Here is a 72089-nt window from a genome sequence, read left to right on the forward strand (position 1 = left end):
GTTGTCAGGGCCTTCACCAGAGCCGGAGTCCCGGACACAGCGCTAGTATAGGCTCTGCTCTGGGACTCTGTGGAATCCCCTGACATCACTGTTCATATATGGACAGTGTGTGGAATCCCCTGACAGTGTTGTCAGGGTCTTCCTCAGAGCCAGAGTCCGGACAGAGTGCTAGTATAGGCTCTGCTCCGGGACTCTGGGGAATCCCCTGTCATCACTGTTCAAATATGGACAGTGTGTGGAATCCCCTGACATCACTGTCCATATATAGACAGAGTTGTCAGGGGCTTCCCCAGAGCAGAGTCCTGGACAGAGAGCTAATATAGGCTCTGCTCCGGGACTCTGTGGAATCCCCTGATATCACTGTCCATATATGGACAGTGTGTGGAATGCCCTGACATCACTGTCCATATATGGACAGTGTTGTCAGGGTGTTCCCCAGAGCCTGAGTCCGGGCAGAGCGCTAGTATAGGCTCTGATCCGGGACTCTGTGGAATCCCCTGACATCACTGTCCATATATGGGCATTGTGTGGAATCCCCTGACATCACTGTCCATATATGGACAGTGTTGTCAGCCTCTTCCCCAGAGCCGGGGTCCCGGGCAGAGCGCTAGTATAGGCTCTACTACGGGACTCTGTGGAATCCCCTGACATCACTGTCCATATATGGACAGTGTATGGAATCCCTTGACATCACTGTCCATATATGGACAGTGTTGTCAGGGGCTTCCCTAGAGCGCAGTCCCGAGCAGAGCGCTAGTATAGCCTCTGCTCCGGGACTCTGTGGAATCCCCTGACATCACTGTCCATATATGGACAGTGTGTGGAATCTCTTGACATCACTGTCCATATATGGACAGTGTTTTCAGAGTCTTCGCCAGAGCCGGGGTCCCGGGCAAAGCGCTAGTATAGGCTCTACTACGGGACTCTGTGGAATCCCCTGATATCACTGTTAATATATAGACAGTGTATGGAATCCCCTGACATCACTGTCCATATATGGACAGTGTTGTCAGGGGCTTCCCCAGAGCTGGAGTCCGGGCAGAGCGCTAGTATAAGCTCTGCTCCGGGACTCTGTGGAATCCCCTAATTCCAGCGCCGGAGTCCTTGTCAGAGCAACTGGCTCCTAAAATCTGATTTCTTCTGATAGTTTCCGGTCCGCTGCTAGGCTGAGAAAATGATGTGCAGGCGCTGTAATAGCGCAGGAGTGGCCATGCGTGGTAAACACTTCTAGTGTAGAAATCACGCATGCTCAGAGACTAGCATTGTTTACCACGCATGCTCAGAAACTAGCTGTGTTTCTCTCTCATAGCAGCAGACCGAAAACTATCCGAAGAAAGGGAGTATCCGATCCACCACTTCCCTCAGTGTACAGTGACGTCAGGAATGACGTACAGATGTAGCCATCTTTAACTCTATTCTGATAACTTGCTGGAGCGTGATATCACACAACAAAAGCCTTTGAAATATCATTGAAAAAGTAAAGATAAGAGATCTAGCCATTGTTTATTTAATGCGTTATAAGTCAAGGTAAAGACGGCTACATCTGTACCCGTACATTGAGCCAGGTGGAAAACCGAACTCAGATCATGGATGGGCTAGCGCCAGAAGTAAGGATTTTGCTGCTGCTTCACGTGACCAGGGCTGGAATCGGGTGTTAGAAGATGAAATGAAAACGTAAGTATATTACAAATGACATTATTTTTATATGTGCAGTGAAGTATAAATTAGTTAATTGCTTTTGGAAAACCCCTTTAATGCTACAGAACACAAACACATTTTAGACAATTTTATGCATCCAACATTGTGGCAACAGTTTAGGGAAGGCCCTTTTCATTCCATCATGACTGTGCCTCTGTGCAAAAAGTGAGTTCCATAAAGACATGGTTTGGTGAGTTTGGTGTAGAGGATTTCAAGTGGTGTCCAGTTTAAATTTAAATAATTTCTACACTAGGGATTGCTTATCTCTGTCCAGAATGCAATGGTTTACTAGCGGTAATTCTACATGATTTATTGTGCAGTAGATAATTATAGACACGTCATCTATAATTATCGAATCAAATGTACCTAAATGCTGTTAAGGGCTGTTTTCTAGAATTAAAAAAAACAAACATTTTTCATACGTTTTTGCTTTCATGTGCTGTTGTTAATTGTGCTGAGCTTTGATGACACTAGTGGTTTTTCTTTCTTATGGAACTACTGGCATGTTGAATTAACACGCCATGAAGGTTAATGGGGAAAACGTCCATATAGAATGGGTATGTCCCTTTCATCTATTCTCTCTAATTAGATATGGTGGGAGGTGACTAGGAGAGATATGTGTACATAAAACAAACTTAGGCCCTTTTCACATCTCGCTTGCGATGCATGTGCTCTTAGGCGGGATTCACACGACAGGGTTTCCCAGCCGGGTGCTGGCCGTTCATAAATCGGCTGGCACCCGGCTGCATTAGGAATAATAGACCCCTAATGGGGCTATTCACACGACCGATTTTTTGACGGCCGGGAAAACCGGCCGTCAAAAAATGGGACATGCCCTATTTTCGGCCGGGTGCCCGGCCCCCATAGAAGTCTATGGGGCCGGGTAATACACGGCCATCACCGGAATGTGTCCCGAGTGATGGCCGGCTCTACCGTCGCTCGCGCACTCTCTCTTCTCCTCCTCACAGTGCAGAGTGCATGTGAGGAGGAGGAGGGTCTTTTTTTGCTCCCTGTAGGAGTCGGAATCCCCAATCCCCATCCGGGAATTGGGGATTCCGCTACAGGAGAAGTGCGTGACTACACTGTCCATATATGGACACAGCAAAGTCACGCACTTCTGCAGCGGAATCCCTGACTCTATGGCCGGGGATTCCGCTACAGGAGAAGTGAGTGACTACACTGTCCATATATGGACACAGCAAAGTCACGCACTTCTGCAGCGGAATCCCCAACTCTATGGCCGGGGATGCCGCTACAGGAGAAGTGCGTGACTACACGGTCCATATATGGACACAGTGAAGTCACGCACTTCTGCAGCGGAATCCCCGACTCTATGGCCAGGGATGCCGCTACAGGAGAAGTGAGTGACTACACTGTCCATATATGGACACAGCAAAGTCACGCACTACTGCAGCGGAATCCCCGACTCTATGGCTGGGGATTCCGCTACAGGAGAAGTGAGTGACTACACTGTCCATATATGGACACAGCGATGTCACTCACTTCTGCAGCGGAATCCCCGACTCTATGGCCGGGGATTCCGCTACAGGAGAAGTGAGTGACTACACTGTCCATATATGGACACAGCGAAGTCACGCACTTCTGCAGCGGAATCCCCGACTCTATTGTAAAGGATCTGCCAGGCACAGCTTCGGGGTCAACGCCCATAGATAATCAGTCTGCACCTGCTTCTATGTCTGTGAGACTGACTCCATCTTTCACCACTCAGGGTGGCAGGCTTAGGAGTGGGAGAACCTATCACAGCCTGGCCAGACGGAGCTAGCTCCCGCCCTCTGTCTATTTATACCTGCCTTTCCTGTTCCTCCTTGCTTGTGATTCTTCTCGTTTGGTTTCCTGGCCCTGCTGCAGCTTCTTGTACTATTTGTCCTTGCTTCTTATTGACCCCGGCTTGCTGACTACTCTCCTGCTCTGCGTTTGGTATCTCGTACACTCCTGGTTTTACTCGGCTTGTTCACTACTCTCCTGCTCTGCGTTTGGCACCTCGTACTCTCCTGGTTTGACTCGGCTTGTTCACTTCTCTTGTTGCTCATGGTGTTGCCGTGGGCAACTGCCCCTTTCTCCCCCTAGCTCTGTGTACCCTTGTCTGTTTGTCTGTCGTGCACTTTTTGAGCGTAGGGACCGTCGTCCAGTTGTACCCCGTTGCCTAGGGCGGGTCGTTGCAAGTAGGCAGGGACTGAGTGGCGTGTAGATTAGGGCTCACTTGTCTGTCTCCCCACCCCCATCATTACATCTATGGCCGGGGATTCCGCTACAGTAGAAGTGAGTGACTACACTGTCCATATATGGACACAGCGAAGTCACTCACTTCTGAAGCGGAATTCCCGACTTGTGGCATGGAATTCCTCTTCAGGAGAAGTCAGTGACTACACTGTCCATATATGGACATTGAAGTCAGTGACTTCTCCTGGAAGGGGGGGGGTGGGTGCAACCTACCGGGGGCTGTGTGGCATCACCTACAGGGGGCTGTGTGGCATCACCTACAGGGGGCTGTGTGGCATCACCTACAGGGGTCTGGGTGGCATTACCTATAGGGGGCAAGGTGGCATCACCTACATCGGGCAGGGTGGGTGGCATCACCTACAGGGGGCAGGGTGGGTGGCATCACCTACTGGGGCTGGGTGGGTGGCATCGCCTACAGGGGGCAGGGTGGCATCGCCTGCAGGGGGCTGTGTGGCATCAACTACAGGGGGCTGTGTGGCATCACCTACAGGGTGCTGTGTGGCATCACCTACAGGGGGCTGTGTGGCATCACCTACAGGGGGCTGTGTGGCATCACCTACATGGGGCTGTGTGGCATCACCAACAGGGGGCTGGGTGGCATTACCTACAGGGGGCTGGGTGGCATTACCTACAGGGGGCTGGGTGGCATTACCTACAGTGAGCTGGGTGGCATTACCTACAGGGGACAGGGTGGTATTCCTACAGGGGGCTGGGTGGCATCGCCTACAGGGGGCAGGGTGGCATCGCCTGCAGGGGGCTGTGTGGCATCACCTACAGGGGGCTGTGTGGCATCACCTACAGGGGGCTGTGTGGCATCACCTACAGGGGGCTGTGTGGCATCACCAACAGGGGCATGGGTGGCATTACCTACAGGGGGCTGGGTGGCATTACCTACCAGGGGGGCTGTGGCATTACCTACAAAGGGCTGTGTGTGGCAACAAATTTAAATGAAATTCATCCGATTTTAAAACGGACAGGGAAAAAAATGGATGCAAATCGGGTCCAAATCGGCCGGTAAAAACGGCAACTCGGCCCGGAACGGAATCGGAACGGATGCAAATAGGATGCAAACCGGCCCGGAAAATCGGCCAAAAACGGCCGATTTTCCCGGCCGACACTCGGACCCTGTCGTGTGAATGAGGCCTTAGTGTGTACACCTGGAAAGCTTCATTTGTACACGCTAAGCATATCTATAAGGGCTCCATTAGAAAGACCGGGCCAAAAGTATGTCCTTTTTGTCTCCGTTGGGCCAATATACATTGGTATACCGCCAAAAAGGTACGGAAAAGCATAGTAGATTATGCTATTCTATACAACTATTTACAGTAAAAATAAAAGCGGTATAAGTTATTTTACAATAGGAGCCTATGGGTTGTGTATCCCACTGTATGCCTATATAGTGAGATATGTGGCAGCCTCCCATTAGAAAAAAGATAAGGAAGGACATGTCTGTATGTTTACTCTCAGGGGATTCCATGCCATAGATCGAATCATGAACCAAGAGAATTCATATTGCCCACATCCAGCAACCACATTTATCCTATTAAAATTAAATTGTAATGTTACCATGCATGTACTTAGACATGAAAGGAAAAATCTTTGGGGAAAGTGTAACTTGAACAGCCAGAATTAGCCAGGCCAACCTAGATTCCCACTGATCCCAATTTGATATGCCCCATGGATAGTTAGTGAGAAAACATCAGAGAGAGTCTCGAAATAGGTCAAATAAAACAAACTCATTGTTGTTATTTGATTCACAGGCACAATATTTGCCACAAATTTTGCCAGATGGCTGGATTTGTAAAGTTGCAGGTGAAGCAAGATTTGACATGGTCACTTATCTCTATATAATATAGGTACCTCAGTTTATGATTTGTCATTCCTGACTTCTTTACCTCACCAAACACCCTCTGCTGTTACTTTATGTCGGTCTCTTTATTGACATGTAATCAGCATAATAATAAATTTCAAACTATTGTACTGTGCATTTCCCTCTCTTTACCTCCCTACAACTTAGGCACAGATATTTGCCCAGGAAACCTGCTCAAATACTCCTCTAATCAGATGCCTCTTTAGCTGATGTATTATTATTTTCCTCTGAGATAAACATCTCCAATATATGACAAAAGGGCAATGATTAAACATAGCTGGTTCCCCACCACTGGCTGTGTTTTTACAGCCAGCGGTCAGGGTCCTTAAAACCCGATAGACTTTTTCCTGCTCGGGTTTTAACTTGCCGCGATCGGGCAGCTGAATGTCGGGTCTCTGGCTGTCAGTGACTGCTGGGGACCCTGAGGAGAGAATAGAAGCAGCTTTCGCTGCTTCTGTCTTCTCTGATCACTTGTACACATCGCTCAATGAACGCTGTGTACAGGCTGTGCCGCTGTCTCTATTGGTCCCGGTGTTCATGTGACTGGTCACATGATCGCCGGGTGCCGTTAGTGGCAGACTGCTGCTGGGTCTTATTAGACCCAGCACAGCCCTATTAGTGACAATCGTCACTATGAGAGGGCTGGTTACCCCTGTAACTGGGGCTGCTGTGCAGCTCCAGTTACAGTGGAAAAACATGGTATAAAAGAAAGAAAAAATATATATAAAGTTCCCCAAAGGTCTTTTTTGACCTTTGAGGTACAGACCATAGTAATAAAAAAAATAGTAAAGTAAAATGCAAAAAAAATGAATAATAAATACACATAAAATACCCACCCCTAAAAAAAACGTTCCCCACTGCCAATCATTGTTGTAACGCTAGCACTGACCCAATTACCCTAATATAGACATGTAATATATTAACATTTACAAAAGGCAATGACGATCACAAATAAAAGGACTTTTTTAGGGTAAAACTACGTTATTACCAAAAAAACAAACTAGCTGAAACGTAAAAAAGCTTATTTTTTTACTATTATTTTCAAACTTTAAGAATAAAAATTCTAAAATAGCAAAAAGGATGTGTATAAAAGTGATAAAAAGAGAAACCTGCATTGTCTACGGAAAAAACATCGCAAAAATCACGTTGTTAGCCCAACAAATAAAAAAGTTATAGCCATTTAACTAACACGTGCTAAAAAGGGCTAAACGGTGTCTGGTCCTGAAGGCTCAAAATAGCCCGGTCCTGAACTGGTTAAAAACTTTGTTCTATAAGTGTTCCCCTTCTATAAACTGTTGAAACTATGCCTTAGGCCATTGGCACACAATGCATATTACATGCGGATTTGCCACATGTATTTTCATGCGGCAAATCCGTAGCGTAATACCGTACCTGCAGAGTAATTGAGATTTCAAGAAATGTCATCTACACGTTGCCATTTTTTTCTGCATGTAAATTGACCTGCGGTGCGTATTTTAAAACCTGCAGCATGTCAATTTATCTTGCGTTTCTGGTTGTGAATTGTATCTGACCAGTTTTTTAAAAATGCACCAAAATCTGCAGAATAAAAACACACCTATTTCCGCACCAAAATGTAAAAACCTCACTATTAGGCCTCATGCACACGAACGTATTTTTTCCCTCCCGTAAATACTGGCATAAATATGGGTCCTTGGTCACACGTATTCGACCCGTATTGCACCAGTATTTACGGACCCGTGCCCGTAAATACGGGTCCGGTGTCACCAGTATTCCACCAGTATTTACGGGCATGTTCTCGCTGCAAAATTGCACTGCACTAATTGGCAGCCCCTTCTCTCTATCAGTGCAGGATAGAGAGAAGGGGCAGCCCTTTCCGAGGTAAAAGTAAAAGAAATCCATACTTACCTGGCCGTTGTCTTGGTGACGCGTCCCTCTTTCGACATCCAGCCCGACCTCCCTGAATGACGTGACAGTCCATGTGACCGCTGCAGCCTGTGATTGGCCTGTGATTGGCTGCAGCGGTCACATGGGCTGAAACATCATCCCGAGAGGCCGGACTGGAGGAAGAAGCAGGGAGTTTTGGGTAAGTATGAACTTCTATTTTTTTTACACGTTGATTTATATTGTGATCGGTAGTCACTGTCCCTGGTGCTGAAAGAGTTACTGCCGATGAATTAACTCTTTCAGCACCCTGGACAGTGACTATCCACTGACGTCGCCTAGCAATGCTCCCGTAATTACGGGTGCACACACGTAGTCACCCATAATTACAGGGAGCCCCATAGACTGCCGTAATTACGGCTTAAAATAGGACATGTTCTATATTTTTCACCTGCCCGGGCACCTTCCCGTAAGCATATGGGGAGGTACACGTGGCCAATAGAAGTCTATAGGCCCGTAATTACGGGCGTTTTTACGTTCGTGTGCATGGAGCCTAAGGTGTGAATTTTACCTGCGGTACTAACTGTGTTTACCTGCAATTGTTATGCAGATTTTCTGCACCCAATTCCGTAACGTGTGCATTTAGCCTTAGAGTCCACCTTTGCAAAAATCGTAGTGGTGGCTACAGGCACACATAATTTTATAATTTAACTGTATTGTTGTATTGTCTTTGTCTAATGTTTTCTCTTAAAAGTCTTACATTGTCCATTATAGCAATTTACAGAATTCAGCTGCTACAAATGTATCTGGACTTTGGGCTGAGCATCTAGAGAAATAACATAAAACAGAAACACAGGTTCAAGTAATAACCTCTAAGATAATTAATAGACATGCTGTACTTTTCTGAAGGAGCCAACTCTGGAGTTTGAGGCACCCCAGTCACTGTATCTCCTGTATTCTCCAGGTTTAAGGTAATATTGACGTCCTCTGAAGTTAGGTTCTTCATAGAAAACCCACTGACCATCCAGGATGTTGCAGGAATTGATGTCACGGTAATGGAATTGCTCAAATACATTGGGACAATCTTCAGTAAACTCCATCATTAGGCCTTTAAAGTCTTCTCTTTGATAGACTAATTATGAAGGGACAACGGTGCTGTAATAAATATGAATACATTGTTTTTACAAATGTAAAACTGTTTTTCGCTAGATATTATATACATCAACAAGACATATTTTTGTTTTAGGAAAATGTACCCTTATGATATACAATATACAATAGTCAGCAGAACGTTGGTGCATTTTATGCACTATGCGCCTCAGCACTCGACGACCCTGCTTTGTAACTTTACGTGGTTTGCGACTTCGTGACTGAGTTGCTAGCATCGGGCCTTCGGGGTCCAAGCTTCAGATCCCCGGCGACTGACACATTCGTGTCACAGCTGTCGCAATTGCGACCGGGCCACGGCCGCCCGGACCTCATCTGTAAAATTACTATAGTAACTGGGACTTATGTAATCAAATACAGGGGCCCCTGTTACTATAGTAATGACACATACTTACCCATCTTCCTTCACAAGCGCAGCAGAAGTCCTGACCTCTTCTCGCGTCATGACGTCAGGACGCTGTACGCTGTGGATGACGTCACGACGCCAGATGATTTTGGAACATTTGCTGCAGCTTGAGCCGAAGAGGAGGTAAGTGTAACGTTACGGTTTGCAGGGGTGCTGTATCTAAGCCTGCCTTGTGGTAGGCATAGTTACAGGATCCAACAGACAGTATCACACATGGACCCTCTATCTATGCCTTCCATGTTAGGCTTAGATACAGGGCTGCAGCAGACAGCAATCTTATACAGTATAAGATTACAGTCTGCTGGGGTCCTGTATCTAAGCATGCCTTGTGGTAGGCTTAGATACAGGGTCTAACAGACAGTATCACACATGGACCCTGTTTTTAAGCCTTCCACGTTAGGCTTAGATCCAGGGCCCCAGCAAACAGTAATCTTATACAGTATAAGATTACTCTCTGCTGGGGTTCTGTATCTAAGCCTACCTTGTGGTAAGCTTAGATACAGGGTCTAATAGACCGTGTCACACATGGGCCCTGTATCTAAGCCTACCACATGGTATTCTTAGATACATGGCCCATGTCTGATCCTGTCTGAGAGGCCCTGTATCTAAGCTTACCACGTGTGCTACTAATGTTTTTTTTTTGTGTTTTTTTTACAGGTTCGGTCATTGGACTACGTCAAATTCGAGGACTACTTCGCTGACGGCTTTTTTTATTTTCAATAAAATGGTTAATGAGGATTGTGTGTGGGGGCGGTTTATTTAAATAAAATATTTTATCTATGTCTTTGTATTTTCTTTAAAACTTTATTACTACAACTTTAGTAATAGCTGCTGGCTGATTGACAGCGTCCATTACTAAGGCGAGGCTTAGTGTTAGCTGGTATAGCTAACACTAACCCCCATTATTACCCTGGTACCGACCGCCACTAGGGGTACTGGGAAGAGCCAGGTACGATCCAGTACCCGACCATCTGTAGTGTTGGTCGAGGGCTGGGGCGACCGCAGGCTGGCCCTTCCCACCCTGGCAATGCTAGGCTGCTGCTGCTATCTTGTATCTGGCTGGTTATGAAAATTGGGGGGCACCCCACGTCATTGTTTTTATTTATTTATGTGTTTCTTAAATAAATAATTGGAAAAAACTACATGCCCCCCCATTTTTCATAACCAGCCAGATACAACATAGCAGCAGCAGGCTAGCATTACCAGGGTGGGAAGGGCCACTGTTTCTGGCCTTTCCCAGCCTAATAACACCAGCCTGCAGCCGACCCAGCACTCAACCATCACTACAGATGGTCAGGTACTGGATCATACCTGGCTCTTCCCAGTACCCCTGGTGTCGGTGGGTATCGGTGTAATAATGGGGGTTAGTGTTAGCCTCAGCCAGCAGCTATTAATAAGGCAGTAGTAATAAAGTTTAAAAGAAAACAAGGACATAAAATAATATTTTATTAAAATTAAAAAAAACACACAACCCTCATTAACCATTTTATTGAGCATAAAAAAGCCGTCATCACAGTAGTCCAAGAATCTGACGTAGTCCAATGACCGAACCTTTAAAAAAACAAAAACACACCAAAAAAATTTGTAACACATAAAAAAAGCAAAACAATTATTATTCTTATCTTTTCTGGGTCCAGCACTAGAGCCGCAATGTCAGTGAGCTGGGACGTATATCTAAGCCTATCATGTGTGATACTGTCTGCTGAGCCACTGTATCTAAACCTATCCATAGCTATAGGGTCAGAGTTCTACAGATATGCTGTCTCATATATATATATATATATATATACATACATACATACATACATACATACAAGCATACACGCACACACATGGCAATGGGACTGAATAAAACATCTGAATTAAATAATTAAGAGGTGTGTCCCAATACTTTTGCCCAAATAGTGTATCTCTGGGATGTCAGGGGACTGAGTTTAAAAAAAACTTGACAGCTCATATAATATATTAGGATTCAAAGACATGAAACACAATTTTTTTTAAAGAGCATTATTTAATGGGTAATTTCTGCAAAAAGCATTTCCATCAATGATTACAGATGCTAGATACGTCTGAATGATCCTACTCTGGAGCTGTTGGGTTTCCAGTCACTGTGTCTCCTGTACTCTCCAGGTCTCAGGTAATGCTGACGTCCCCTGTAATTGGGCTCCTCATAGAACATCCAGTCGCCCTCAAGGACATTGTGGGAGTGGATATCCTGGTAAGGCAACTTCTCATTGACACTCTGACAGTCTTCAGTGAACTCCGTCATTTGACCACTTAAATCTTCTTTTTCATAAACCTTAATCTTGGAAGGACCACGGTGCTATGAGAGAACACATGTAAGTTATCTAAACCAATTTTGTATCAGCTTGTACCAGTAACTTGAACCTAAACTGTATCAAATCATATATTATTTTATTTATATAATAAGTTAGCTTAAACATGAGGATAATTGACAATTTGAACTGACTGAACTGGTTTTCTCATTTGACACACAAACAATATAAAAAACAGTGCTTCATTTCCCTCTCATCCACATTGAATATCCACAACTATTTAACATTCTACAGATTAGTAAAATCCAACAATATGTGTTGGGTGTATCAGAAAATTATGAATATTTGCATATGAGAATTACAAAATGCCCTAATAAACTTGCATACCTGAGTAGTTAGGTGACAGGATTTAACATTGTCATTGAAGCCTAACCATTGCTGGAAATCAGAATATTCTCCTTTACTGAGATAATATTGATATCCCTTGTAGTTGGGTTGTTCATAGAGGATCCACTTTCCACTCTCTACTCGGATGGAGTTACAACGACTAAAATATGAGGACAGGTCAGTAGAGTCAGATCTGCCCTCATAGGAGCAGCCCTGGAAGTTATTGTCCTCGTAGAAGATGATCTGAAATTAATAAAACATTTATGGTTAACTTTGACAAAATGTTTTTAATTGGAAAATGAATATTTTAGAAAAGCAAATAGAGGAAAGGTTCATGAACAACTATGACATGTGCAGGTGCTAAATGTTTGTCTCATAAGGATTTATGCTACTTTATTCTTTCAAATTCATCTATAAATATAAGAACGAATGTACAGTCCAAGTACAACATTTTCTTCTATTATGTTATCTTGTACTTTTCAATATAGATGATATTTTGATAAATGATGATCAACATATTATATACTAGATCTCTCAATACATAGATTGTTCAATGCAGTTCAGATTTTACTATGTAAATATGGGCATTGCAACTTCATCATTTTCTAATGAAATACAAGTTGTGACATTTACTTTGTAAACGATGAGAGTAAATGATGATGTGTGACATACAATTCTAATAATGAAACAAAACAAATAGTAATGAAATATAGTACAAAAGTCTACTAAGCTAAGTACAAATTTTCCCCTTATTTCCTAACTTTGCAGAGCACCTCTTACCTTTCCCATGGTGGATAAACAGGTGTAACAAGAGCTAGATCCTGGGGAGAGAAATCATCCTGTGCTTTTATATACACTGAGCATTGCTGCATTCTGACGTTTCTGTTTACTAAGTTAAACGTACAGTATACCTTTTTCTTTCGTGTTCTTCTTTGTTTGTTGACTTTGTTAATGTATTCTTTCTTCCAGCAGTTGCTAGAGCTTTAGAAGTTTTTCCCCCAATGCCTTTATTTTACTAACAATTATTTGTTTACATGTTCAAAAATGAAAAGTGCTACCAATGCACCTAAGCTTGTAATACCTCACAAAAAACACTAAAACATAAACTGTATAACAGATTAAATATAAAACTGAATAATTTGAGTATGTGCCGGACACACATATTCCGTGAATTTTTCCAGATGACAGATCCATTCAAATTACTATGCATAAGAACACAAGTGATCCTGCCACCTGTACAGACGTGGCAGAAAATACCAGCCGCGTATTTTGTCGTGAATTCGCATTAAATCCGCAGCTAGTTTTCGTCAAAATCCACATGTAATACATATGGATTTTGCTGTGGATTTTCCATATATTTCACTCTTTGCATTTCAAAATTGGACAATTACCGATGAACATCCATGGTATTTCTACAACAGAATGGGCTTGCTGCATATTTTTTCTTCTACATGTGGATGGAGTTTTTAAAACACCATCCACAAGTAGTGTACTGTAGAATTACATCAATTTTCGGCGCAGAATCCGCACAGAAATCTGTGCCAAATCCACCATGTCTGAACGTGGCCCTAGTCCTCTGGATTTTCATTATTTTCCCTTTTAAGAAAACTACTTTTTAGTAAATTATGTATATAATGCAAAACCTCAAATTTGTATAATCTCTTCTCATGTGAATTTATTATTTAGTTTCTTACAAAATGTTTGAGTAAACAGAATTATTTTTGGGAATTAGTATGACATTTAACAAAAAAGGGTCTGTTCACATCAGTTTTGCCCTTCCGTTGGAATAATATCTTGACTTGACGCCAAAGGTCTCAAATAATTAGTCACATAAGATTCTACAATACTTTATTAACCATAGGCTACACATGACACCAGTATTTCTCTATAAGATTGGGTATAAGGCAGATGACGTGTGTTCTAAATGTGAAGAAGTTTGAGCCGACTGGATTCACATGTTTTGGAGATGCCCCAAGCGCCACATAAATTGGCTGTTCTAACATCCTTGGATGAGTATTTTAGACTTGATAGAGAGGGTCAAATGGACTCGAGTAAAAGTGAAGTAGTGACTAAACTATTGTTTCTTGATAGGAAGGAAATATTGAATTGTTGGATTTCTGGTGAGCCACCAGATGTGGAAGCTTGGAGGCAGTAAATGCAATTTTATTGTTGGAAAGAAGTTGGGCCAAATTGAATGCAACTTTATTAACATTTTATGAATTTTGGAACCCATGGTTTGCACATAAAAAAAATCTAAGAGCGCATAGCATGTTTAGACTTTCTCTTGTAGACATCAAGTTTTTTTCTGGTTTTTTTTCTCCATCTTCCTGATGCTGGACCCTGTATGTAAAAAAACCGTTGGCTGTCCATTATATTTATTTATATTACTCTTATATAGTGCCAACATATTCCGCATCACCGTACGGAGCCTGTCCTCACTCAAATTCCCCATTGGGGATCACAATCTAAATTGTCTATCTGTATGTTTTGTGGGGTGTGGAAATGAACCAGAGCACCCAGAGGAAACTCACGAAAACACAGAGAGAACATACAAACTCCATACAGATATTGTCCTTGAACCCAAGCGGTCCCCAGGACCCCAGCTAACTACTGAGCCACCACGCTGGCCATTATTTTTGAATAACTAAAAAAACCTGAAAAAGTAAGGTTGTCAACACCGCTTGCTTCCTAATTATCTCTTACTGCTAGTTTGATTTTTGGTCTAGCAAATGGTTATATCCCTAATTTGTATTAAAAGGGGCATGTCTTCCAATTTGAGGGTGTTCCTTGGCAGAAGACTAGGACAATAACTTCCAGCAATGCCAGACTCCTAGTCAGTCATATACCATGATATGGCTGTTATTGCCTCCTGTTTTTTTTTTCCTTCTTCTCACAGCTCATAATAATTTACCAATATGTGTAAATTGACTGAGGCTGATCTAGGGTATATGACTACTATGGAGTTTGTGATGGGAGGAAGGCTGGCATTGAACTGAAGGCGCAACTAGGAGGAACTCACTGCATACAGATTTATACAGCTGCCATTGAGTTTAACACTAGCTGTATAAGGGCACGTTCAGACAAAGCGGAATTGCTGTGGATTTCCGCTGCAGACAGTCCGCAGTGGAATTCTCCAGCGGCTGTTTTTCTTCATTTCTTTCTATACATTTTTAGGAAAGTTAGTTCAGACGTTGCAGAAAATTACTTTGCGGAAATTAGGCTGCTGTGCAGAATTTTCCCTCCGCAGCATGCTCTTTCCATTGCAGAGAAGAAGCGGAATTTCACTGCGGATTTCAGCCTCTGCAATGCAAAAACTGAAATCTGTGGCAAGTCCGTTATGATATCTGTAACGTCTGAATTAACTGTCAAATATGCAAATGTTGGTGCAGATTCATGGCGTAATTGCCCCAAATCTGCACCAACATTTGCAGCGGAAAAATTCCGCCACGTCTTAATCCAAATGTCTGTGGCTGCATGCAGCCAAAATTATATCATTTTTTCTTTAATATACAAGTACAAAGCTCACCTATACAAATATATCATGACATTAATTAAATTACATCATTTGTGTCCAAAAAATTAATTGGTGGGCATAACATTTTGTAAATGTAGTACATTTGGTGAAGCTCACAGCAGGGAATACGACTCTTTCTGAGTTTTTAGAAGTTTCCAAAAAAAACAACTTAGGCGTCATGCACACGACCACAGTTTTGCGGCCGTATACTATCCCCAATTGCGGAACCACAATTGCGGATAGTATAGAATCCATACTTTCCTGTAGGCCAATGCACACGACCTTCGTCTCCGGAACGCCAAAAAATGGGACATGTCATTATCCGGGCTCATTGAAATCAATGCACACCTTCTGTGTGCACGTTCCGTGATTGCGTACGGTCCGCGGATGACCCTCCACTGCCCGTTCGTGCCATATTCACTTGAACTTTGAAGTGCACACAATTTTAAGACTGTATCCAAAGACGCAACAGAATCTTAAAAAACGCAGGTAAATCATTCACAGAAATCTGCAGCAAATAGTGTGTTTTTTCCGCAGCGGTCTTAACAGCGGATTTGGCTGGACTGGTGTAAAGTACGCCGTCACTGGATTCTGGAGCAATGGAAACATGTTCTCTTTCACTATCTGGCAGTCTAATGGAGAAATCTGGATTAAGTGGATGCCTGTAGAACACTTCCAATTGGAATACATGGTGCCTACTGTAAAATTTCATAGAGGAGGTATTATGGTCTGGGCCTGGTTTTCAGAGTTTGGGTTAGGTCCTTTATGTTAGTGAAGGGTAATGTTAATTCTACAGAACACAAACACATTTAGGGTTAGTTCACACAGAGTTATTTGACGCGTTTTTTTGACGCGGAAACCGCATCGGAAAATGCGCCAAAAAACGGCCGAAAATGCCTTCCATTGATTTCAATGGGAGGCGGAGGCGTTGTTTTCCCGCGAGCGGAAAAAACGACTTGTGGGAAAAAGAAGGGACATGCCCTTTTTTCAGGCGTTTACGTCTCTGACCTCTCATTGACATCAATGGGAGGCAGAGAAAGCGTATTTCGCAGCGTTTTTTTGCCTGCGACGCGCAATGGCCATGGGCGAAAAACGCTGCAAAATCGGCGTGCAGGCAGAGCAAAATCTGCCTACAAAAACCTCTGTGTGACCCCTTTAATGCTACAGAACACAAACACATTTTAGACAGTTGTATGCATCCAACTTTGTGGCAACAGTTTAGGGAAGGCCCTTTTCATTCCATCATGACTGTGCCTCTGAGCAAAAAGTGAATTCCATAAAGACATGGTGTGATGAGTTTGGTGTAGAGGATTTCAAGTGGTGTCCAGTTTGAATTTAAATAATTTCCACACTAAGGATTTCTCATCTATGTCCAGAATGCAATGGTTTGCTAGCGGTAATTCTACATAATTTATTGTGCAGTAGATAATTATAGACACGTCATCTATAATAATCTAATGTAAAGATTAGAAATGAGTAAAATGTTAGAATTTAGCCAATGAATCAATTTTGTATTAAATGTACCTAAATGCTGTAAATAGCTGTTTTCAAGTAATTTGCAGTGTTTCTAGCATACAAAAAACACAATTTTCATATTTTTTTGCTTTCATGTTCTGCTGCTAATTTGTGCTGCTGTGGGAGGGTTCTGAGCAGAATAAGTCTCCCCCTTTGGCTGCTGAACCTTCTTATTTTCCCTGCTTAAGGAGTTTCCTCACCTATACTTCCATGCTACAGCAGGGGCTTTGCTCCTTCCCTGACAAGCAGGTAAGAAAGTTATTTCTATTGGCTGCTCTGCAGATAACAGAGGATCACTCAGACCTGGCTGTGGGGAGAGTGACTAAGTATGTGTGTCCACCAGCAGCTTATCAGGTGGACGTGCACATTGCTATACATTTTGAACAACAGGTGGCACTGTGCCCTATAAGTAAATTACATAACTCTTCACTGCATAATTTTTTTATAAGCGCGTAAATGGCTAACATTCTTAATTTTTTACGATCGCTACAATTAATATGATATTTTAAGGTAGGACAACCCTTTAAACGCTTAAATATGTCTCTGAATATCAACGTATGACATACCAGTTGGATATGTCATAAAAGTAAAGTTCATGGTGATCCCCAGTATTGGTTGGACATTATGGTACTACTGGCATGTTGCATTAACACACCATGAAGGTTAATGGGGAAAAATTCCATAGAGAATGGGTATGTCCCTTTAATCTATTCTCTCTGAATAGATATGGAGGGAGGTGATAAGAGAGATATGTGTACATAAAACAAATTTAGACCCTTTCCACATCTCGCTTGCGATGGATGTACTCTTAGTGTGTACGCCTGGAAAGCTTCATATGTACATGCTAGGCATATCCATAAGGGCTGTATTAGAAAGACGGAGGCCAAAAGTGTGTCGTTTTGGTCTCCGCTGGGCTAATATACATCGGTACATAAAAAGGTATGGAAAAGCATAGTAGATTATACTATTCTATACAACTGTTTACAGTAGAAAAAAGAGCGGTATACGTTATTTTACAATAGGAGCCTATGGGTGGCGTATCCCACTGTATGCCTATGCAGTGAGATATGTGGCAGAATTCCCTCAGAGGAAAGATAAGAAAGGACACATCTGTATGTTTACTCTCAGGTGATTCTATGCAGGGCCAGCCTTAGGATAGATGGCGCCCCGTGCAAAATTATCATTCAGCGCCCCATCCCATCATAAAAAAATGTCCCATAAAAAAGTATAGTGCCCCCACACAGTATAATGCCCCATTAGTGCCACACACACATACTATAATGCCCCTTTAGTGCCCCCCATACAGTATAATAAAAATATAATATATTATAATCCCTTCAAGTATTTTGTGCTCTAATTGTGCCCACACAGTATTATGCCCCCTAAGTGCCCCTACACAGTATAATGTCCGCTTATTGGCCCCCACACAGTATAATGCCCCCCTCCCCTGGCTGCCACAAACAGCCCCCCACCTCTCCCTTGTACAAAGTGCCCCCCACCTCACCTATGTAGACAGTGTCATACAGTCCCCACCTCCCCCTTGTAGAGAGTGCCATACAGCCCCCACCTCCGCCTTGTAGGCAGTGCTATACAGCCCTCACCTCCCCCTTGTAGACAGTGCCATACAGCCCCCACCTCCGCCTTGTAGACAGTGCCATACAGCCCCCCAATCCCCCTTGTATAAAGTGCCCCCAAGCTCCCCTTTATACACAGTGCCCCCCACCTCCCCCTTGTAGACAGTTTCATACAGCCCCCCCCTCCCCCTTGTAGACAGTTTTATACAGCCCCCACCTCCCACTTGTAGACAGCGCCATACAGCCCCCCACTTCCCCCTTGTACACAGTGCAGGAAGGGGAGTGGGGAGTGATATCTACAAGAGGGCTGCAAAAAATCTCCTCCTCCTCACATCCACTTCGCGCTATGAGGAGGAGGAGAGACAGCATGGCCGTGGCAGTGGTTCAGAGGAGTGTCGCGGCACCCCTGGAGGGTTCTCATGGCACCCCGGTTGGGATCCACTGGCCCAGTAGATAACAGAGCAGCGAGATACTACCCTGTTCAATAGTATATGTGTCTTTAGCAGGGCCATATTTACAGCTCACGCTGCCCTAGGCACTAAGCCTGAATATGGCCCCATTAAAGGCCTGTTTACTTTAGCCAATAATCATCATGATTTTCTGACCAATTATACTGATATTTGGTCAGTGTTAACAAAGGAGAAGATCAATGATAAAACCTTTGTTTATCGTTGCTCTGCAATTGTGATGTAAAAATAATTGTTATCAGTGACAAAATTGATAGATGTAAATTCCGCTCATAGTGAAATTTACACTCAGCATTGCTGCCTAGTGCACAGTCCAGTCCTGGTGTCAGGTGGTGTGGACTGTGTTCCCCAAAACCCATGAGTTGTACTGGGAAATACAGGGCACACTACGCTGTACCAGAATATGGAATCTGCACACATAGATTAGCCCTACCCCCAAATTATTATAATAATACAATGCCTAAATATTACCACTATGACTATATAAAACCACCATACTGTGACTAGATAACACGCCATACACTGACTGAATAATACCACCATACTGTGACTAAATAATACCATAATACACTGAATAATACCACCATACTATGACTAGATAACACCGCCCTACACTGAATAATACTACCATACTGTGACTAGATAACACCACCATACACTGACTGGATAATACCACCATACACTGAATAATAACACCATACTGTGACTAAATAATACCACCATACACTGAATAATACCACCATACTGTGACTAAATAACACCACCATACACTGAATGATACCACCATACTGTAACTAGATAACACCGCCATACACTAACTGAATAATACCAGACTAGATAATACCACCATACACTGAATAATACCACCATATTGTGACAAGATAACACCACCATACACTGACTAGATAATAACACCATACACTGAATAATACCACCATACTATGACTAGATAACACCGCCATACACTGACTGAATAATACCATCATACTGTGTCTAGATAACACCGCCATACACTGACTGAATAATACCACCATACTGTGACTAGAAAACACCACCATACACTGACTGGATAATACCACCATACACTGAATAATACCACCATACTGTGACTAAATAATACCACCATGCACTGAATAATACCACCATACTGTGACTAGATAACACCGCCATACACTGAATAATACCACCATACTGTAACTAGATAACACCGCCATACACTAACTGAATAATACCACCATACTGTGACTAGATAATACCACCATACACAGAATAATACCACCATACTGTGACTAAATAATTCCACCATACACTGAATAATACCACCATACTGTGACTAGATAACACCGTCATACACTGAATAATGCCACCATACAGTGGCTAGATAACACCACCATACACTGACTGGATAATACGACCATACACTGAATAATACCACCATACTGTGACTAGATAACACTGCCTTAAACTGAATAATACCACCATACTGTGACTAGATAACACCACCATACACTGACTGAATAATACCACCATACACTGAATAATACCAACATACTGTGACTAGATAACACCGCCATACACTGACTGAATAATACCACCATACTGTGACTAGATAACACTGCCATACACTGACTGGATAATACCACCATACACTGAATAATACCACCATACTGTGACTAGATAACACCGCCATACACTGACTGAATAATACCACCATACTATGACTAGATAACACTGCCATACACTGACGGTTGATAACGCAATTCCCAAAAGGTAGATCAACACCGATACGGCCGGAGACAAAAACAGAACAGACAAGTATCTGATAACTGTAGAGGTCTGAGCTAGTCCCGGCCCCCTATCGTTTATTTATACTTGTTCTATATTCATGCAATACCATAAGACAATAAGACAATAAATATCAGGTTAGACAGTATTTTGGCTAACATACAGTAACATAACAGTTTGAAACAGTCAGTCCTTCACCTTTAGTACAGTTCTAGAGAATTCTGCGGACAAACATGTTTTCTTCCCATACCTCTACTCCCCCTGACCTATGTATTCAATCGGTCAATTCTTGCAAAATGATAACCAACTCTTTCCTCCCTTCCTTTCCTAAAAACAACATCTGTTATAACAGTCTATTTTGATTAACTATTAGGATTACTTTAACATTACTCCCCTCTTTTTATCATTTGGCTAGACCTTTTAACTACTCTCCCTTCCCTTTCGAGAAACACCCAAAGGCTCGTCCTACCTACACAAGGTATAGAGATACTAATCTCCATAAATTGTGGGATGTTCAACATCTATCCAGACGATCCTTGAACTTAGGTTTTCTCATATTTCCCCTTACCCGCTAGCTATTACTAATATAGATTCTAATATAAGAACTGAAAGAGTTAGTTACATATATATATATTGTTAAACACGTATGTGATATATCATATATGTCAGTAACAGGTTCATTCTTGTCTTTGTCAAATCAGTTCTTTTCCACAATAAATGCAGTCCTTGATGTCATCAAGCGATTCCTTTTCACATGTGTAGCATTTTCGCTTCATAGGCGCAATCATGATCATGACTGGGGTATCGCTTCGTTCAGGGGGAGATCTTTTCTTTTTACGGCTACAATTTGAATCTATTATTTTCCTAAAAACAACGAGTAGAATCTTGATTACTATTACAAGTATTAGTGCAATCATAACAACTTGCAAAAGTACATGAGAAATACCAGATATCCATCCCCCTATCCCCTGAAACCAGTTGAGAGGATTCAACCAAGATAACCAGTCTGGGAAATGCAATTCTGATTGAGCATTAGCCTCACGATATCTTTCTTTTAGTTCTTGCGCTTGGTTAATATCATAAGCAACTTGCATCATTCCTGTAGGGTTAATATAGTGACAACATGCTGGTCCTACTATTTGACAAAGTCCTCCTTGTGAAGCAGTTAAATAATCCAATACCATAGTGTGTTGATTAGTAACTACTATTAATTGTTTCGTATAAACAGAGTTCACACTTATAGCATCGAAAAGGTAATCAGTAATATTGTCAAATACTTCTGCTAAGGCTTCCATACGATGGGCATTCTGAGTAGTTCTTATTAAGGTAGAAACTGGACTACCAATAATAGGCAGAGCCATTATCAACTCTTCCTTCCAACCTATTTGTAGTAATGGTTCTGTATGTCGAAACTTAAGACTACGTTTGCTTATCATATGTTGGGGCATACTCTGATACAAGAGTTGATCAGACTTCCATGTCCAGGTGGCTGGTTCTATCCTTGCTAGGGTGCATGTTCCCCAAGCTCCTTCAGGAAGCCATCTGTAAGCATTATTTCCACAAATTATATAAATTCCTTTTGGAAGTTCAAACTGTCGTTTGTTAATTAGGGCGCTAACAATGGATGTTAAAAGAGTAGTATTTAGATAAAGGCACCAAGAATCTGATTCTTTGTTAGTTACCCACTGATAATATGCAATAGGCCTACATACGGAAAAGTTTATGTTTTTTCTTGGATCAAGTGACATTGAATCTGCCCCATCTCCTGCCATACTTGCAACATTTTCTTCATTATCTTTGCTGACAGAGAAGGCCTTCATAGCCTCACAATCTCCCCTATGGCCAAGAGGAAATTTATCAGCATGGTGCCAACTGAAATTATGAATCTCCCGAATTATAGAGTAATCTATTTCCTGATCATTTAAACTTTTACTGGCAAAACTTATTTGTAGATTTTCTACAGGCAAACTTCCAGTTTGTATAAAGGTCATCTCTTTTGTTCCCCAGACACCATCTTGTTTTCTAAAATCAAACCAATTTCCCGGCTTGGATGTTAGGTTGGCTTGCCACCAGGGATACTTTATCCATCCAGCAATGGGTAATGCCATTAGGACTTTCCCATTGCGCTCCTCTATATCTAATGGTCTCATCTCCCAACAATCATTTTGGAATAGTTCTTGTTCTGAGACAGGAGTAGCAAAATATGGCATAGACCTTGCAGACATAGGAGAATGTGTGCATATCCAGCAATCGGTCAGATTATATGTTTGTGTAACTATACCGTGATACTTGATGAACTTATTATCCCACTCCTCCTCCTCCAGCTGCCGGTACCCTTTTGCAAAAGCATACATCATTATACTGATTAATAACACAGATACTGAGAAATACTTCCCCATTATGTTGTTAGATTTTATAAAACTTTTTGCAATGAGAAGCATGTATCCAGGTTGGTTTTTCCTCCAGTTTCACTGAAGTAGGGGTGATCAGTTGGAGCTGGAATGGACCTTCAAATCGTGGTTCCAGTGATTTGCGGACGTGCTTTCGAACCGTAACCCAATCTCCAGGTTTTAACTGATGTGCACCGGGTATAGAAGAGGGATCTGGAATGGAACTGAAAACATAATTATGAATCTGTTGCAAATTTTTCTGTAGAGCTCCTACATACTCTGTCATATTTGAGTACATTGACTGAAGCTGCTGAGGGAAATACAAGCCAGTTTTTGGAGCACTGCCAAATAAAATTTCATAAGGACTTAATTTATTTTTCATGGTTGGCGTCATACGGACAGAGTGTAAGGCAATGGGTAGACATTCAGTCCATGTCTTATTTGTTTCTGCCATTACTTTCTGAATTTTTAATTTTAATGTCCCATTTAACCTTTCGACCTTCCCACTGCTCTGTGGCCGGTATGGAGTATGGAACGATTGGGTAATATTGAAAGCTTGCATGATTTCTTTAAGGATTTCTGATGTAAAATGAGTACCTCTATCACTTTCAATGACTTCGGGGACCCCATATCTACATACTACTTCTGTAAGAATCTTTTTTGCCACAGTTTTTGCATTAGCTTTAGCAGAAGGCCAAGCTTCAGGCCATCCTGAAAACAAATCAATACACACTAGGACATATTCATAGACACCCACCTTAGGAAGCTGAATAAAGTCTATTTGTAGTCTCTGAAACGGGTATAATGGCTTAGGGGTGCATTTCTGTGGCACCTTCACAGTCTTACCAGCATTATGACAGGCACAAATGGCACAGCTCTGCACATATTTAGCAGATGCGTTGTTGAACCCTGAGGTCACCCAACCTTGAGCAACTTGACTTACCATTGCATCCTTGGACTGGTGTGTAGGGCCATGAGAGAGAGTACACAACATAGGGTGCAATACCCTTGGGAGACAGAGCTTAGAGCCTAGTTCCCACAGACCGCTCTCGTTCTCTACAGCCTTTTTCCTTTGCCAACTTTCTTTCTCCATTTTTGGAGCCTGTGCCTGTAACTTTTTTAGTAAGTCCAGGTCTATTCCCCCGTCTTTTTGCACTGGATCTGCCGTATAGGCAGTTACGGGGAGAGGAAGTCTGGCGGCAGCTTTAGCCGCAATGTCCGCTTTGCGGTTTCCCTCGGCTTCCTTTGTTCTTTCTTTGGTATGTGCCTGAACCTTAATGATAGCTACCTGCTTGGGTAGCTCCAGAGCTCGGAAAAGCTGAGCAACTAATCCTGCATTTTTAATAGGCTTACCCGTGGAACCAACAAAGTTTCTGCTGTGCCATATTGGTCCATAGTCATGAGCTATGCCAAATGCGTATCTGAAGTCTGTATACACATTTGCAGTTCTATTTTCAGCCATGATACACGCCTCAGTGAGTGCTGTTAGTTCAGCCTCTTGTGCAGACATGCCAGCCGGCAATGCTCCACACTTAACCTCCTTCTGTGAGTCTACTATGGCATATCCTGTGTATGGCCTCCCTTCATGGTAGTACCGGGAGCCGTCCACATAGAACTCAAAGTCTGCATCTGGAATAGGTGTTTCAGTAACATTTTCCAACACCTTAGTCTCAATTTTCATTAGTTCAAAACAGTCATGTTCCTGTGAAATATCTTGTTCTGCTCTTACTTCTGGAAGTAGAGTAGCTGGGTTTAATGTAATACATCTCTTAATTTTTAAGTTAGGAGGAGTTAACAATGCTACTTCATACTTAGTGAGCCTGGCCATTGACAGGTGCTTAGTTTTTACTTGTGACAATAACTCCTGAACTGAATGTGGGACTTGTATTACAAGAGTATGATCTAATACTATGTCAGTGACTTTTTCCTTTAACACAGCACAGGCTACTACAGCTCGAATACACGATGGAGTTCCCCGTGCCACTACATCTAATTGGGCTGAGTAATAGGCCAGAGGACGATGCTTTCCCCCATGGCTTTGAGTCAGAACTCCTTTAGCATGTCCGTCAGACTCGTGACAAAATAAGTTAAAGGGCAGATCGTAATTTGGAATTCCCAGGGCTGGGGCAGATATTATAGCTGACGTGAGAGCATCAAACCCTTTTTTTGCTTCTGGTGTGAGGCAAAAAGTTGATCCTTTGTTGCAAGCCGCTAGAACATCAAACAGTGGCTGCATCAAAGAAGAGGCAGATGGTATCCACTCTCTGCAGTAAGCTATAAGTCCCAAGAATGTTCTTAATTCCCTTACATTGGAGGGTTCTCGTGCCTGGGAAATAGCTTTTTTCCGTTCAGGGGTAATATGCTTAGTTTGCTAAGTGATACAGTGTCCTAGGAAAATGACCTTTGTTTTGGCTATCTGTAGTTTTTCTTTAGAAGCCTTACACCCTTCCCCTTCTAGAAATAGAAGGAGAGACAAAGTTTATTTTAAACAAACTTCCTTGTTTATCGTGCATAAAAGCAAATCATCCACATATTGCAGTAATTGTGTGTCTTTATTTTCAGGGTGCCAGGAAAGTAGTGTCAATGCCATTGCTTCTGAAAACTCTGAAGTGGAAGTGGCGCCACCTTGTGGCAATCGCGTCCAACAATATTGTTTCCCTTCATGAGTGAATGCAAACAGAAGCTGGCTCTCCTTATCAACTGGCGCTGAAAAGAAAGCGTTTGCTAAATCTATGACAATGAAATACTTTGAACTGGGGGGAATTTGATTTAGCAAAGTATGGGGGTTGGGTACAATAGGAGCGTCAATAATCATCAGTTTGTTAAGTTCTCTTAAGTCATGAACCATTCTGTATGCTTGTACCTTCCCTGCTTCTGGTTTTTTCTTTACTGGAAAAAGTGGCGTATTATAAGGGGATCGACATTCCCTTATAACGCTCATCTTTTGATATTCTTCCAGTTGAGTGGTAATAGCAGCTTTCTGCTCTCTGCTCAGGGGATACTGTCTAATTGTGATTGGTACAGTTCCTGTCTTCAACTTAATCTTGACAGGGGTTACATAGTTACATAGTTAGTACGGCTGAAAAAAGACACATGTCCATCAAGTTCAACCAAGGGAAGGGAAAAGGGAAGGAAAAATTTCTACACATAGGAGCTAATATTTTTTTGTTCTAGGAAATGATCTAACCCTTTTTTAAAGCCATCTACTGTCCCTGCTGTGACCAGCTCTTGCGGTAGACTATTCCATAGATTCACAGTTCTCACTGTAAAGAAGCCTTGTCGCCTCTGCAGCTTGAACCTTTTTTTCTCCAGACGGAGGGAGTGCCCCCTTGTTTTTTGAGGGGGTTTTACAAGGAACAGGATTTCACCATATTTTTTGTATGTGCCATTAATATATTTATATAAGTTAATCATGTCCCCCCTTAGTCGTCTTTTTTCAAGGCTAAATATGTTTAATTCTTTCAATCTTTCCTCATAACTTAAATTCTCCATGCCCCTAATTAGCTTCGTTGCTCTTCTTTGTATTTTTTCCAACTCCAGGGCATCCTTTCTATGAACTGGAGCCCAGAACTGAACTGCATATTCTAGATGAGGCCTCACTAATGCTTTGTAAAGTGGTAATATTACATCCCTGTCCCGCGAGTCCATGCCTCTTTTAATACACGACAATATCCTGCTGGCCTTTGAAGCAGCTGATTGACACTGCATGCTGTTATTGAGTTTATGATTTACAAGTACACCCAGATCCTTCTCAACAAGTGAATCCGCCAGTGTAGCTCCCCCTAGGACATATGATGCATGCAGGTTGTTGGTACCCAGGTGCATAACTTTACATTTATCTACATTAAACTTCATCTGCCAAGTGGACGCCCAAACACTTAGTTTGTTTAAATCTGCCTGTAATTCATGAACATCTTCCATAGACTGAACTATATTACATAGCTTGGTGTCATCTGCAAAAATAGAAATAGTGCTATTAATCCCTTCCTCTATATCATTAATAAATAAGTTGAATAATAGTGGTCCCAGCACTGAACCCTGGGGTACACCACTTATAACCGGTGACCATTCAGAGAAGGAATCATTGACCACAACTCTCTGGATACGGTCCTCGAGCCAATTCTCAATCCAATTACAAACTATATTTTCTAAACCTATAGTCCTTAATTTACTCATTAGGCGTCTATGGGGGACAGTGTCAAATGCCTTTGCAAAGTCCAAAAACACTAAATCCACAGCGGCCCCTCTGTCTAGACTTCTGCTCACCTCTTCATAAAAACAGATTAGGTTAGTTTGACAACTTCTGTCCTTAGTAAAACCGTGCTGGCTGTCACTTATAATGCTATTTATTGTCACATAATCCTGTATATAGTCCCTCAATAGCCCCTCAAACATTTTCCCCACGATGGATGTTAAGCTTACTGGTCTATAATTACCTGGGGAAGACCTAGAGCCCTTTTTGAAAATAGGCACCACATTTGCCCTGCGCCAGTCCCTTGGCACTATACCAGTCACTAGAGATTCTCTGAATATTATGAAAAGGGGGACAGAAATAACTGAACTAAGCTCTTTAAGAATCCTAGGGTGTAACCCATCTGGTCCCGGGGCCTTGTGCACATTTATTTAATTTAGCTTGGACCATATCTACATTCATCCAATTCAGTATATCAACTGATATATTAACAGCACTGGCAGCGGCTACATCAGCTGCTCTTTCTTCAGTTGTATATACAGAGCTAAAGAACCCATTTAGTAACTCTGCCTTCTCTTGATCCCCTGTGATCAACTCCCCATTACCATTATCTAGGGGTCCTACATGTTCAGACCTTGGCTTTTTAGCATTTATATACTTGAAGAATTTTTTGGGATTTGTTTTACTATCCTTGGCCACCTGCCTTTCATTTTGTATTTTTGCTAATTTTATTACATTTTTACAGATTTTATTAAGCTCTTTATATTTTACAAAGGCTACAGCTGTACCCTCAGATTTGTATTTTTTAAATGCCCTTTTTTTGTCATGTATTGCCCCTTTCACAGAAGGTGTAAGCCATGTGGGGTTTAATTTGAGTCGTTTATACTTGTTACCTATAGGAATAAATTTTGCACTATAATAACTCAAAGTAGATTTGAAAATCTCCCATTTATCATTTGTTCCATTATTTGACATTAGTTCTTCCCAGTCCATATCCTGAATTGCAGCCCTCATCCTGGGGAAATTGGCTTTCTTAAAATTAAATGTTTTTGCCCTCCCAGCCTGCGTTTGTTTTTTACAGTATAGGTAAAATGTAACTATATTATGATCACTGTTACCGAGGTTTTCACGAACATTGACATTCCCAACAAGCTCTGCATTATTAGAAATGACCAGATCCAACAGAGCTTCACCTCTAGTCGGGTCTTCCACAAACTGGCCCATAAAATTTTCCTGCAACAGGTTGAGGAAATGTCTCCCCTTTGCAGTTGAAGCCGAACCATGACACCAATTAATATCCCGGAAATTAAAATCTCCCATTATCACTACAGTACCCGCCTGTGCAGCCCGCTCCATCTGTTTATATAGCTGAACATCCATCTCCTCAGTTATATTGGGGGGTCTATAGATTATACCAAAAGTAATTTTTTCAGTGTTTACCTCCCTTTCTAGTTCCACCCACAAGGTTTCAACCTCCTCACAGTCTTCACCCACTATTGTCTCTTTCACACTCGCCTTCATATCATTTCTCACATACAGACATACACCACCACCTTTCCTATTTGTCCTGTCTTTCCGAAAAAGTGTAAAACCCTGTAGATTTACAGCCCAGTCATGTGAAGAGTCCAGCCATGTTTCAGCAACACCAACTATATCTATATTTTCTTCCAGTATCAAGGCCTCCAGCTCCCCCATTTTGCTTGCTAGACTTCTGGCATTTGTGAACATACACTTTAACTTGCCTGTCAGTTTTTCACTTTTATTATCAGAAATGTGATTTGACATTAATCGGGCCTTTTTATTTACACTGATGTTTTGTAACGAAAGGATCTCCTTATCTTGTTGTCTAGTCCTCTCCCCACATTCTGTTTCTCCCCCCACCAATATAGTCTGACCCCTCTCTAACCTGGCTACCCCTTTTTTTTCTACATTGACCTCCCTCCTCAGCCCTTAAGTAAGCCAACATCAGTTTTGTCTTTTACCCACAAAGAGGAAGGTACTTGAGATAACATTTGGTTTACCTCTTCGTCTCTTGTTTCTGGGTTTTCCTGATTTCCCCCACTATCCAGACACATTATCATGGTCAGAAATGTCTCTGGAAGTGGTCCAGTTACAGAAACTCCTTTTTTTCCAAACCGTATAGTTGCATTTACTGCTGACAAAATATCAGCTCCTAACAAATTGACTGGACAGCTGTCAGATACTAACAATTGTGCACATACCTCTGTAGTATCTGCAAGACGTATTTTTAGGGGCTTAGTTTGTTTCATAGTATACGGTTTCCCCCCCAAACCAGTCCCTGTTATTTCAGTATTTGTCAAAAACTGGGAAGGGATATCCTTAGTTTTAACAATTGTCCGGCTCGCCCCCGTGTCTACTAAAAAACGTATACGTTTCCCATGAGGTAGTGTCAATTTAACTGCAGTTTTTGGTCCTGGGTATGGTGGGACCATTACAACGGGAGCGCTTTGGGGGCTGCCTTCTTCCTAGTATGAATCATCTTGTGTCTGGATAGTATCAACCATTTGTACCTGCGTTTGGGGCGTTTGGGCTCGAACCTTTTGTTTGGAAGGACAATCCCTTTTCATATTTCCCTTACCTCCACACCCAAAACATAGTCCCTTTTTCCTGTATTCTTCAACATTTATTCTTCCAGTTCTCTGCTTAAATTCAATACCCCTAGCTTCAGGGAAAGTATTTGCATTAGGAGGTGCTGCTATTGATACCATAATCGGCACAACAGGTTGTTTTTGCACTTTCCTCAGTTTCCTTTTGTTATTCTGTTCCTCAATACTTCTGACTACCACCAATGACTGCTCTACAGGAGTAAACATACATTCTGGACGTATTTTCATTAATTCTGTTCTAAGGTCTTCTCTTAACCCATTAACAAAAAAAGTCCTCAGTATATGGGCATCCTTGCCAGAAGCAGTACGCACATCAAAATCCTGATCTTCAAATATTCTTGTACAACGTGCATAATATTTATCCACTGACTCTTCAGCCCCCTGAAAAGCCTCAGGCAAACCTGTAGATAACTCATTTGCAAGGGTTTTTGCTAATATCTGGAGTCTCTGAATAAACGTTTGACCAGATTTCTTAGTCTTTTGTTCCTCTGCTGCTGGTACATCTTCCACCCCATCCCCCTCTACCTTCTGTTCCTTGTTGACCAGTGGTGTGCCTGCAGATATGGTGCACAATGAAGCCAGATCACTCCAGGTGGCTTCATAGTTTTGACATATCCTTTCCACACCCTTAAAGAATCCCATCGGGTTCTTATACGGATCTGGTAACTCTCTTGCCATTATCAGCTGGTCACTCCTGCTCCATGGTTTATACCAAGTGGTAGTTTCTATTCTAGGGACGTCCACTGTTTCTCCAGGGCTTGAGGAAACCTGTGTTATAACTGGAAAAGCCTCTTGGTGCTGAGCAGTTGGAGGTTGCATCCTCCCTGTCTTACATTTTGAGCAATACGGTGAAGTGTCAGTCCTATGTGTGTTTCCACACTTACATACCCATGTATTGGATCTCAGTGCCCTTGTAGTACCCACCGTCTCTTCTCCCCTCTTTCCCCAGGTGCTTGCAAAGGCGAATTTGCAACGCGCCAGGTGTCCTGATCTTTGAAGAGGCGAAGTCGTATTTCTGATCTATTACCCCCTGCACTCGTCGGTGCCGGAGAAGTGAAACCTGTTTCTGAACTAGTCAATAGTCACTGAGATTCTCCTCCCAATCTAGCTTCTCTGCATTCTGGACAGAAATATACATCCGGTTTATTACAAAGCCCACAGGTGCCACACTCCCATCCAAACTCTGGGGTTGGGGATGTGGAACTAAAACTATCTTGGAGATTAGCTTTAGGCAAAGGGGGGTATGCTGCGGTTTGTAGTGATACCGGCGAAGGACTAGATAGACTAGTGTAATCTGGTGGTGAATTATGAGGATGGTAACGAACAATCAAATCAGATAGCTGGCGTGCTATTGGAGTGTAGGGAGAAAGATTTTCCACTAAACGAGGCGAGGAAGGAGAAGAGTTCTCCACTGAAGAAGGTGAGGAAAGGGAAGAAGGAATAAAAAGAATAATTTTATCAGAACTACTGTCATGCATCACTTGTGATTTAGCATCTGTATTATCAGAGGAAATAGTCTGCGGGGAGACAGTGTCTACACTGGAGGGTGAGGATAGAGTTAAAACACGAGCAGGCGTACAGGGTGAGGAATGAGGAGTATGTATGCTTGAACGCCTGACATTGGGCGATGAGGATCTACATGACTGCTGCTGCTCAGGAAATGAAACTTGCAGCTGTTTCCCTCCTCGTCGGGACTTTCTTGTCTCAACATCCTCATCCTCCTGATCTGCGTGATTATTAAGGGGATCGTGCCTTTCTGATGTTCTGATCCAGGCTGCCACCTGCGCCCCGTACTCATGCTTTTCTATCCATTTATCATTCTGTCTGCTAAATAGCCTCCACCTCTCAACATCCAGACAACCAGTCTTTGGCATCCCTGCCTTCTTGAGAATTGTAGTTGCATGTTTAATTGCCCAATCTCCATGTTCTAATTTCACTAAATGTTTCATGGTTATCTTAGGATTCCAACCAGGGCCCGGTTCTGATTTAGTGAAAGAAGTTTCCATAGCAACTGTCAAAGGTAGCGAGCCTTATCTTCAGTTCCTGCTATGTATATTCTCTTAACTCTACAGCTGTATATATATTTAATTATCCACAGCTGTTTCCTCTTGGGCAATCAGTTGCAACTCAATTCTCTGCTGAGCTCTTATTTTGCTGTACTCTTAATAAATGAGATAGAAACACACAAATAGTCCCAAAAACACTCCAACTACTACCGCAAAGTATTCCTCATACATTTATCCTAGTTCCAACAAGCCTTTTCTAGAGAGACAATCAATTTCCAAAGTTTTTACTCTAGCCAATAAGAAGAATCTATATTTTCCAAACTCACAAAATATATATCACTTATATCCTCTATGACTTTGACTACAAATGATCATTAGTGTGTTAAAGACAGACAAAACAGACTGACTCCTGACCCAATGCCCCCTTGCGGGTTGTACACCGGGAACTGCAAGAGTCCTGATACCACACACTTGGACAAATTAATGCCACTTCGGTAGACCCCTGGTATGAGTTGCTACTGCAATTCCCTCCGTCACCCTGTTCAGGGTTCAGGGCTTCAAATGAGCAGCGCGAGAGCAGAGTCTCTTCCCATCCAGGTTGGACTTAACCCACACTCACATTCACACGCCTTCTTTATAAACAGCAAGCAGTTAGTTATTTACGTTGCATGAAAACAGAAACAAAATATCAATAGTAGTTCAATATAGACAAATCAAATGATCTACCTGAGATCCCTGTTTCTTCCCTCGGACTGACTCCCGAGGCTTCTTCCCCCGGCAAAAAGGGAAAACAGCGAGACAAGTGCTCACTTACCCGGGTTTGATGTTTCCCTCTCCGCCGGTGGTGTGCTGCCTCTCCTTGTTCAGTCCTGGTGAAGATGTTTACACAGGATATCTCGCTGGGGCCTCCAAATGATGACGCAATTCCCAAAAGGTAGATCGACACCGATACGTCCGGAGACAAAAACAGAACAGACAAGTATCTGATAACTGTAGAGGTCTGAGCTAGTCCCGGCCCCCTATCGTTTATTTATACTTGTTCTATATTCATGCAATACCATAAGACAATAAGACAATAAATATCAGGTTAGACAGTATTTTGGCTAACATACAGTAACATAACAGTTGGAAACAGTCAGTCCTTCACCTTTAGTACAGTTCTAGAGAATTCTGCGGACAAACATGTTTTCTTCCCATACCTCTACTCCCCCTGACCTATGTATTAAATCCGTCAATTCTTGCAAAATGATAACCAACTCTTTCCTCCCTTCCTTTCCTAAAAACAACATCTGTTATAACAGTCTATTTTGATTAACTATTAGGATTACTTTAACATGGTGTAATACCACCATACTGTGACTAGATAACACAACCATACACTGACTGAATAATACCACCATACTGTGACTAGATAACACCGCCATACACTGACTGAATAATACCACCGTACTGTGACTAAATAATACCATCATGCACTCAATAAAACCACCATACTGTGACTAGATAACACCGCCATGCACTGACTGAATAATACCACCATACTGTGACTAGAAAACACCACCATACACTGAATAATACCACCATACTGTGACTAAATAATACCACCAAACACTGAATAATACAACCATACTGTGACTAGATAATACCATCAAACACGGACTAATACCACCATACACTGGTGGTATTATCTAGTCACAATATGGTGGTATTATTCAGTGTATGGTGGTATTATCTAATCACAGTATGGTGGTATTATTCAAACACTGAATAATACCACCATAGAATGACTAGATAACACTATGGGAAGAAAAAAGTTGTGCGCAACCTTGCGAACATTTCAAAATGTCTGATAGGGAAACATTGAAATTGATGCACATGTCGTCCTAATGCTAAAATTCTAGCCTAATAGCCAAGTCTCATACGCCCCCCCCCCCCACCACGAACACAAGCAAACTATAGCTAAACCCCGCTCTGCCACATATTTTGTTTAGGATGTATTCCCACATTGCGTTCATATTTTGATGCAATTTTCACAAAATTAAATAAAGCTGCAATATGGCTGCAACACGTGATTATACTCTTAGGATAGGAATATACGTAGCATAAACACTGCAGATTTTCCACAACAGATTTAATTGCGGAAAATCTGCAGCATAATACAGTAGCAGCAGATTGGATGAGATTTGAACAAGTCTCATATCTACACAGAAACTGTACATAAGTTGACCTGTGGTGCATCTTTTTTAATCTGCAGCATGTCAATTCATGCTGTGGAATTGCTGCTCTTGCATTGTTGTAGTTACCCATTGAATTCAATGGGAGGTAGAAATGCTGCGATTCCGCCGCGAAAATCTCAAATGAGAAAAAAAAAAAGCTTATTCTTACTCCTGGCCGTAGTCATAGCGATGCATATTCTCTTCTGAGCACAGCCTGGCCTCCTGGGATGACGATTCATCCCATGTGAGTGCTGCAGCCAATCAATGGCTGCAACGGTCACATGAACTACAGCGTCATCCCAGGAGGCCGAACTGTGCTCAAAAGAGAATATGCAGCGCTATGACTACGGCCGGGAGTATTAGCTTTTTTTATGCCGCCCGAAAAACTGCAAAATTTGGTGCGTTTTTTTTCAGGTGGAATTCCCTGCGGTTTCCAGGACGGATACTCTGTGTCGTTTTATGCAGTGCATCCGCCCTGTGTGTTCCTACCCCTATAATCAAGTTGCTCTCCCCAACAAAAATGATCTCTAAAGAATCCTTTCTCCCCCATACATAACATTTGCAGCCAAGTTCCACCTCCCCCACATATCATTTATAATAAGCTCCTACACAACAAAATAAACTGTACAGAAGTCCCCCTCACCCACAAAATAGATTTGTAAAGAATCCCCCCAAACTCCTATAGCATTTAGACAATGTCCCCTCCCCCACAAAATCGAGCTATAAAGAAACCCCACACACAAAGCCCCTATAAACAAGTCTCCCCCCCAAAATCAATCTATGCAAAAAGAAACAACATCCTGTTACACATCATTTGTAGCTCCCTCCTCTCTCACACAGCACATACATGAACATGGATTACACTAAAGCTGTGTAATGACAGGAAGGAGGTGATGGGAAAGTGAGCCCTAATCTACCCACCGCCCTGTCCCTGCCTACTTGCAACGACCCGCCCTAGGCGACGGGGTACAACTGGGCGGCGGTCCCTACGCTGTCTAAGTGCACGGGAGAACAAACAGGGAACACGCAAGGGAAGGGGCAGTAGCCACGGAACGCCACGAGGAAACGGAGCGGTGAATGGGAGTCAGGACCAGGAGGAAGTGAGTATACCAACGTGGGCACGGAGACAGAGGCAAGCCAGGGGCAAAGCAAGGCAGGTTAAGCGGAACTGCAGCAAGGCAGAAGCAGGCTGGAGCGAGCAGCAGTGAGGCCAGGAATCCAGAAGAATTACAAGCAATGAGGAAGAGAACAGGGCAGGTAATAAAGGACAGGGGGCGGAGCTAACTCCAACTGACCAGGCCGCGATAGGCTCTCCCACTCCTGAGCCTGCCACCCTGGTTGGTGGGAGACGATGTCAGTCGAACAGGTCTGGCCTCAGGTGTGGATTGATTAATCCCAGGAGTACACCTGGACGTAGTACCTGGCAGATTCCTAACAAGCTGCTGCTCTTACCAGACTCCGGAGCTCCGTGGAGGAGTCTTCATTGTGGCAGCAGCACAGGAGAGCTGCGGGAGACGCTGTGTCTATGTGACTGTGCAGTACAGGCTGTGCTGATTGGTGGAGCAGACAGAGACCCCTGCTGCTCTACCAATCAGCACTCACTTCACAATTCAAAGGAGAGGAAGGAACATTTCTCCTCTCTGATGTGCGGCCTGTACGTGAACCCCCTCCCCTGCCCCCTTTTTACTTAGTCCGGCGGGGAGCAAGGAAGGGTGTTGTAAAAAAATTACTCATTTGGCGCCTCCCCCCACAAGTAGCCGACCTAGCACTGCTGAGTCGCCGGCCCGCTGCTTCTGAAACACAAGCAGGGGAAGGGAGCCAGCACGGCGCCCCCTTCCACCTGCTGGAGTGATGCACCCTGTGCAATGGCACAGGTCGCACACCCCTAAGGCCGGCCCTGATTCCATGCCATAGAACGAATAATGAACCAAGAGAATCCATCTAGCAACCACATTTATCCTATTAAAATTAAATTGTAATGTTGCCATGCATGTACTTAGACATGAAAGGGAAAATCTTTGGGGAAAGTGTAACTATAACAGTCAGAATCAGCCAGGCCAACCTACATTCCCACCCATCCCAATTTGATATGCCACATGGATTGTTAGTGAGAAAACATCAGAAAGAGTCTAGAAATAGCCAATAGGTAAAATAAAACAAACTAGGTGTTATTATTTGATTTGCCAAATTATGCCAGATGGCTGGATTTGTAAAGCTGCAGGTGAAGTAAGATTTGGCATGGTCACTTATCTCTATATAATATAGGCACCTCAGTTTATGATTTGTCATTCCTGATTTCTCTACCTCACCAAACACCCTCTGCTCTTACTTTATGTCGGTCTCTTTACTGACATGTAATCAGCATAATAATTTTCAAACTATTATACTTTGCATTCAAACCATTTCCCTCTCTTTACCTCCCTACATGTTACACACAGATATTTCCTCAAGAAACCTGCTCAAATACACCTCTAATCAGAAGCCTATTTATCTGATGCATTATTTTTTTCCTCTGAGATAAACATCTCCAATATATGGCAACAGGTCAATGCTTAAACTTAAAAACTTTCTTCTATAAGGCTTCATTCAGACGAGTGTCGGCAACCTCGGACGTGAAAATCTGGAGTTTTTCATGTCCGAGGTGCACCTGTGTGGGATGCATTGTCACGGATCCCCTATAGACTAGAATCTATGGAGGGATGAATGACACGCAGTAAAATAGTACATGTCTTATGTTTTCACGGACCGAGTCCGTGTGATGGCCGTTACTGCATACAAATTCACACAGCTATTCTATTGAACTCAATAATAAATTCATATGTAGTGGGCTCCTAAGCTCCAACTAGTGGTGGCTGCAGGCACACATCATTTTATAATTGAACTGTATTGTTATATTGTCTTTAATGTTTTCTCCCACAAGTCTTACATTGTGAATCCTACCCCATTATAGCATTCAGCTTCCACAAATGTATCTGGACTTTGGGCTGAGCATCTAGAGATATAACATAAAACAGAAACACAGGTTCAAGTAATTACCTCTATTTTATTTATAAAAACAAAATATTGGTGCTTTTTTTTTATTCTAAAGATAATTAATAGACATGCTGTACTTTTCTGAAGGAGCCAACTCTGGAGTTTGAGGCACCCCAGTCACTGTATCTCCTGTATTCTCCAGGTTTAAGGTAATATTGACGTCCTCTGAAGTTAGGTTCTTCATAGAAAACCCACTGACCATCCAGGATGTTGCAGGAATTGATGTCACGGTAATGGAATTGCTCAAATACATTGGGACAATCTTCAGTAAACTCCATCATTTGGCCTTTAAAGTCTTCTCTTTCATAGACTCTAATTATGAAAGGACCACGGTGCTGTAAGAAATATTCATACAATGTTTTTACAAATGTAAAACACTCTTTTTCGCTAGATATTATATACATCAACAAGACATATTTTTGTTTTAGTAGGAAAATGTACCCTTATGATATACATTATACATCATACATGTGGTATTTGACTATATACAGAAAAACAGTCAGCTTATATTTTAATTAGAGATGAGCAAATTTCCCAAAATTTGTTTTAGTGCCGATCCTGTCTAATCGGCAGTCCAATTCGATTTGTTCCGAATAAATTTTCCGCAAATCGCATATCCCCCAATTGCCCTGTCTGACTCCCTGATGTTTTCTAGTACTGTATCCAAGTTTGATACAATCCTAAAAAACATCAGAAAGTCAAACAGGGAAATTGAGGCACTTGCGTTTTCATCCGTAAAATTAAAAAAATACCATAGTCATCTCCCTTTGTCTCCCGTAGCAAGGAGTCCCTGCTGGCCTCCTGAGATGACATCATTTTATCCCATGTGACTGTGATTGGCTGCAGCAGTCTTTTTTTTTGTCTCCTCTTCTTCCCTCTTCCTTTTTTTAATCTGTAAACTAGCAGCTGGTGGACACCATTTTGCCAATTTGTGCGCCGAGCCCCAAAAGTTTGGGATTTCGCCGAATGCAAAACTTTTTGGAAATTCGTACCGAATTCGATTAGTTTAGAATAATTTTTTTTCAAACATCTGGAGTGGCCTAATATTAATTTTTTAATTGATCATGTGTCATTTTAAAGTCTTGCGGGAAAATTTATAAAAGAGGTTTCTGGCCAGATCTCTTAAATCTTAGAGGCCCCCTCTTCTTGGTATTTTACAACGTTTATTAAAACAGAGTTCAAGTTATCTTTAACCTCTTTATGATAACTTCCATTCCGGCCATTTAACCCCTTAGGCCATGTTCACATGGGATATTATCAGCTGTACAATGCTTGTTTTAAGCTTCAAAATACACTTGAAGTACTCCTGCAAAAAGCTTCCCATTAACCCCTTAATGACCAGGTTATTTTGCACGTTAATGAGCAAGGATTATTTTTGGGTTTTTCACTGTTGCATTCTAAGAGACGTAACTTTTTTTTATTCCGTCGACATAGCTGTATGAGGGCTTGTTTTTTGTGGGACGAGTAGTATTTTTCAATTCCACTATTTTTGGATGCTTATAATATATTGATTAACTTTTATTAACTTTATTTTAGGAAAGAATTGAAAATAAACAGCTATTCCAGCATGGGTTTTCACGTTACAAATTTACGCCGTTCTCGATGCGGCATAAATAACATGTTACCTATATTCTATGGGTCAGCACGATTAGGGGGATACCAAATTTGTAAATTTTTATGTTTTCCTACGTTTGCAAAATAAAAACCCTTTTAAAAAACCCAATTACTTGTTTTTGCATCGCAACATTTCAAAAGCTGTAACTTTTTTATTTTTCCGTCTATGTAGCCATATGTGGGCTTGTTTTTTGTGGGACAAGGTGTCGTTTTCATTGGTAGTATTTTGGGGTGCATGGGACTTATTGATTAACTTTTATTTTATTTTTTGTGGTGGGAATGGGAAGAAAAAAAGGGATTTTGCCATTGTTTTTTGTGCATTTTTTTTGGACGCGGTTCACTCGGCGGTTTAATTAATGTGTAAACTTTACTCTTTGAGTTGTTACAATCGCGGGGATACCATACATGTGTATGTGTTATTTTTTCTACACTTTTACTTAATAAAACCACTTTTTGGGGAAAAAAGTGGTTCTATTTATTTTTACTGTAATCTATTTTTTTTTTAAATAAATTTTATTTAACTGTTTTACTTTTGTTTTTGTCCCACTAGGGCAGTTCACCATGCTATCTGCTGATCGCTTATATAATCCTGTGGTATACTTGGTATACCAAAGCATTATTGCCTGTCAGTGTAAAACTGACAGGCAACCTAATAGGCAATTGCTGAAGGCAGACCTGGGGGCCATTGTTAGGCCCACGGCTGCCATGGAAACCCGACAGCGCCAGGCGATTTCTTTGCGGGGGCACCGATGAGGTGACAGAGGGAGCTCCCTCCCTCTTTTAAACACATTAGATGCCACTGTCGCTATTGACAGCGGCATCTAATGGGTTAAACTGTCTGAATCGGAGCGCGCTTCGATTTAGGCAGTTGGGGCAGGAGCCAGGCTGTGTATAACAGCCGTGCTCCTACTGCTGATCGCGTGTGTACACTGGCAGGACCCACCCGATCAGAGCTATACGGGGAACTAACACCTGCTTGTGACTTGTTAATTTGAGTGGGAAATATGCTGCGTAGCTCATGCGAGGCAAATTTATACGCTTCTGATTTTAAAAAAAATGTCTTGTAAAAATAGAAAAATAGAAAAATTTAAAAAAGAAGTGATATGTTCCTACTTGAGGTGTTTTACAGGCTAGTTTTTCCAATTTTAACATTGAGGGTATGTTCACACGGCGGGGGTCCGTAACGGCTGAAATTACGGGGATGTTTCAGCCTGAAAACATCCCCGTAAATTCAGCCGTACCGGCATGTGCAGGCGCTAGAACGGCGCGTCAATTACGGCCGTAATTAGCGCTGCTATTCATTGGAGTCAATGAATAGCGGCTCCAATTACGGCCAAAGAAGTGACAGGTCACTTCTTTGACGCGGGCGTCTATTTACGCGCCGTCATTTGAAGGGCAGATGTTTGTCAGCGCTATTGAGGCGCTATTTTCGGGCGTAATTCGGGGCAAAAACGCCCGATTTACGTCCGTAAATAGGCCGTGTGAACATACCCTGACACTTCAAAAAATTTTTCAGAAAAAACACCTTGAAAATACGCTCTAAAAACCCTTTCAAAATAGAAAAACTTTGAAAATCAGCTCCAAAAACACCTGTATGTCAGTGGCTGTTTTCTCTTGAAATCAGACTTGTATATTTCAGCCTGAACATATGTTAACATGGCCTTACCTGTTGCAGACCGTGATTAAGCATGGAGGCTTTCTCTGCCAACCCATCAGCACTCAGCGACGCAATTACGGGAGGCTGATGGGTTGCCATAGGCACAGTGTTAGGGTATGTGCACACGGTAGCTGGATTTTACGTCTGAAATGACAGACTGTTTTCAGGAGAAAACAGCTGCCTCATTTCAGCCGTAATTGCTCCTCCTCGCATTTTGCGAGGCTTCTCTGACAGCCGTAAATTTTGAGCTGGGCTTCATTGAGTTCAATGAAGAACGACTCAAATTACGTCTGAAAGAAGTGTCACTTCTTTTGACGAGGCTGTATTTTTACGCGTCGTCGTTTGACAGCTGTCAAACGACGACGCGTAAATGACAGGTCGTCTGCACAGTACGTCGACAAACCCATTCAAATGAATGGGCAGATGTTTACCGACGTATTGTAGCCTTATTTTCAGACGTAAAACGAGGCATAATACGCCTCGTTTACGTCTGAAAATAGGTTGTGTGAACCCAGCTTAACAGATTGCCTATTAGTTTATTACTACCAGGCAATAATGCTTTGGTATGCTTAGAATACCAAAGCACAACAGAAGCAATTAGTAGATCACATTGTAAAGTCTCCCAGTGGGAGTAAAAAAATAAAAAGTAAAATAATGCTTATTAAAAAAGCAAAAAAGTGTTTAAAGTAAAAGAAAGTGTCGCAATCATAATGACCCATATAATAAGGGCACGTTCAGACGTGGCAGAGTTTTTCCGCTGCAAATGTTGGTGCAGATTTGGGGAAATTATGCAACGAATCTGCAGCAACATTTGCATATTTGACAGGTAATCCAGACGTTGCAGATATCACAGCAGACTTGCCACAGATTTCAGTTTTTGCATTGCAAAGGCTGAAATACGCAGTGAAATTCCACTGCTTCTCCGCAACAGACAGTGCATGCTGCGGATTGAAAATTCCGCACCACAGCCTATGGTCCGCAGCGTAGTATTCCGCAACGTCTGCACTAACTTTCCTCAAAATGTATAGATACAAATGTAAAAAATGTCCGCTGGAGAATTCCACTGTGGACTGTCGGCAGCGGAATTCAACAGCAATTCTGCCACGTCTGAACGTGCCCTTAAATTGACATGTTATTTATACTCTTGTTTCTGTAAATGTTAATCTTCTTTCTATTATTGTGCATAGTGGGTGGTCTCCTTCTGGTGGGCATAAATAGTTCACTGAATTAACTGTGGGGTCTGATCTGGGGCCTCGATTCATTTTAGTTTTAAAGATACTTATTGAATGACGCATAAAACAAAAGAATCAAAATATACACATCGATACAAATGGACAAAAAAGTGGTAACAGTATATTCAAAATTAGTTTACACAGTTGCAGAGGAATTTCATATATAAAAATACAACAAAAAGTAATAAAAACCAAAAAACACAAAAATGGCTATTCATAAGACACCCTATAAGAAGTCATATGCAAATTAAAAATAGAAGATAGCCACCAGGGTGTCAAGACCTCATGGAAGTGCTACATCTGTCCAAGACAATGGCATTCATTTTCTTAAAAAGCATAATATTGTGACTACACTGAATCACTGCATGGTAAGATAATATTGGAATCCTCCATTTGTGGGCTATATGAGCTGCCATCAAAATAAGTTGTACCAGATTGTAGATTAGATACGATAAGCCCTGACACTTTTCTCCTAACAAATAAACTGAGGGGGTAAAGGTGATATCATGGTCAATGACCCTAGAAAGCAAATGGGGAAGGTTTTCCCAGAACTGTTTGCCATTACTGCTGGTCCACCAGATATGTAGGTTGGTACCTGTGCCCTGGCAGCCCCTTAAACAGCATGGAAAACTGTCAGAGTAGATTCTAAGTACTCTTAAGGGTACCATGTATGCTATGTAGAAACCTAAGTGAAACCTGCTAACTACCCTTAGAAATCTGGATTCATTTTAGGGTCTCGTCTGGGGTCTGAATTTATATAGGGGTTTGGGGACTGAATACATTTTGGGGCCTGATCTGAATTCATTTTGAGGTTCTGATAGGGAAATCCCAAGACAATAATTACATAATTTTGTACTACCGTTGTTTTTAATACAATTTTTAATAATGGTGGGCCCCTCTGGAGCTCCACAGCCTAGGGAACAGTTTTCTCATCAGTGCTTTTATCTTAATGAGTTTTAAATATTTACCTGAGGGGTTAAATGGCAAGACCTGACAGAGTCATTGAATCCCATCCATTGCTGGAAGTCAGGGTACTCTCCTCTCCTTAAATAATACTGATGACCTTTATAATTTGGATATTCATAGAGCACCCAGTTCCCATTTTCGACACGGATGGAGTTACAGCGGCTGAAATAGGAGGAGAGATCAGTGCAGTCAGCACTGCACTCATAAGAGCGGCCTTGAAAGCCTTTATCTTCATAGAAGATTATCTGCAATAAGAAAAAAATAACAAAAAAGTAGATTTTTTTTTATTTAAATGTTTCTCCTGTACCCTTGCAGAGAAAACAATACCAGATAAGAACAATCACATCATAAGAGCAATTGAGAATTTTGTATTTTGTAACATATCGATGACAGGAAAAAGTAGTGTGAGGTCAGTTTCACACGGCATTAGGTCCATGTACAGCGACAACACTCAGACTCTAACGGGGTCAGGGTGTTGCAGCTGTAAAATGGACCCTAAAATGTGGACATATTACATACGTGTAAAACCACCTTAATAGAGTCACATTTTGGTGTATTAAAGGCTATGTACACCTTTGACATCGTTTTCTTTTTTTAAATAAAATTGTGCATCAGTGTGATTGCTGCAACTTCCTAAATACATTTTATGAAAAATTCTACTTTCTACTTTTTGAGATACAGCCGTTTTGTATTCTGTATACAGAGCAGCTGTATCATTTTTTTAAGACCTGAATCCGTCAATACCGCGGGACTGACAGGTACAGCGACAGCAACAGTCCAGTGACAATTTTTAATAAAATGTATTTATGAAATTACATCAATCACACTAATGCACAATTTTAATTAAAAAGTGTACATAGCCTTTAACTGGTTGCCAACACAGGTCGAGAATACTCGTCCTGCGCGACGGGTGCTTGCCGCATTAGGATGAATGCTGTGATCAAAGTGACTGCACCATTCAAAGTGAAAATGAGAAGAGGGGACCCCCTTTGATCGTGTCACAGGAAATCCCTGTGACGCGATCGAGGTGGCCTATACCTTGTATAGCCAGACATTCCAGGATCCATTGAAGGACCCCAGGGTTGTCTGACCATATTTCCTGTTGTTAGGGCATACTAAAGTATGCCCTAACAACTGCCTGTGTACAATCAGTACACAGGCTAATGTACTGGCATATAGATATATGCCAGTACATTAAAGTAAAAAAATCAAATCCAAATGAAAAGTCCCCCTTTGGGATTAAAAAAAAAAAGTTAAATTAAAATAAAATAAAAAGTAATGATAAATTTAAAAAAAAATGTCCTAAAAAATAGCACCTACATAAGTTACAACTCATCTTGCAAAAAACAAAGTCTTATACAGCTGCGTTGTACAAAAAATACAAAAGTTATGAGCGTCGGGATGCATAGAGGGAAATATAAAAAATTGTCCCGTCCTCTAGGCCAAAATTAGCCATGTCCTTAAGGGGTGAAGCACATTTAAAATTTTCTGTCTACATTCTATTAGCTATTCAAAAATTGTTGAACTAAAGCTCCGTCTTTAGTCAGTATTCTTCCGACAAAACCAAGAGCACCCGAAGGCTATTTACATTTCTTAAAATTGCCTTAGGTTGTTTCCTAAATCTCTTCTCCTTCTAAATTGAGTGCATTGCTTAAAAAGACATACAGATAAGTGGACCACCTGAATATGATGTGAAAGAGGCTTTAAAAGAGATGATATTTAAATGCCTTCAAGAATTTTTGCAAATATAACTACATCAAGTGTCAGAAACTACTACTTCAACAACTATTATTATTTATTCATCCCTGACCAACAATACACCTATTTATTCATTCCTAACCAACTATTTATCAACCCCTTGTCATTAGGGGGCAATATTCTAGAATGTCAGGTTTTTTCATCGCTGTTAAAAAAACGGTTGTAAAAAAATCATGCAGACAGTGGTCAGACGCCTGGCTGTTAGAGACAGCCGGGCACTGACATAGAAACCTGAATACTCTCTGAATACTGTTGCAAGATCATTACATATAGTGCACAACACTGAGTGATGTGTAGTCGATGGAGACAGCAGCAAGATTGCCATTTGTCAGGACTGTTCCCCCTGTAAGGGCGGGTTCACACATGGCGGAATTTCACTTAAATTCCGCTGCGGACACTCCGCAGCGTTAATCCGCAGCGGAGCCGTTTCTCCATTGACTTTCACTTTAATTTAGCAGTGTTCGTTTACACGATGCGTACAATTCCGCTGCGGAGCATAGGCTGCGGAGCGGAATTTGGTGTCCGCAGCATGCTCTGTCTGTTGCGGAGCAGTGGCGGACTGGTTGCGGACTCATGGCGGAATTTCTCCATTGACTTCAATGGAGAGTCAAAATTCCGCAATGAAGTCCGCAGATCTTATGTGTGCTGCGGAGCGTATTGTTTTTACTACCATGACATTTCTTCATTCTGGCTGGACCTATGTATTTCTAGGTCTACAGCCAGACTGAAGAAGTCAATGGGGCTCCCGTAATGACGGGAGCGTTGCTAGGAGACGTCTGTAAATAGTCACTGTCCAGGGTGCTGAAAGAGTTACGCGATCGGCAGTAACTGTTTCTGCACCCGGGACAGTGACTACCGATCTCAATATACATGTATCTGTAAAAAAATATATAAGTTCATACTTACCGAGAACTCCCTGCGTCTGTCTCCAGTCCGGCCTCCCAGGATGACGTTTCAGTGTAAGTGACGGCTGCAGCCAATCACAGGCCAAGCACAGGCTGCAGCGGTCACATGGACTGGAGCGTCATCCAGGGAGGTCGGGCCGGATGCCGAAAGAGGGACGCGTCACCAAGACAACGGGCGGTAAGTATGAATTTCTTTGACTTTCACTAGGGAAAGTGCTGTCCCTTCTCTCTATCCTGCACTGAATAGGGAGAAGAGAAGCACTTTTCCTGCAGTCCGCAGCGGCCAGTCCGCATCAATTTTCTGCACATTTTGTGCAGATCCGCTGCAGAATCTGCAACGCAGTTTCTGTGCGGCATTGATGCGGACAGTTGCGGAGGAATTCCGCCATGTGTGGTCATGCCCTAACTGGGGCTGCTAAGGCAGATCCAGTCATAAGGGAAATGTGCAGTGAAAAAAAAACCAATGCTGTTTAAATCAAATTCAGCTTAGTACCCCGAAAAAAAATAAAAAGTTATGGCCGTTTAAACGGTAAATGCAAAAAAAAAAAAAAAAAAAAAAAAAAAAAATCGCATTCATTGTACTAGTCATTGAGGTCCAAAATAGCACGTGTTTTAGGGGTTAATATTACAGTGTCACACACTAGGTATATCAATGGCAAAATCAAAATTTGGTCCAGCAATTGTTTAAATACTAACATTTGTAGCTTATTCTTCAAGAGTTACAGACTAGAGCCGGATTCCCTGGGTTGGCACATAAAGTGCGTACAGTAAATGTTTACATTTTGTAATATATTCTCTGCTGCAATTTGGCCTCCAATACCAAATATTGGGAGCTGCGACTACAGACGCTCATGTCCCTGTTTACAAGGACTATGTGCACAAGCAAAGGTTCTGTGTACCCATTACTTGTATTTAGAAACCCTCCTTGTAAAGTAATATAAAACATTATACAATTTTAGCCAAATCATTTTCTTTTTATAATAAGTTTACAATTAAGTATCCAACACATACTCATGACTGTAAGGCTGGGTTCACACGTGGCGGAATTTCACTTAAATTCCGCTGCGGACACTCCGCAGCGTTAATCCGCAGCGGTGCCGTTTGTCCATTGACTTACACTTTAATTTAGCAGTGTTCGTTTAGACGAGGCGTAAAATTCCGCTGCGGAGCATAGGCTGCGGAGCGGAATTTGGTGTCCGCAGCATGCTCTGTCTGTTGCGGAGCAGTGGCGGACTCATGGCGGAATTTCTCCATTGACTTCAATGGAGAGTCAAAATTCCGCAATGAAGTCCGCAGATCTTATGTGTGCTGCGGAGCGTATTGGTTTTACTACCATGACATTTCTTCATTCTGGCTGGACCTATGTATTTCTAGGTCTACAGCCAGACTGAGGAAGTCAATGGGGCTCCCGTAATGACGGGAGCATTGCTAGGAGACGTCTGTAAATAGTCACTGTCCAGGGTGCTGAAAGAGTTAAGCGATCGGCAGTAACTGTTTCTGCACCCGGGACAGTGACTACCGATCTCAATATACATGTATCTGTAAAAAAACATATAAGTTCATACTTACCGAGAACTCCCTGCGTCTGTCTCCAGTCCGGCCTCCCAGGATGACGTTTCAGTGTAAGTGACGGCTGCAGCCAATCACAGGCCAAGCACAGGCTGCAGCGGTCACATGGACTGGCGCGTCATCCAGGGAGGTCGGGCTGGATGCCGAAAGAGGGACGCGTCACCAAGACAACGGCCGGTAAGTATGAAAATCGTTTACTTTCACTAGGGAAAGTGCTGTCCCTTCTCTCTATCATGCACTGATAGGGAGAAGGGAAGCACTTTTCCCGCAGTCCGCAGCAGCTAGTCCGCATCAATGTACTGCACATTTTGTGCAGATCCGCAGCAGAATCTGCAACGCAGATTCTGTGCGGCATTGATGCGGACAGTTGTGGAGGAATTCCGCCACGTCTGGCCGTGCCCTAAGATATCTACTAATTCCTTATAGGTTGGCTGATAAAAGACACCTGTTTATCAATATCAGCCAGAACAATATAGAATAAAGATCCTGGTAAACCCCTGTTAACTTTCTTATAAGCACAGGCTGAAAATTCTTAGTAAACCCTAGTAGTGATAAAACATGATCAACATTCATATTGTGGATACTTTAATCTATAATTTAATTTTGAAAACTATAATGAAATAATAATATATAAAAATTCTATATAATAAATGATATGTATCAATCCTCACCTGGGTTTCCCATATTTGCACATAAATTATGAGTTCTATTTAGATCCACTTACCTTTCCCATGTTATCTGGAGTTTAGTACAAGGCAGATTGTTGCATTAGTCTGCGATGGAAGAGGAGTTTTTATATTGAACTTCTATTGCTGGAATGTGCATAAATTGAGGTTGGCTTTGACCTTTTTTTTGTCTAGTAGGGAAAATGTATAGTTAGTAACTGACAGTTCTTTTTATTGTATATTACAAGGCTTTTGTTCATCTGTGCTTACAAAACAGGGTATTGCACTCCCTTTATCCAGAGAACACAGGAAAGGATTTGATGAGTGAACTAGTAAATGTCCAGAGGGTACAGGAAATTTCTTTTGTTTTGCACGTGAAACTGTGATGGTGTTACAAATTAACTCCCTGTAGAAGTTTGCAGCACAGTGTGTCCAGTTTTCTGCCTGGGTTTCTTGTTTTTTTCTTTAAACAATACATTTTTATTGGGTTTATTAAAGAACAATAGTTCGAGATATCATCAGTAAGTACAAATATAAAAGTACAAGACGATTAGTAAAAAGAAGTCTAAGGCCACGTTCAGACATGGCGGAATTGCTGTTGAGTTCCGCTGAGGACAGTCCACAGTGGAATTCTGCAGCAGCCGTTTTTTACATTTGTTTCTATATATGTTTAGAAAACTTAGTTCAGACGTTGCTGAAAATTACTGTGAATTTTCCCTCCTCAGCATGCTCATTATTGTTGTGGAGAAGAAGCGGAATTTCACTGCGGATTTCAGCCTTTGCAATGCAAAAACCGAAATCTGTGGCAAGTCCGCTGTGATATCTGCAACGTCTGTATCACCTGTCAAGTATGCAAATGTTGGTGCAGATTCATTGTGTAATTGCCCCAAATCTGCACCAACATTTGCAGCGGAAAAATTCTGCCATGTGTGAACGTGGCTTTAACCCCTTCCCGACATTTGACGTATCCATACGCCAAAGTCGGGTAGGGGAACCATGGAGCGGGCTCACAGAGTCAACTCGCTCCATACGATGCCGGTGTCGGCTGTTTGTTACAGCCGACACTTCAGAGTAACGAGCGGCATTGCACTCGAGCGCGATCACGCTCGTTTAACTCGTTAAATGCTACGGTTAATAACGACCGCAGCATTTAAATCGTTAGAAAGAGGGGGGTGACCCCCTCTAACAGCTCATTGCGCCCCCCACAATGCAATCGCGGGGGGCAATGGTTGCTATGGCTGCCTGGGAGCATAATGAAGGCCTCCAGGTCCGCCATCTTTGTTCACCTATTAAGACCTGCCTCCGGCAGGGCTTCATAGATGCCTGTCAGAATCATGATATACTGCAATACATTAGTATTGCAGTATATCGTGCAAGCGATGTAACGATCGCTGGTTGCAGTTACCTAGGGGGACTAATAAAAAAAGTAAAAATGAGTTAAATAAAGTTTTTTTTTGTGTCAAAAAATAAATAAATATTAAAAGTTAAAAAAAAAACCTTTTCCCATTTTCCCCCTAGAACATAGTAAAAAATTAAATAAATAAACATAATTGGTATCACTGCGTCCGTAAAAGTCTGAACTATTACAATATATCATTATTTAACCCGCACGGTGAACGCCGTAAAAATAAAAAATTGTAAAACGCCAGAATGGCTATTTTTTGGTCACCTCATCTCCTACAAAAAATGAAATAAAAAGTGATCAAAACGTCGTATGTACACCAAAATGATATTATTAAAAACTACAGCTTATCCTGCAAAAAATAAGGCCTCATACCACTTAATCGACAGAAAAATAAAAAAGTTGTGGTCTCGGAATTTGGCGACACAAAATAAATTTTCTTTTTTACACTTAGGTTTTTACTTGTAAAAGTAGTAAAATATAGAAAAAACTATATATATTTGGAATCGGCGTAATCGTATTGACCCACAGAATAAAATGAACCTGTTGTTTTAATTGCACAGTGAATTCCGTAAAAACGGCGTGCAAAAAACCATGGAGGAATCGCTGTTTTTTTCATTTTCTACCACACAAATAATTTTTTTCCCGTTTCCTAGTACATTATATGGCAAAATAAATGGTGCTCCAAAAAACTACAACTCGCCCCCCAAAAATCAAGCCCTCATAGTACTACATCGACGGAAAAATAAAGACGTTATGGCTTTTGGAAGGTGGGGAGGAAAAAACTAAAATGAAAATCTGAAAAAGGGCTGCGGCGGGAAGGGGTTAATATCAGAAAATTGGAGCACCGACATAAAAAATCAGCGCAAAAACTTTTTTCATTAAAAAAAAAACATTGACTGTATGAATTTCGTGTGAAACCTTGTAAAGCTTAAAATAAATTTAGGGAAACAGAAACGTTTAAAAATTTAAAGGATAATTAATCTCAACAGACTAAAAGATAACAAAAATAAATATTATTTAAGAGGGAAGAAAGGTACAGGTGTACAATCGGTTGAATTACATTAAGGCTTTATTCAGACGAACGGGAAATACGCGCGTGCAACGCGCGTGATTTTCACGCGCGTTGCACAGACTTATATAAGTCTATGGGGCCGTGCAGACATGTGCGTGAGTTTTGCGCTGCGTTGGTCCGTTGCAAAAAACTCACGACATGTCCGTTTATTCAGCGTTTTCAACGCATCACGCACCCATTGAAGTCAATGGGTGCGTGAAAACCACGCATGCCGCACGGAAGCACTTCCGTGCGAACTGCGTGATTCGCGCAACAGCTGTCAAAAGGATGAATGTAAACAGAAAAGCACCACGTCACATTTTGGGCAGATCCGCAGCGTAATCCGCAATGCGGATTATGTGCGGCATTGATGCGGACACTTGCGGAGAAAATCCGCCACGTGGGGGCATGCCCTTAAACTGTTTCAGCACCCTGGACAGTGACTTCCGATCACAATATACATGAACGTGTTAAAAAAAAAAAGTTCTAACTTACCGATAACTCCCGGCTTCTTCCTCCAGTCTGACCTCCCGGGATGACAATTCAGTCCAAGTGACAGCTGCAGCCAATCACAGGCCAAGCACAGGCTGCAGCGGTCACATGGACTGCCGCGTCATCCAGGGAGGTGGGGCCAGATGTCAAGAGAGGCGCGTCACCAAGGATGCGTCACCAAGGCAACGGCCGGGAAGTTCTCAGTAAGTACGAACTTTTTCTTTTTTTTTTAACAGGTTGCTAGATATGGTGATCGGAATTCACTGTCGAGGGTGCTGAAAGATTTACTGCCGATCAGTTAGCTCTTTCAGCACCTTGGACAGTGACGGGCGTCGGCTAGCCTCATCTCTATGATGGCGGCTGCGCGAAAATCACGCAGCCGCGCATCATACACGGATGACACACGGAGCTAGCAAGTGATTTTTGCGCGCGCAAAACGCTGCGTTTTTGCGTCCGCAAAAACGCCACGTTCGTGTGAATCCAGCCTAAGGGCTTGTCCACACGTAAACAGAATTGCTACAGAAAATTTCTGCCATAATTTAGCAGAAAGTAGCATAAATTCCGCTGGGGAAAAAACGCACCATTTCCTGCATTTTTTTACAGCTGAAAATGGTGCAGATTTAGCTACATTTTTCTCAATGCTGGGAGATGGTGACATTTCCTCTGGAAAACGCAGCAATACAGTCCACATTCTGGAGCAGGAATTGACATGCTGCGGTACGAAAAATACGCACCGCAGGTCAATTTCTGGTTGGAAATTTTACGCATGTGTATGAGATTTGTTAAATCTCACCCACTTTGCTGCTACTGTATTCTGCTGCATATTTTCCGTCCGCAATTACCAGACGGAAAATATGCAGCAATTCCGCTATGTGTGGACAAGCCCTTATGGAATAAATCTGGAGATACCCAGTCCTTGATCTAAAATGTGGTGATGGAGCTAGTAGAAATGTAATCAAGAGTGTTGTTTACACGGCATTAATTTGACGCGTACTTTGGTGCATTTTAACTGCTAAAATACACGTTGCCTGTTTAAAGCTGTGCATTGATTTCAATTCAAAAACATTTTTTTTTTACATGTGTAACAAAATTATGCGTTGTGTAAAAAGAAAAGGGTAATGTCAATTCTTATCTTGTTTTACACGTCCTATATTCCATGAAATTTAATGGGAGGCAAAAAAAAACATTAAAATGAGGCATACAAAAACATGTAAAAAAAAAAAAAATACATGTATTATTTAAAAACAGCTTTAAAGAAGTGTCTGTTTCTGACATGTATTATGGGTAATTTTTTTTCCATTCTCCAAATTACGCAATGTGAAAATAATCTAAAACCTTAGCCAGGGATCCAAGTTAGAGTGGTAGTGTGACACATGGCCTTTTAGGGTATGTTCACATGCAATGTTTTCAGGAGTATTTCGCAGTGTAAATGCCTCTAAATATGCCTTGAAAAACGCCAGTGAAATGCCAACAAACAGCTCCCCATTGAAATCATTGGAAAAACGGGCGTTTACTTGAGACAGGGTGTTTTTTTAAGCTGCTGTTTTAAAAAACAGCACGTAAAAAGATGCCGCGTAAAAAGGAGCATGTCACTTCTTGAGCAGTTTTTGATAGGGTCAATGGAAAAACAGCTCCTAAAACGGTTTAAAAAAAGCCTCAAAAACCTTTTTCTGCTTCAAAAACCGCTGAATATCAGAGGCTGTTTTCCCTTGAAAATAGCTCCGTAATTGTCAGCCGTTAATAATTGTGCGTGTGAACATAGCCTAAGATTTGCTAGCATTTTTACATACATGTAATTAAGAGCAACTACCATATTTTTCGGACTATAAGACGCAGTTTTTAGCGAGAATAAATCTTGCTAAAAAGTCCCTTTGTCTTATAGTCGGCAGTCAAGGGATCCGGCAGCATCATGGAGTGGAAAGGGGATGATTTTTGGAGCTCGCTTAGCTCGCTCCATACACTGCAGGTGTCAGCTGTGTTTTACAGCTCACACGCTGCTCTAATAGCCAGGAACAGCAATGGTGCTGTTCCTGGCTGTTTAACTAGTTAAGTGCCGCGGTCAATAGCAACCGTGACATTTATTGGGGTCTTCCCATGAAGGACATTTATGACATATCCACAGGATATATATCCAAAGAAGTAGTAGGACAACAGCACACGTCTTCAAATCAAAGTGGTTTTATTGTCAAGACATCCACAAACGACAAGCAACGTTTCGACCCATAGTGAGTGAAGGGTCTTTCTCAAGCCTAACATCATGTCTAAAAACATCGTTATAAATGGGTGAATACAAATGATCACATGGCCCATTCCAACCAGTGAACATCGTGAATCTGGTCTCCCAGGTGAAGCATACATTAGTCTTAATGACATACATCAAATAGTTATATAATCTTCAAAAACGTGCAAAACTACAATGTGTAATACATCTTTAATACATCATCATCAATAATATATCAATCATTGTTATTACAATAGAAAAGTGAAGGAGGAAAGTTCACCACACTCCAAGTTCCAGCTGCAATCACAGAGCTCTACTGTGCATGCTCAGCAATCAATCATCTCTGCTGTGAAAAAAATAAAATAAAAACCAGCGTTCGATCAAAGATAGTAATCAAAGTATGTATAAATATACGACATCCTCAATCATAACAGGAATCCATCATACTGCAGCTCCATATCTGTATATTTCGAGGCAAAATTACTTCAATAATTAAAAACGCCTTCACTCTGTATAAGTCACATGTGAACAGGGCAGAGGGAGGGAGAAAGGATCAGGTTCATATTACTTCATGATATCAATCACTAGAAGTTAAATATAAGACATCCTCAGTCATAACAAGAATCCATCATACTGCAGCTCCATATCTGTATATTATGAGGCAAAATTAATTCAATAATTAAAAACGCCTTCACTCTGTTTAAGTCACATGTGAACAGGGCAGACGGAGGGAAAAGGGATCAGGTTCATATTACTACATGATATCAATCCCTAGGAGTTAATGTCATCAAATATTATTTAGTGTTAAACCGCCTACATAAATCGGATCACCAAAGTGATTCAAAAACTTTCTAGGGAATGCTTGTAACTACTGTCCGACAAATCATGTGGGACAATTATACCGCACAAAACACGAGATTTATATAATGATGATAAAAACGCCTTCACTCCGTGATGTTAAGTCACATGTGAACAGGGCAGACAGAGGGAGAAGGGATCAGGTTCATATTACTACATGATATCAATCACTAAAAGTTAGTGTCATCAAATACTCTTTAGTGTTAATTCGCCTACATAAATCGAATCACTAAAAGTGATTAAAAGACTTTCTAGGGAATGCTCGTAATATCTGTCCGACAAATCATGTCGGACACCTATACCGCACAGAACACGAGATTTATATAATGATGATAGAACATCAACCATAGCCCACCCAATCAAAAAACCTCTATACTCAAAAACATTACATAAAAAATATATATACAGATGGATGCCAATATGAGAGGAACCGCTATAATCTTCGTTCTGATCATAAATCCGCTGGCGTGTGGTGAAAAAACCTCCATCATGAACATGCTCAAATCTGCAAGAAATATTCCAAAAGTATCAAGACCCTCAGGAATACAAGACGATGAAAAAATAGATGCTACACAATGTGTCAGAAATCACCCATCAAGTGTACAATATTAAAATTAAAAAAATGTTAAAAACAGCAATGGGATTTCAGAGTCCAGGAATTATCTTGTACTCTAGATTCAAACCTTTGGGGTATAGGGAATCTAACTCAAAGATCCAACGTAATTCTCTCTTTTTCAATAGCTTCTGTCTATCCCCTCCCCTCCTGAGTATCGGGACACAATCTATTACCCTAAATCTCAATTGATTTAACTGATGATTCTTTTCAATAAAATGCCTTGGTAATGGAAGTTCCATCATTTTCTTTCTGATTGTACTTTTATGCTTATTAATTCTCAATTTAATAGGCATAGTTGTCTCTCCTATGTAAATCAATGAGCAAGGACATGTGATCATATACACAACAAAATCTGAATTGCACGTAAATCTGTGTCTGATATTAAAGACCCTCCCCGTATGTGGATGCTGAAAACTATTCCCTTTCACTATATTATTGCAATTACAGCAATTCAGACAGGGAAAATTACCATTTTTGGGGGGGCAAAGTAGTAATTGTGTATTTTTCTTTCTACTACCCACGTCTGACTTAACCAATGTGTCTCTGATATTCTTAGTCCTCCGATATGACATAATAGGTGGTATTCTCAACGTGTCAATCTCATTATGTCCCTTGGACACTATAGGCCAATTCTTTCGCAGAATATTACCTATGCGACCACTCAAATTACCAAAAGTTGATATGAATGGTATACGTTCAACTTGTACACCCTTAATATTAGATTCCAAACCATTGTCTAGTCTATCCTTATGTTGCTGTACAAGCTTCCTAGGATAACCTCTCTTCTTAAATTTATTACACATCTGAGTCAACCTAATTTGTTTCTGTGTAGTATCTGACACAATCCTATCTACCCTCAATAATTGACTCCATGGTAACGACTCAATCATGTGTCTAGGATGGTTACTACTATATAAAAGGAGATTATTTCTGTCTGTGGGTTTCACAAATAAATCTGTGGAAAATACTCCGTCTTTCCATTGTACCAAAGTGTCCAAAAATTGTAATTCTCGATCAGAACAAACCATGGTAAATTGAAGAGCTGGAATGTGAGTGTTAAGTTCTAACAAAAACTGATCAAGACCCAACCTATCACCTTCCCATATGACAAAAATGTCATCAATAAATCTCCACCAGCAGCGGATGTGACCCATATGGGGGGAGGTGTAGACATACTCCCCCTCAAAGGTGGACATGAAGATGTTCGCATACGTTGGGGCCACATTGGACCCCATCACCGTCCCCCTTAGCTGTAAATAGAACTGGTCACCAAAGAGAAAATAATTCTTCCTTAGTACCAGCTCCAACAGCTGGAGGATGAAGCGTCTACACCCTGGGTCACATCCGGTGCTGGCGAGACATTTCTCTATTGCCCTTAAACCTCTATTGTGTTCAATGCTAGTATATAAAGATACAATATCAAATGATACAAGTAATATAGGACCACTGGCCTCAATCAGTTGTAATTTATGTAAAAAATCTGTTGTATCTTTAATGTAAGACGAGGCCTTCAAAACATATTCTCTCAGGATTTTGTCAAGGAAGATTGCAATATTATTAAAAATTGAACCCCTCCCCGACACAATTGGTCTGCCTGGGGGGGCATGGAGATTTTTGTGAATCTTAGGTAGTGTATATAATATTGGAGTAATTGGTTCCTCCACCTTCAGAAACTTCCCCAATTGTTGGTCAATAATACCCTGTTCCACTGCAACATCAATAATACCTTTGATCTCTTTCAATAGCTCTAACTTGGGGTCTCTAGGTAACAATTGATATATCTCACTATCTGCCAATTGACTATAAATCTCTGACTCATATTTACTACTGTCCAAAATGACCGTGGCTCCACCTTTATCGGCCTGCTTTATGGTAATCTCCTTATTATTCATAAGTTCCTTTAAAGCCTTCCTTTCCTTATTTGTAAGATTCAAATTACTCCTTGTATCATGTATAGTACTCTCTTTTAATGATTTAATCTCATCTAACACAATCTTTGAAAACGTATCAATAATCGGGCTAGAGGGAGGCATATATGTGCTAGTTGGTCTAAGACCCAATTTGCTAGACTGAAACATACAATCAGAGTCACTTTTCTCACAGACAGTAACATTATCTTTGGAAAACATTACTTTAAGGTTCAGACGTCTAAAAAAACTTTTAAGATCAAGATCCAATTGGAACCAATCAACATCAGTATCAAGACAAAATGAAAGACCCTTCTGTAACACCTGAAGTTGGTCATTCGTGAGGTCTATAGATGAGATATTTACCACTATATTTTCGTTCTTGGAGGATTCCTCCTCATTGGGGGTCTCGATCTCGAACGAAATCGGCCTCTTGCGTTGCCGCTGGTGTTTCCGTCCACCCCTCCTAGACCGTCCATACTTCCAAGTGGACCTTTGTCTAAAAAAGGTGCATGATTGGCGTCATCGGTTGAATCAGAATCACCGGTAGTGTATAACAGATTGCCACTCCCCAATTTCCTCGGTTTTCTCCGCCTCTGGGAAGGACCATATGAATTCATATTTTGCCAATTGTAGATTTTACCATTACGATAGTCCTCCAAATCACGATGCCATTTATCTCTTTTCGTTCTCTCTATCTCGGTCTTCACTCTATCCAAATTCATGGAGATTTTCTCCTTTAGAGAACCAAAGATTAGCTCATTGGAAGATTGGACAATTGACACTTCAACTTCCTTCAATTTATTTTCAATCAATGCAATTTCTGATTGTAGATATTCCACATTGAGAAGTATTAAATCGAAGGCATATTTATTAGATATGTGTTCAAACTTCGTACAGAAGTACTCATTATTAGGAAACAGATTCGGGCGTAAATGTGATCTTAAGCCCCTGGGGATTCTCTGTGCCTTGTAGTACTCCAATAATGTGGATAGATGTAACTCCAGTGAAATCTTTCTTTTAGCTTCACTTTCATATTGCCTCTTCAAGGCATCCATTGATGGAGTACTTAAAAACGCTGAATCATAAGTTGCACTCTGTACAATCCTTAACGCATCCTCATTGCTGTATGCGAATGTCTTTGACATACCTTGTAAAGTTGATGCACTAGATAGTGCAGTAGTATCTCGGGAAATCAAGCCCATGGCAATGGGCGGATTCGGATTCATTCTCCAAAAGTGCACGCCTCTGTGGTTTAATATCAGAAAAAAGGAGATTTTTGAAGCAGCACTAGTCCCGAGTATGGTGCGGTGCACGCTGTCAAGCCAGGCAAACCAACTCCAGCACGATGTATATCCAAAGAAGTAGTAGGACAACAGCACACGTCTTCAAATCATCAAAGTGGTTTTATTGTCAAGACATCCACAAACGACAAGCAACGTTTCGACCCATAGTGAGTGAAGGGTCTTTGTCAAGCCTAACATCATGTCTAAAAACATCGTTATAAATGGGTGAATACAAATGATCACATGGCCCATTCCAACCAGTGAACATCGTGAATCTGGTCTCCCAGGTGAAGCATACATTAGTCTTAATGACATACATCAAATAGTTATATAATCTTCAAAAACGTGCAAAACTACAATGTGTAATACATCTTTAATACATCATCATCAATAATATATCAATCATTGTTATTACAATAGAAAAGTGAAGGAGGAAAGTTCACCACACTCCAAGTTCCAGCTGCAATCACAGAGCTCTACTGTGCATGCTCAGCAATCAATCATCTCTGCTGTGAAAAAAATAAAATAAAAACCAGCGTTCGATCAAAGATAGTAATCAAAGTATGTATAAATATACGACATCCTCAATCATAACAGGAATCCATCATACTGCAGCTCCATATCTGTATATTTCGAGGCAAAATTACTTCAATAATTAAAAACGCCTTCACTCTGTATAAGTCACATGTGAACAGGGCAGAGGGAGGGAGAAAGGATCAGGTTCATATTACTTCATGATATCAATCACTAGAAGTTAAATATAAGACATCCTCAGTCATAACAAGAATCCATCATACTGCAGCTCCATATCTGTATATTATGAGGCAAAATTAATTCAATAATTAAAAACGCCTTCACTCTGTTTAAGTCACATGTGAACAGGGCAGACGGAGGGATAGGTGTCCGACATGATTTGTCGGACAGATATTACGAGCATTCCCTAGAAAGTCTTTTAATCACTTTTAGTGATTCGATTTATGTAGGCGAATTAACACTAAAGAGTATTTGATGACACTAACTTTTAGTGATTGATATCATGTAGTAATATGAACCTGATCCCTTCTCCCTCTGTCTGCCCTGTTCACATGTGACTTAACATCACGGAGTGAAGGCGTTTTTATCATCATTATATAAATCTCGTGTTTTGTGCGGTATAATTGTCCCACATGATTTGTCGGACAGTAGTTACAAGCATTCCCTAGAAAGTTTTTGAATCACTTTGGTGATCCGATTTATGTAGGCGGTTTAACACTAAATAATATTTGATGACATTAACTCCTAGGGATTGATATCATGTAGTAATATGAACCTGATCCCTTTTCCCTCCGTCTGCCCTGTTCACATGTGACTTAAACAGAGTGAAGGCGTTTTTAATTATTGAATTAATTTTGCCTCATAATATACAGATATGGAGCTGCAGTATGATGGATTCTTGTTATGACTGAGGATGTCTTATATTTAACTTCTAGTGATTGATATCATGAAGTAATATGAACCTGATCCTTTCTCCCTCCCTCTGCCCTGTTCACATGTGACTTATACAGAGTGAAGGCGTTTTTAATTATTGAAGTAATTTTGCCTCGAAATATACAGATATGGAGCTGCAGTATGATGGATTCCTGTTATGATTGAGGATGTCGTATATTTATACATACTTTGATTACTATCTTTGATCGAACGCTGGTTTTTATTTTATTTTTTTCACAGCAGAGATGATTGATTGCTGAGCATGCACAGTAGAGCTCTGTGATTGCAGCTGGAACTTGGAGTGTGGTGAACTTTCCTCCTTCACTTTTCTATTGTAATAACAATGATTGATATATTATTGATGATGATATATTAAAGATGTATTACACATTGTAGTTTTGCACGTTTTTGAAGATTATATAACTATTTGATGTATGTCATTAAGACTAATGTATGCTTCACCTGGGAGACCAGATTCACGATGTTCACTGGTTGGAATGGGCCATGTGATCATTTGTATTCACCCATTTATAACGATGTTTTTAGACATGATGTTAGGCTTGAGAAAGACCCTTCACTCACTATGGGTCGAAACGTTGCTTGTCGTTTGTGGATGTCTTGACAATAAAACCACTTTGATGATTTGAAGACGTGTGCTGTTGTCCTACTACTTCTTTGGATATACATCGTGCTGGAGTTGGTTTGCCTGGCTTGACAGCGTGCACCGCACCATACTCGGGACTAGTGCTGCTTCAAAAATCTCCTTTTTTCTGATATCCACAGGATATGTCATAAATGTCAGATAGACATGAGTCCCAACTCTTAGACCCTCACCTATCTCTATAACGGGGCCCCCTAAGCCCTTTCTATCACGTTCTTTCACATTCTATCTTAGCCAGCTACGCTGTCTCCCGGCCACTTCCTGGTTAGGTGGTCAGGAGTTACGGAAACAGCCGAGTGCTCGCTGAGCTATGCTGTTTCCATAACTCTTATAGAAGTGAATGGGAGTTACGGAAACAGCGTAGCACCACGAGCTATGCTGTTTCCATAACTCGGTAGCTACAAAAACAGCGTACATGGTCGAGTTACGGAAACAGCATAACTCGCTGAGTTACGCTGTTTCCGTATCTCTCATAGAACTGAATAGTAGTTACAAAAACAGCGTAGCATGCTGTAACTCATCCACGTATTGCAGTGCATTGTACCAGCGATCTAATGATCGCTGGTTCAAGTCCCCTAAGGGAACTAATAAAATGTGTAAAAAAAATTAAATTAATTTTCAGGAGTGTAAAAAAATATTAAAAGTTAAAAAAAAAAACATCTTTTCCCATTTTTCTCCAAAAACAATGTAAGAAAAAAAATGTGGTATCGCTGCGTCTGGAAAAGTCAGAAACGATTACAATATAGCACTATTTGACTCGCGCGGTGAACGGCGTAAATTTTTTTTTTTTAAAACCCCTGAATCGTTGTCTTTTTGGTCACCATAGAGCTAAAAAGAATGAAATAAAAAGTGATAAAAAAGTCGTATGTACCAAAAATTTGTGCTAATAAACGATACAGCTTGTCCCGCAAAAAATAAGCCCTCACATCGCTCAAACTATGAAAAAATATAAAAAGTTATGGCTCTCAGAATGTGGTGAAACCAAACAAATTTTTTTTTTTAACCAATAGTTTTTTCTTTTTAAAAATAGTAAAATATGACATTTTTTCCTATTTTCTGTTGTCTAAAACCTGGGTGCGTCTTATAGTAAGGTACGTCTTATAGTCCGAAAAATACGGTATGTGGCTTAGCTCTTGAATTGGAGCATTAGAGGATCTCCATTATCTGGTAATCAATTGATGGGCGTCATGTAGTATGTGGGACACCAGTGATCTATTAGCTGGGAATGCTTCTATTACCTGGGGAAGGTAATCAAGGGATTATGGTAAGTCAGTAAATAAACTAAAGACCATGTTCGAGAAGGGCGAGAGAATAGGCCAGAAGCAGAAAATGTGTTGTACATTAGTTTCCCAACAGGCCCTCCTGCATAATGGCGAGCAACCAGTGTATCTTTTGGGTAGTCACCCGTACATTGCACAGAGAGGCTTTCCCTGCTGCAAGCCAGGGATTTCCACGCTGCATCCGTATCACATATGAGATACGGCTGTAGCATAGAAAGCTTTTCTGTGCAATGTACGGGTGCCACCATGCATTGCAAAGATTTATTCCAAATTTTATATTTCGAATAAGTTGATCTTTTAAATTAACCTAACCAATTCTGGGATAAATGGCACCCCACTCAGTGTATCGTTTGTATTCTCAAGGAAGTTTTGCTGTTTATAAAACATCCACTGACCATCTAAAAAATTACAGGAGTAGATTTTATGGTAACAAAACTGCTCATTCACATAAGGGCAGTCTTCCGTGAACGCCATCATCTGAACTCTGAAGTTTTCTTTCGCATAGATTCTCAAATGGAATGTATTTTTCTAATTCGGGGTGATCTAAAAAACATCATAAAAACATGTAAACAAATTTTGTAGATTACATGAGTGGAAACTATAGCTGTTATCTTGTAATTAACCCTTTTTAGAGTAAAAATAAAATCATGAAAAATTGCGTAACAAAAACTTTGGAAAATATAAACAAAATAAAGATATAATATTTTTTCTTACGTTCACCATTTTGACTGCAGATCAAATTTGGCACATCACTACCGGCAAAAAACAAAGTAGGGGATTTTTTTTTACTCAAGTGGTAGGTGATGCCTGCTCAAAACTTACTGAAATAACATGACCTGTTTTGTCAACTATGAATAATGCATAGATCTATCATTATGACTAGTTTGCTCTAGCCTTGGTACATGTGCTCATACAAATAAATTCAGTAATTGATTGTGTGTTAGACAGAATGTAAGTGTTGTGGTATGAATGCACCACATATACAAGAATGAATGTGTCATATGGATTTACGTCGTTGTACAGCACAGGAATGTGCCTTTTCAACCTTGTGGGGGCATCACAACTGTGGATCAGATCTCAATCAAAGGACAATAACACTTTCATACTTTCATATAATTTATAAACTGTTTCAACTATTTACTTCTATAACTGTTTACTCCCCTACCCTCATTATGAGATGAGTAGAAAAAATTTCAACGATGAACCAGCGTCTTCCTCAGGCCATATGTTGATATGGCCTGAGGAAGACGCTGGTTCAGCGTTGAAACGTGTAGCCACCATTGTTTATATTAAATAGATATATTTTAAACTGTTCCACTTGCTATTTCACGTACTCTCTACCAGCCACGTAGCAGCGCCTCATAAGATCCTTCCTTTTCCATTTTTTCTACTGATCTTGTCAAAGCAGTGACCATACGGTTAACCAGATTTGGATCTTGGTAGCAGCACTTGGAGACTATCCTTGGGATTACCTTCTTAATATTGTTCCTACGCAATATTTAGGTGAGCATGGTATGTTACTACCTTTAGCTTGCCTAACCTGATTGACCTGCACTATGTGGCGCTGTGCTTTTTGCTCTTATTTCTACTCTTATTATGGACTCTGCTTCACATCACTTTTCTTAATTACTAAACTTTTCCTATGTACTTTTATGTCTAAATATATGAATCTATAGTTTTTGTGTTAAATTATGCCTTCTGAAGAGTCCTAAATAGTCTCGAAAGCATGCTATTTGCCATCCTCATTTCAGTTAGCTATGAAAAGATATTGACTAGTCAGAATCCTCAATTGTTAAATTTTTCAATAAAAATATGGTGCTTTGACAAAAATAGTAAGTAGTACAGTGTAGTACAGAGTAAAACAAATTCTACAGATGCACTTTCTGTATTTTTATGTTATGCACCACACAGAATGACATATACTCCAATTGTATACCACTATGTCACTTTCCTCATTTTCTTTCTAGGGCTTCAACTTAACCCCTTCACGACACAGCCTGTTTTGGCCTTGTGGCACAGCCGATTTTTTCAAATCTGACTTGAGTCCCTTTATGTGGTAATAACTTGATAATGCTTTTAACTATCCATGCCATTCTGAGATTGTTTTCACGTGACATATCGTACCTTATGTTAATGGAAAAAATTTGGTCAATAAATTCAATATTTATTAGTGAAAAACACCAAAATGTAGAAAAAAAAATAAAAAATTTGCATTTTTCTAAATGTAAATGGATCTGCTTGTAAAACAGAGATAGTAATACCACACAAAATAGTGACTAGTTAACATTTCCCATATGTCTACTGTATGTTTGCATCTTTTTTTAATGTCCTTTTATTTTTCTAGGACGTTACAAGAAATAGAACTTTAGCATCAATTTCTCACATTTCCAAGAAAATTTAAAAAGGCTATTTTTGTAGTTCGAATTGGTACTATTTTGAGGTACATGCAACTTTTTGATCACTTTCTATTATATATTTTGGGAGGGGTGGTGACCAAAAAATAGGGATTTTGGCATTGTTTTTCATTTCTTTTTTTTTTGCCGTGTTCACCATGCAGGAAAAATAACATTAAAGTTTTATAGTTTGGGTCGTTACGAACGCGATGATATAAAATATGTGTACTGTTTTTTTACTGTTTTAATTTTTTGGCTATAATAAAAAACGTATTATAGGAAAAAAATAAACTTTTATTTTTACACTTTTGTAAAACATTTTTATTAACTTTTTTAAGCTTTTTATTTTACTTTTCACACTTTTCTTTTGTTACCTGCAGCACTGATCGCTGTTAGAATTGCGCCACTACCTAGGTAGTGTAATGTATTCCAACTGTTAGTGTGACGTCAGCCAGAGACTGGTCCTCATAGGCTTCCATACATGGCAGACCCAGAGGCCGTTGTCTGGCCCCCGGATGCCATCACAACCATCGGCAACCCCCACAATTGTATGGGGGCTGCCGATGTGCTACAAACGCTCTAAATGCGGCGATCGCAATCGATCGCCGCATTTAATGGGTAAATTGCCTAAATCAGCGGCGATGAGCCGCTGATCAGCAACAGTGGAATGTCAGCTGTCGTGGACAACTGATCTCCCGGTTCCCGATGGACACTGTTACTCTGACTGGAAGCCTATCAGGAGGTTGGTCCTGATATGCTTCCGTACATGGCAGACATGGAGGCCATTCTTTGACCTCCGGTCGCCATGCTAACCATTGGCAAACCTCACGATTTCATTGTGTGGTCTGCAGATGTGCTAGAAACCCCTAAAATGGTATTGAGCAACTGATCGGGAAAAGTGGAGTGTCAGCTGTCGGGAACAGCTAAGACACTGGCCAGCAGGATGTACAGTTGCATTGTGGTGCGCCTAGGGGCTAAAGTGTACCTAACTTTTGAGGTGACTTTTCATAATGAGCTGTTATATGTGAGTACGTGAGGAATAATAATATTTCTGTCCATTAAATGACTGGTATTCTGCATTTTTTTTTTAGCAGTTTTTCCCTGTACAGGCTATCTCTCTAATTCTCAGTTTTCCCTGAGCTAGTGATTGGAGCCTAACTTCTATCATGTCTTCTATAGACTACACACATAGAAGACGAGAATCCTGCTCTCTTCTATCTATCTATCTATCTATCTATCTATCTATCTATCTATCTATCTATCTATCTATCTATCTATCTATCTATCTATCTATCTATCTATCTATTTATCTATCTATCTACCTATCCATCCACCCACCCACCCATCCTTCTTTCTATCTATCTATCTATCTATCTATCTATCTATCTATCTATCTATCTATCTATCTATCTATCTATCTATCTATCTTTATATATATATATATATATATATATATATATATATATATATATTATACTATTGGTCAAAAGTTTTACAATACCTCAATTTGTCTGTTTTTTATTTATATTTACACAGTTTAGTGTGTAAATTACGGGCATTTTTACGTTCGTGCGCATGAGACCTAACAGTGTAGATGTGAATCCAGCACTGTGGTGAGATATAACACTTACTAGGAAACTGCTGAAGCGTCTGTCTGTGTCGCTCTCTGCCTCTCTCTCACTCTACTCCTGCTCCACTTCCACCCTTGCTTCTCCATAGACTTCTCTGGGAAGCTTTAACCTGATACTTCAGTGAGCTAACAATCTGTCACGAGGGGAAGGATAAAGCAGAAAATTATGGCTGGCCATACATTTTAGATAGCAACCAACAGCTATTCTTCCTGACTACCCACAAATATATGCACACTTGACTCGGTTGACCATGCATGTGTTCTTAGGGAGACTCCACTGGCAACGGCTTATCTAATAACGAACAAAAGAATTCAGCATGTTGAAATCTTACATTCCGGACCCTGCTCTCCCCCGACATCCAATCAGCTGCTTCGGCCGACATACATCTAATGTGAATGGACAGCTTCAAAGTGAGTGAACAGTTAGGAGGTGGGGGTGAGGGAGGGGGGAGAAAAAGTGCCTGATAAGTGGAGAAAGAGGCATTTTTCTGTAATAAAATATATTAAAAAAATGTCTTATATTCACTTGTACTATTGATTTATGAAAAGTTGTTGAAAAGTTAGTGACCATTTAAAAAAGGTTGGACGTAGAAACCAAATGTAGGTAAAGGCGAAAGACAAAAACACATACTCTCTTAGCAGGTCACCAGCAGGACAAAACAAACAAATCAGATGCAAATGTGTGCAAAAGTGCTCCATGGTGAGCCAGATTTAGTCTTTGGAATTATCTATTTACCTTATGTCACAAAATGTTCCAAATGCAAGATTTTCCCTTCACTTCGTTACATTGGCACCCCCTGGTGTTTAATCTGTAAAGAAATGCGCAAGTCAACCTACTGAGTCGAATGGGGGAGAACAAGCATGCTCAGTTTCCCTCTCCGACTCTGCCACCAGCTGGATCTTCTTTTAGAAGAGCGGATTGATATTCTTGACAGGCATGCTTTCTCCTCTGTTTGTCAGCTAAGACACTGAGCGTTTCCGACAAGTAGTAATGAGGCATCTCCTATTGAGAAAACAGTTTGCAATGGGGTTGGAGATTCTGAATCACACAGAAAAGCCAGCAGCTTGCCTAAACAGTTCTGCTTACATACAACTCTGCTTACATACAGCTCTGCCGGTATGCATATCATTAGATGCATGGTGGGCATTTGATTGTGTTGAAAAGGATCTTCTTCAGTGTACTGATGGTTTGGACCAATCATTAGGAGATGAATTTGTTAGAATGGCACAGGTAATAGTGAATGGGGAAGAACTCCAAAATTTAAACTTGGGGGAGAGGCAGCAGGGCTGTCCAATCTCCCCTTTATTATTTGCTTTATCAATTGAACCACTTGTTATTAATCCGAGGGGACCAGGAAGTAAGAAGCTTTAGGTATTAGAACATTACGGAAAAAATAATGCTATATACAGATACCCATTCGCGCAAATGGGCATATCATTACACCCAGTAGCGGATGCCCATAGGTCGTTTAGGGTGGCCGCTGGGTCTTGAGGCTCCCGGGGGCCAATGGCTGCCCGAAGAATAATACCACATTACAGTTTTGTTGTGTGTTTTGCTGCAAATCGCGGCAAAAATCGTGACAAAACTGCTTTGTGCATGGGGAAGAAAGGCCCCTGTGATGTGGACACAATTGACAGCTCTCGTGAATCAAAGGAACCATAGGTTCACTTCCTCGCCATTCAACACTTTTTTGTGAAGCAGGTGGCGCAATGACATCATCGCCCCACCTGCTGGATGAGGAATTGTCAGACCAGGTGTTAGGAAATATCCGTCCCTTCAAGATCACCATGATTACTAGTCTAGCTTCTGGGCGGTTCTGGTTTTTGTTGTTCAGCCTATCCCTCTTCTCTGTCTTTCTTCCTATCAGGTGTAAGAGTGGAGTACTTAAACCTGGGTTGCTTCTGTGTTCTTTGCTTGTGAATCTCCTGGTTTCAATGTGTTTGATAAAGCTACTGACTATACCCTGCACATTTGGCTATTTTGACTTCTTGGAACTGGACCTCGGCTTTTCTCTGCATTACCCTTTGCTTACAGATTTTGTTTTTCTGCTCCTGGCTGGTACTGACCTCTGCTATTCCCGGGATCCCCTAGCTTTGTGATTTGGACTTTCTGTCAAACCTCTGGCTGTCTTTTTTCTAGTTCTGGTATAGCCTGCATTGCACCTTTTATCCAACACAAAACTCTGTTAAAACAACCTGCGTTCTATGCAGCAAAAACCATCCTTCCTTGCGGTGGGCTGTGGCGAAAACCATAGAGTAGCCTTAGACTCTGTTGATCAGAGTTGTGATAGATTTGGGGTTGCAGATTTATTTGCACGCTCAGTCCCGAGACTCTCCAGCAGCCTTTGGGGAATCGCTCACCTAGAGACTCCATACACTTCCATCCTGGGAATTGCTCAACCAGTGATTCCATAACACCAGGTCTGCATCACTAGAGAAGAGGACGGCGCGCTTACTGGGACAGGGGATTATGTCGCTATCTACAGAGGATATGTGGCACTATTGACAGGGGATGTGTGGTGCTTTCTACAGGGGGTGTGGCGCTATCTCTAGGGGGTTGTGGCACTATCTACAAGGGGTATGTGGCACTACCTATAGGGGGTTTGGCCACTATCTACAGGGGGTGTCTGGCACTATCTACAGGGGAAATTGGCACTATTTTCAGGGGTCACTGTGGCAATCTCTACAGGTGGAATTGTGGCCCTATCTACAGGGGGATCTATTGGGGCACTATTTACAGGGGGTTCTATGGGGGCACAATCTACAGGGGGCTCTATATGGGGCACTATCTACAGCGGGCATTGTGAATGACACTATTTATGTGGGATTGTGAGTGACACTTTCAACAGGGGGCACTGTGTGTGTGTAGTGCATGGTGTTTGGCACAATTGTATTCAGAGCCATAGTGTATGGTACTATTATATTCAGGGGTGCAGTGTATGGTGCTATTTTATTTAGGGGCATAGTGTGTGGCATCATGAGAATTTTTTATTCGTTTATAGGTGCAGAAATGATGGAAAAGTGACAAGCTGAAGACACCTGAGTGGAAAATTCTGCAGAAATGGGTCGTGGCCGGGAGAAGTCGTCATGAGGTCTGGAGCGGATGGAGAAGTAAAGAGAAATATAATGACTAGAATCTGAGAAGACATCACCTTTGAGTCCCTGGATCTATAGAATCTGTCCCCTCTCCTGACATGTCTATTATAGTAAATCCTTGTATTCCATAAAAAGTCTTTGTGTAGTCCAGGACTAATAGACAAATGGGTGTCTATTCCCCTTGTCAGGATGTGTCCCTAAACAGTGTGGTGATGTCAGCGATGGTTGAGACTGTGATTATGTAGGGACATCCCGTTGACAAGGGGAATCGTAACATATATTTTTCAAAGCTAGCACATGACGCGGCAGGGCTGTGGTGGTGGAGAAGGGGTGCCCGAGTTTGGGGAACAGCACAGGGCCTGAGGTCTACTTCATCCACCACTCATTACACCCTCCACGTTCAGACCCCTTTTCCCTTCTCCTTGGACAGTACGCTATCATGCTGCACTGATACATACGGTTTGATGCAACATTCCTTTTCATACATGTCTATGTTTAATTATACAATTTGAGGGGGTATTGTGGGGGCTTTATTATAGTTTGTCACTTATCAGGGTGGCATCCCCCTAGAGATTAGGTTTAGCATGTTTTTGCTATTTTAAATGTTTTTAAATGTGCATGTGGTAGGTTTATTGTTAATAAATTATATAATTTTGCAGAACATTGAATTTGTATCTTTTGCCTTATACATACCCATTTGTGTCTTGTTGCTTTTCTAGAGTTTTGTAGGGTATGTGACAATACATGTGTGGTGCCCGCTGGTGGTTATTACACAGTGGATGGTATGGGCACAGGATCTGTTGCCGTGCCATCTGCAGTGGGTGCGAGCTGTAATATACAACCGACATCCTGCTCCAAAGGCTGGGATCAAAGTTTAACTCCTTAAATGCCACGGTGAATGGCGACTGTGCCTCTAAGTGGCTACAGAGTTAGAGGGCTCCCTCTCCCACCACATCGGTGCCTCGTCACACAATCACGGGGTGAAGATGGGTTGCCATGGGGCCTAACAAAGGGATAATTTACGCTCACAGGAAATAATGCTTTAATATACTAAGTATAGCAAAGCATTATAAAAGAGATCATTAGATCACATTTTGAAGTCCCCTTCTGGGACTAAACTTTATTGAAGTTTAAAAGAGTTTATTAGGGGAAAAAGTGTTCACAGTAAAAATAAAATAAAATAATTTTTTCCATAAAAGGTGATTTTATTTATAAAAATGTAAAAAAATAAATATTTAACATATATGGTATCACTGCGATTGTAACGAGCCATATAATAAAGTCAACACATTATTTAAACCACACGATGAATGGCATAAAAAGTATGCCCCAATTTTTTTTATGAATGTTAATCCATACACTACATGTGCTCTATAATGATTCTATTAAAAAATAGGACTCATCATGCAAAACAACAAGCCCTAATACAACTACATTGATAGAAAAATAATAAAGTTATGACTCATGAAATGCGGAAACATAAATATTTTTTTTCCCATGATATGTGTTATTATTGTGCAAAAGTAGTAAAACATAACAAAACGATACATATTTGGTATCGCTGTAAACTTATCAACTCATAGAATAACAAGGAACATGTTATTCATGCCACATGGGGAACATCGTAAATTTAAAACGCAAAAACTATGGTGGAATTGCTCAAAAAAAATTAAATCCCCCTCAAAAAAAGTTAATAAGGGCACCTCCAGACGTGGCAGAGTTTTTCCGCTGCAAATGTTGGTGCAGATTTTGGGCAATTACGCAACGAATCTGCACCAACATTTGCATATTTGACAGGTAATTCAGACGTTGCAGAAAAGACAGCGGACTTGCCACAGATTTCAGTTTTTGCATTGCAAAGGCTGAAATCCGCAGTGAAATTCCGCTTCTTCTCCGCAACAGACAGTGCATGCTGCAGAGGGAAAATACTGCACCACAGCCTATGGTCCGCAGTGGAGTTTTCCGCAACGTCTGAACTAACTTGCCTAAAAATGTATTGAAACTGTAAAAAATGGCCGCTGGAGAATTCCACTGCGGACTGCCCGCAGCGGAATTCCACAGCAATTCCGCCACATCTGGCCGTGCCCTAAAAGTTAATCAATAAGTTATATGTACCCTAAAATTATATTATTTAAAAATACAAATCATCCCGCAAAAAACAGGCCCATGTACAGCTCCATTAATAGTAAAAAAAAGTTATGGCTCTCAAAAAGTGACGAAACAAAAACAAATGAATGTTTTAAAAAAACATTTTTAATGTGCAAAAGTAGTAAAGGAAAAAAAAAACAATATAAATTTCGTATCGCTGTAATAATAACGACCCACAAAATAAAGTTAACATGTCATTTTTACCCCACAGTGAATAAACACAGAAAAAAAAAAAACCTCAGGGTATGTTCACACACAGTGTTTTCAGGCGTATTTCGGGGCGTTTACACCTCGAAAAACACCTGAAAAAATGGAAGCTCAACGCCTACAAACATCTGTCCATTGAAATCAATGGGAAAAACAGCATTTAGTTCATACGGGGTGTCTTTTTACTCCGCTGTTTTAAAAAACGGAGCGTAAAAAGACGCTTCGTAAAAAGAAGTGCATGTCACTGCTTGAGGCGTTTTTTGGAGCTGATTTTCCATTGAACACTATAATAAAACGCTTCAAAAGAAGCCTCAAAAGAAGCTCCAAATTAAAAGAAACTTCATTTTTAGCTTCAGAAACGCCTGAAAATCAGAGGCTGTTTTCTCTGAAAATAGCTCCGTATTTCCAGATGTTTTTTGTTAAGGCCTCATGCACACAAACGTATTTTTTCACTCCCGTAAATACTGGCGTAAATACGGGTCCTTGGTCACATGTATTTGACCTGTATTGCACCAGTATTTACGGACCCGTGCCCGTAAATACGGGTCGGGTGTCACCAGTATTCCACCCGTATTTACGGACACGTTTTCGCTGCAAAATTGCACTGCACTAATCGGCAGCCCCTTCTCTCTATCAGTGCAGGATAGAGAGAAGGGGCAGCCCTTTCCGAGGTAAAAGTAAAAGAAATTCATATTTACCCGGCCGTTGCCTTGGTGACGCGTCCCTCTTGACATCCAGCCCGACCTTCCTGGATGACGCGGCAGTCCATGTGACCGCTGCAGCCTGTGATTGGCCTGTGATTGGCTGCAGCGGTCACATGGGCTGAAACGTCATCCCGGGAGGCCGGACTGGAGGAAGAAGCAGGGAGTTCTGGGTAAGTATGAACTTCTATTATTTTTACACGTTGATTTATATTGGGTGCTGAAACAGTTACTGCCGATCGTTTAACTCTTTCAGCACCCTGGACAGTGACTATCTCCAGACGTCGCCTAGCAACACTCCCGTAATTACGGGTGCACACACGTAGTCACCCGTAATTACGGGAGCCCCATAGACTTCTATGGACTTGCCCGTGCCGTAATTATGGCCTGAAATAGGACATGTTCTATATTTTTCAATGGCCCGGGCACCTTCCCGTAAGCATACGGGAAGGTACCTGTGGCCAATAGAAGTCTATGGGCCCGTAATTACGGCCCGTGATTATGGGCGTTTTTACATTCGTGTGCATGGGGCCTAAGACTGTGAATATACCCTAAGGGTATGTTCACACGCTGAGTCAAAAACGTCTGAAAATACGGAGATGTTTTCAGAGGTTTTTTAAGTCACTCGCGATTTTCGCAGCGTTTTTTATGGCCGTTTTTGGAGCTGTTTTCAATAGAGTCTATGAAAAACAGCTCCAAAAACGATTTTTCAGCCACTTTTCAGGCGTTTACGGCCCGAAAAACGGCCGAAAATAGGCCGTATTAACATACCCTAAAAAGCAATGGCAGAATTTTTTTTTTCTTTTTAATTCCCCAAAAAATCTAATAAAAGTTCTTTAATACATTATATTAAATAGGTTCGTCCTTAAGGGGTTCAATAATTTTCTATATATTCTGGAGTGAGTATTAACTCAGATAAATCAAACATCTTATTAATGGATGACCATCAGGAGAGGAAATTTGAAAGTGCAAAATCGGGATCGTAATCCCTGACTCCAAGTTGTATTTTCTAGCTAGTCAACTAAGGGGATGCAGAGATCGGGGTTAAATCAGTTGACTGAAATATATGATATACTG

At 41.2% G+C, this 72089-nt stretch overlaps 2 protein-coding genes across 3 annotated transcripts; both read right to left on the reverse strand.

Moving 5' to 3' along the window:
- Positions 1–8553: 8553 nt before the first annotated feature.
- LOC142656332 (gamma-crystallin-3-like) lies at positions 8554–12697 on the reverse strand. Its single transcript, XM_075831229.1, has 4 exons — positions 12689–12697; positions 11909–12151; positions 11474–11495; positions 8554–8804 (listed from the first exon to the last, which is right to left on the reverse strand). Exons 1-4 carry the CDS (start codon positions 12695–12697, stop codon positions 8554–8556), a joined length of 525 nt encoding a protein of 174 aa, XP_075687344.1.
- A 24589-nt stretch (positions 12698–37286) lies between these two features.
- Positions 37287–47661, reverse strand: LOC142656333 (gamma-crystallin-3-like). 2 transcript variants are annotated; one of them, XM_075831232.1, is made up of 3 exons: positions 47653–47661; positions 42699–42941; positions 37287–37562 (listed from the first exon to the last, which is right to left on the reverse strand). In XM_075831232.1, the coding sequence occupies exons 1-3, from the start codon at positions 47659–47661 to the stop codon at positions 37287–37289; spliced, it is 528 nt and encodes a 175-aa protein (XP_075687347.1). The 2 variants fall into 2 exon arrangements, with proteins under 2 accessions (XP_075687347.1, XP_075687346.1); XM_075831231.1 differs by having other exon boundaries at positions 37287–37564; positions 42695–42941.
- Between the last annotated feature and the right edge of the window lie 24428 nt (positions 47662–72089).

Source organism: Rhinoderma darwinii, chromosome 6 (genome assembly GCF_050947455.1).
Source record: "Rhinoderma darwinii isolate aRhiDar2 chromosome 6, aRhiDar2.hap1, whole genome shotgun sequence".
Taxonomy (NCBI): domain Eukaryota; kingdom Metazoa; phylum Chordata; class Amphibia; order Anura; family Rhinodermatidae; genus Rhinoderma; species Rhinoderma darwinii.

Excerpts from the sequence above, each read along its gene's own strand:
- LOC142656332 (XM_075831229.1), bottom strand. Across the intron at positions 11,496-11,908 it reads CCTGTCACCTAACTACTCAG|ACTGTCAGAGTGTCAATGAG; the intron begins GTATGCAAGTTT and ends AGTTCACTGAAG. Across the intron at positions 8,805-11,473 it reads TGTCAGAGTGTCAATGAGAA|TCTATCAAAGAGAAGACTTT; the intron begins GTTGCCTTACCA and ends CTTCATAATTAG.
- LOC142656333 (XM_075831231.1), bottom strand. Across the intron at positions 37,565-42,694 it reads CCATTTAACCCCTCAGGTAA|AGCACCGTGGTCCTTTCATA; the intron begins ATATTTAAAACT and ends AATATTTCTTAC.